Genomic DNA, 60,948 nt, shown 5'->3' with positions numbered 1-60,948 from the left:
GACATGGAGACAAATCGTTTGAAGCCTCAACTCCCCTCTCAGCACACACGTGCTGTTACTGGCACCCGCTGGCCTTAAACCCAGGCTGCACACTTGTCCGGCTGACAGCATGGCTCCAGCCCCGTCCTTTCCTTCCCATAGATACGGTGGAAGCGATATAAGATCCGAACAACTTGGCCGCAGCCGGGACACGGGGGGAAGCGCTCCCCAGCAAACATTTCTCCTCAGGAAAGCCAGTGGGGTGGATGAAGCCATCCAGCAGGCCAGCCTGGTACCAGCGTACCGGTTGTGTATGTTCATCAAACGTCTGTTAATTCAAAGAGCTTCTGCGATACGCATGTGTGTGTGTGAACGTGTAGAACCTAGAAGTACCCTGTGGCTTTGTAACTAGTCACTTGGCCTCAGCGGCCATGTCAGGGAAAGCGCCGAACGGGCCCAAACGCCCCGTTTCGCCATCACGACTTCAACAAGCGATCAGCCATGGCTGGGGAGAGGCGGGTACCCGCTCGCTAAGCTCGGCCGCCCTCCACAGGCGGCGGCCTCCTTCTGCCAAACACCCCAGGGCGGCGCGGAAGGCAGCACCGGGCCCGGAACCCAGCGTCCCGGGGCGCGTTGCCGCGGCGGAGGGGGCCGCTGTGGCGGGGGGACCGGCGCCCAGCCGGAAGCGGGGAGGCCGGGCCGGAGGTGGGGGTGGTGCCGGTCGCGGCCTGTGGGGCGGGAGGGGGGATGGAGCGGCTCCGCAAGCTGTGGAGGGGCCGCACGATGACCTTCGGGGTCCCCCTGTTGGTGAGCAGCGCGGGGGGGGGGGCGCACCGGCAGGTGGATTCATGCTGGCAGGGAGGAGGGAGGGGGGTTTGTGTGAAGTGGTGCCTCTGGGGGACCGGCGTGTGGCCGGAGGGGAGCTGACGCGGGGGGGAAGGAAGGAGCAGCCCCCAGGGTCAGCGGCGGCCTCTGGAGGACAGGGAGAGGGTGTGAAGCGTATTCTTAAAGATACTCCTAACTAAAAAGTGAGGAAAATGCATAGAATCATAGAACTGCTGAGGTTGGAAGGGACCTTTAAGCTCATCAAGTCCAACCTTTAACCTACCCTGACAAGAGCCACTTCTAAACCATGTCCCTCAGTGCCCCATCTACCCTTTTTTTAAACACCTCCAGGGATGGTGAATCCACCACCTCCCTGGGCAGCCTATTCCAATGTTTAATAACCCTTTCAGTGAAGAAATGTTTTCTAATATCCAATCTAAACCTGCCCTGACATAACTTGAACCCGTTGCCTCTCGTCCTATCACTTGTCACCAGGGAGAAGAGGTCAGCCCCCATCTCTCTACAACCTCCTTTCAGGTAGTTGTAGAGGGTGATAAGGTCTCCCCTCAGCCTCCTCTTCTCCAAGCTAAACATGCCCAGCTCCCTCAGTCGTTCTTCATAAGGTTTGTCCTCCAGACCCCTCACCAGCTTTGTAGCCCTTCTCTGGACACGCTCCAACACCTCAATGTCCCTCTTGTAGCGAGGGGCCCAAAACTTGGTTTTGGTTTTTTTTTGGGTGGTTTTTGGTTTTTTTTTTAAACACTACTTATGCATTTGTCAGACTTTCATTAGCTTTTTGATGGATTTTTAAACCGCAGTGGTGGTGTTGGTCTGCAAATTTGTACATCTGCATAAGCAGAATTTGAGTTAAATGAGGTTGATAGGTTATAGTTACAGTTATGCGCAAAGTGATAGGTGAGACATAGCCATTTAGAGTAGTGGCGATTAGAAAGTAACTCAATAGGCTCAAAGGAATAAACCAAAATTATAGGACAGACAACACAATAGATTGCACTTGCCCATCCTGAGTACTTGTGTGCGTTAGAGGAAAAATTAAACAACTCAGATGCGCTTATGGGTAAAAACTCAGGAAGGAAGAAAAAAGCAGTAGACAGGACTGTGTAGTTTCTATTTATGCAATTCACATCTTATTTTCCATGTATTCATTTGGTTTAGAATAACTAAACTGATTTCTAGATGGATAAAGAGTAGCGCGAAGGATAATTCCAACATTTTTACAATACTGCTAGAGAAATTACTGTCATCCTTCTCATATCTTCAGCAGCATGCCTGAGGAAAACGGAGTGGTCTAAAGAAGGACAACAACACTGTTAGAGTTAAAAAAGTTTAAGGCCGTTTATTTTAAAGTGACAACAGAGTGCAAATATTCATGCAGTTGTATACGCTGAAGTATCTTTTATCAAAATATTGATGAAAGCATTTGTAAGAAGTGGAAACAGATTTTTAAAAAAACAAACAAACCAACAAACTAGTGTGATGATACCACAACTGTATGCATCATTTGCATGGGTAGCTCCGCTCCCTGATATCGCAGACAATCTCCTCATGTAACATTTTTCAGAAAGTGATCAAGCATAGCGTTACAGCTGTTTCCATATCATGCTGCATGCATGTGTACCTAAAAGGCTGTCCACAGAACTTTGCTGCTCTCATGCTTAGCCTGAATTTATTTCACTTTCTAATTTTTCGTGTCATTCTTTGAGTACTCTGATATTATTCTTTAGTTTAATAATACTTTTCTTAGATGTTTAAGGTTGGATATAGTTTTAGGGCACAGTCCTATTTTTTTTTATGTAATTATTTGAGGTTTGTAACTTGTCTTTCAAAATGAGGGTAACCCAGGATGTTTAGGACTCCTCAGCTCAATTTTAACTCCCTAAAAGATTTGGGGAAAATTTTACATGATTACATCATAGATACTTGTGGTGGGTTGATGCTGGCGCCAGGTGCTCACCAAAGCCACTCTATCACTCCCCTCTTCAGTTGGAGAGGGGAGAGAGAATATAATAGAATACTTCTGGGTTCAGATAAGGACAGGGAGAGGTCATTCTGTCACGGGCAAACCAGACTCGGCTTGGGGAAAATTAATTTAATTTATTACCAATCAAATCAGAGGAGGATAATGATAAATAAACCCCAAATCTTAAAACACCTTCCTGCCACCCAACCCTTCTTCCAGGGCTCAACTTCACTCCCAGTTTTCTCTACCTCCTCCCCCCAAGTGGCACAAGGGGGATGGGGAATGGAAGTTGTGATCAGTTCATCACACGCTGCCTCTGCCGCTCCATCCTTGGGGGGACGACTCCTCACACTCTTCCCCTGCTCCAGCATGGGGTCCCCTCCCGCAGGAGACAGTTCTCCATGAACTTCTTCAGTGTGAGTTCCTCCCACGGGCTGCAGTTCTTCACAAACTGCTCCAGCGTGGGTCCCTTCCATGGGTTCACAAGTCCTGCCAGCAAACCTGCTCTGGCATGGGCTCCTCTCTCCATGGGGTCATGGGTCCTGCCAGAAGCCTGTTCCAGCATCGGCTTTCCATGGGGTCACAGCCTCCTTTGGACATCCACCTGCTCCAGCATTGGGTCCTCCACGGGCTGGAGGTGGATATCTGCTCCACCGTTAATCTCCATGGGCTGCAGGGGGACAGCCTGCCTCACCATGGTCTTCACCAGGGGCTGCAGGAGAATCTCTGCTCTGGTGCCTGGAGCACCTCCTCCCCCTGCTTCTTCACTGACCTCGGTGTCTGCAGAGTGTTGCTCTCACATATTCTCACTCCTCTCTCCAGCTGCAATTGCTGTTGTGCAGTAACTTTTTCCCCTTCTTAACTATGTTCTCACAGAGATGCTACCACCATTGCTGATGGGCTCTGCCTCAGCCAGCATTGGGTCCCTCTTGGAGCTGGCTGGTGTTGGCTCTGTTGGACATGGGGGAAGCTTCTAGCAGCTGCTCACAGAAGCCACTCCTGTAGCTTCTCTGCTACCAAAACCTGGCCACGCAAACCCAATGCAGTACTTAGAGGTGGTGACCTGGTGGAGAAAAAAGTCACCATGGATTTTTAATGATAAATACACCAGATTTGATAGGTTAACTGGTATAGTAGTTGAGGAGATGCAACTAATTGATCCACAAGATCTTGACTTTGATAAAGCTTTCTATGTTACCCTCCCTATGAGAATTGCACATTAGAGAAGGTATGGCAAAGATATGCTTCTTATCATTTGTGTTCTCAAAGGACTGAAAAAAATGCTCTAAAATGCTGTTATCAGGTGCCTTCCATGTTGAAAGGTATCTTATGTGCGGTGGGTCCTGCGATAATAATGGCGGCTGTGATATTGTGCAAAAACAGAAATGTCATTATAAGACACAGAACCTTGTCAAAAGTAAAATAAAAGCCCTCAGCTGGAGCAGTTTTCAGCTTTGTGCTGCCATTGTAGAGATGTAGACAAACTGTAAAGTCTAGAGGAGAGCAACATAAAAGATGCAGCAGACATTCCACTGTTAAGGAAAGCTTAAAGGAATTTACCTAGTTTATTTTAGAAAAGTCTGAGAAGTTCTGTACATCATATATTGAGAGTGGTGGTTGCTTTTCATAGCTTCGGAAAGAAGTACCAAAATAAACGAGCTTTAGATCAGATGTTAGCAAAATACTACTCTTTGTTAGGATAGGGCACTTGTGAGACATACTTAGGGTTTTTAAGGAGAGGTTAAACAACCATCTGGCAGCGATGGCGTAAATTTTCTCAGTTCTGCTTCAGTGCTGGAGGTAGGACTTCAGCTTCCCAGGCCAAGGTAGAGCTGTGATCGTCCTTTTGGCCCTCATAGTGTTTTTGCATGATTTGCCATGGGTCATAGCAGAAATTTTTGCGACTGGTTTCTTTGACTTTATACTGCCTAATTTCATTCCATCTCTGTTAACTGCAGAGCTTTTTCCTCCAGAGACAATATTATATAGAGAAGTACTCCATTATATTTCTTTCCAGGGTTTCATGTCTCCCTGCCTTAAAATTATTCTCCCCTGTGAATACTTCACAATGTTTCTGTGTTGCTGCCCAAAGGCTTCCCAAGGAGTAAGAAAAAGGAAAATTCATGCAATTCTTGTCAGTTCCCTAGCTGTCTATTGAACCCTGAAAGCATCTCTGAAGCTGAACAGAATTGTGCTAAAAGATCAATTACAGCAAGAAAGACACTGAATCTATGCACAGATTGGAAGGAGCATGCCTTTGTAACCCTTTATATTCTGCTGAATTTGTTAATAATACTGAAACCAAAGGTTTCTTTTACGTTCTTGCATCCCGTACATCATTTTTTCACTAGACAAGTACAGGACTTTATTCTTCAACACTGCTAGACTTGTCATCTGTACCATATTTGCTTTTTTTATTAAAAAAAATATCAAATGGCTTTCACATCTTCCCTTCTTACACTGCATATTTGAATGAAAAATACCTCTGCCCCTTTTTTTAAAGGCTCCAAGGTTAAAGAGATTGTAATTCAAAGACAGGTGAGTGTCTCATACACGTACATGACATACACATATGTAAAATATTTAATAGGTTTTAGTGTAAATTATCTTGATCTTTTTTTCTTTGTTCTTTTGGGCTTGGGGCTGTTAGAAGATTTCAGCGCAGAAGGGATTTTTGTGGTTGATCTTTATACCTCAAACTGACAACAGCTTTTGGATTAAGGTGTGTAAATCACAGTTTTCAGTCATACTTTCTCAGAAGATAAGAGTGTTTCTTTGTAAGCACCAACAAGACTATTGGGGTGAGGAATTAAACCTGCAGGAAACCTTGATTTGTGAATGTTTCCTTTTAACTCTGTAAACTTTGCAGATTAAGATACCTCTGCATGGCATAAAACAGTAAGCATGCGGAAGAGAGTGATGTAATCTGGCGTGGGATGTTTTAACAGCTTGGGTGCTACAGGGTGAGTAGTCCTAAAGCATTGGTAAAGATGGTAACATCTGTGTAGATGTTGGGATGAGCTCCAGTGAGTTTACAGATGTATCTGTAAAATCTGCTGTTACGATGGAGGGCTGTGACACCTGTGTGGTAGCTTAAACATCTTTGTCAGCTGTATTGACATTTCCGTTTCCTATCATGATAATGGGAACTCTTTCCTTACCACATGAAGCTTAACTTCCAAGTCTTCAGGATGCTTGGTTCTGTTATAGAAGAGGAGCTTCAGTCACTGCTGCTTTATATTCCACAATCAACTGTACCTGACCAAAAGGGATCTGTCTGTCAATGTCCTGCTGCTGCTGTGATGCTTCTGTGAGATCTTGAGAGAACAAGGCTCTTTGATATTACAGCTGGTGTGTCCAGTGTCATATCTTTCTTATGAGACACTGAACGTGTAAGGCTACATCTCTAGTGCGGTTAGAATGTTTGAAGGTTGCTGGAAGCTGTTTTTTCAGATAAATATAAATGGTGATTCTAGATCGTTGAGGAAATGTGTTTGGATTTCAAAATTGCAAAGCAGTAACAGTTTTAAAACACATGTTAAAAAAAATTATTTCATATGCTCACACCACTTTCCAAAACTTGTGTTTGTGTTTGTCTCTGTCCCACTCTAGATAAAGATCTTTCATAGTATCTAAATTGCAAAATGAATATATAGATGCTCTTCCAGCTCTGCTGTCAACATGTTAAAAGGGAAAAAGGAAATTCTGAGGATCTGAAGTGGCATCTTAGCAGACAGAAAGTGTAATCTGTGGCTCATTTGGTGATTTTACTGCACACTTAAAATAAGTATATTGCACTATGTATGTAGTGCTGCAAATTTCAAATTTGCAGTATGTTGCAACATTCTCCATATCTATAGCTGTATATTTTGACTTCTTTTCATTTTTCTGGTTTGTTGTTGTTTTTTTTTCCTGTAAATGACTGTACTTTTACAAGTACTTTGCTTCTCCTTCTGGATGTTGTCTTTGGTGGTTTACGTGCTGTGCCTAGTGTTGCCAAAAGAGAAGATGGGGTAACTTGGAATAGTGAAAGATTTTTCTGTGAATAAACATGTTTCTACAATCTATTTCCATCAGTGTTTATGCACACAGGCTGTACTACAATGCCATCTATGTTGCTGCCTTGAACAGTGCAAGTTTACTTTGATAAACACTTCGTCAAGAGACGCCAAGAATGCATGTCATGTAAAGGACAATAAAAAAGGTCAGATTAGAGAGAATCCCTAACAGTGCTGCAGCAATGTGGTCAGTGCTTCCAGGCACCATTAGGGAAGGTCAGTGGCATCTCAGGCCCTTCTTAATGAACCAGTTGTCTCTCAAGCTTTTTGACAAACAAAACAAAACAAAAAACTTTCGCAGACAATAGGACATGAAAGTAGATGTCTGTGGATTAGTTTTGTTCACTGGTGAAGTCAGGGTCATCTGGAAGCCATGACACACTCAGAGATGTTTTGCAAATATTGTGAAGTGGTATTTTATTGTGCTGTGAGTCACTGAAAGTTTTACAGGGTTAATGGTTAGGGAAACTATATTTTTATCATTTAAATGTACTTAAATAATTGAGTTTACAAAGATTTCTTTAAATAAAACATTCCTAATTCATTTCATAAAAAGCTGCTTAATTCTGAGTCCTGGGCTATTCTGAATACAAGGCATGCTTTTTCCCACGGATTCTGGAGGATCTGCCCATAAAAGATGATATGAACGCTGAGAAATATCGAAAATTCTTCTTGGGAGTAATTATGTTTCTGAGATCTATTGTTGCTATCAGTGTCTATATGTAGAAACTGTTATTACATTATCTCCTGGTATTTGAAAAAAGATTACTACAATCAGCATTTTTAACTTTTAGATATGTCAGTGTTATTGTTAACATCATTCACATTATCGCCTTGAACAATTCATAATATTGAATTGCAGGACTTTTATTAATATCTATTACTTCATCTAACTTTACAATAAAATTTGACATATGCAGAACAGTTGATTTAAATGTTAATATGCTTTTGAGAGATGAATAGAAGGTAACATTTACCCATGAGAAGAGAATTCTGACTTCTAATATTTGTAGATAAATTGCGATTGTCTGTAAAAGTCACAAGTATTACACTTGTAGCCTGGAAAAGCAATAAATACAAAACTGTTTTTAGAATTTTAAAATGGTTGCTCCCAATCAGGGAATCAGAGAGTGTTGCTTTTATGCTTCAGTGACTTGTATTATAAATATTGGGTCTCTAAGCTTATGATGAGATATGTCTTTGACTTCTGCTGCGCTTCTGCTTGGCATCTCCTGTTTGTCTGTGTGTGTTTGAATCCACAGCGGAGTGTGGAGCTGTTCCAGACAAAACTACCCCTTGGAACTGTTTGTGCCGGAGTGGAAGCCAGCGTGTTCAAGCTGAATGGGCTTCTGTGGACTCCAGTTTGTGCAACCTGAATTAGCCGACTTCCATCTTTCAGTTGACTGTCAAACCTTAGAATCTCTGAGCTCATCTTTTGAATCAACACCTTAAACTTTTCTTTTGATTCTTAATCTTCGAGTGCTATTTTCCAGATAAATGTTAGACAAACAAATAGGCACTCTTTAGTACTCTGTATTTTCCTTCCGTTTAATTTTAAAACATTAAGAGTGTATTTGTACTGTTTAATGCTGTTAGAAGGGACTAATGGGGTATTCAGGGTAACTGAGGTTCTGTGTTGAGCCTCAGAACAGGAACATAAGTACAGACTCGCCTGTTTTCACTTTGTGTGTTTAGTCCTGCTCTAAGTCTCCACCTTCTTCAAGGGGGTATGAAGGTAAAGGTATAAGATTAACGTTTACTCTGTAATACATTTCATCTTCATCCTCTGTCCAGCATTGTCAACAGGGAAGTATTACTTGACAGTAGTCGTTTCTTTTTATGTTCTTTACTGCAGGTTTCAGTTTATTGTTGTTTTGAGCTGGACGTAACGCATCACAAGAACACCAGGCTGCCATGAGATATGAACAGTTTCTCATTGTAGTGTACCGTGGCTAGATTTGAACCTGTGAGTAACGGGAATGATAATTTTGATAAGGAATTGAAATTTTGGCTTTAGAAGCTTCTGAGGAAAGAGAAGGTGGTGTTCAGAAAGTGTAGCTTGATCACCATGGCAAACTTGGTTTGCAGAGAGCTGCAGCTGCTGAGTGAAATTCCCTTATGATCTGACCAGCCCAAGCAATGTGTGTAATGCAAAATGACAATGCTGTGTCTGAAAATGCCCTTTTTTGATAACGCTTATGCTGAGGAACATATGGGTTTCTGTCTCTTCTGCATTGTTCTTAGATTGGTTTCTATTAAATGCATTTTCTGTGCTTTCCAACCTGTTATGAAATGGACATGTTAATAAAAAAAGGTTTTGTTTTCTTCGCAAGACATAGAATAGGAGCACTGAAAGGGTATGAGCAATTTTTGTTGTACTCTGGCCTGTGCCATTCATATTTGCCATCTTCAAAATCGCTGCCTTGAACATACTGTATATTGAGCCAATTAGCCTGATACCTTGAGTCAAGTTTAATACTCTGCACAGAGTTCTACATGGTGTGAAAACTACATTCTTCTGCTTTGTCAGTCAGTTAGGATTGGCTCTGGTTTATACCAGCTGCTGTCCCGGGTTGACAGCATGGTATCCATGCCGTCATCTACTGGCATATTTCATCTGTTTTTGAATGTAATGCAGTTCTTTATGCAATTTGTGAATTCTAGTATATGTATTAAGTCAGTACTTTCTCCTACTTTGTTGTGCTTTTGAATGAAATAACTGCTAAGGGATGTATAGTTTTGGTTTTTATTTTCCCCCAAAGGAGGCCTCTGATCTGAACTAAAAATGATTTCCATTTGTTGCTTCCATCGAGGGTGGGGAGAGGACTTAGTAAGTTTCTGAGAAGACTTTGCACCGTTTTCCTCTCTTCTCAGCATTACAGTCAAGTGCTGGAATGGCTGTAGGAAATAAAATCTTGAGAATTAGAGCTGGCAGAGGGGGGCGCTTCAGGTTAAGATGACTTGCCTGGGTCTTTTCTGGGACTGGCAGTTTGCCCTGCTACTTTATTTAGGGAACAAAAATGAGACTTCAGTCTTCTGGGCTGTCAAATTGTCGTCTTTCACCAGTCTTGCACTGTACGTACGACAGTTCTTTAAAAAGGAAACCCCCAAACCCTTTTTACTGTGATCACTGCAAACTAAGATAAAATAATTCACATGACAGTTTAGTTTTGAAGCTCCTGATTAATAGCTGGAGGGTTTTGCAGCAGGAGTCTTGAAGAAGAGTTTAGAAAATTGCCATTTTCCTTCTCTAGTGATATGTATCATAACATTTTCCACCACTGCATAATCTGTGTTGCCAGCACTAAATATTGTGATTTGGTTAATTTAGGGATTTATGACAAATGTAATTTTGTAATCTGGCTTTCACAATTGGTACTAGAGCAGGAATGGCTTTCTCTGACAACAGGGACGCAGGTTGCTGGTGCTGCCAGATAAATAGTTTCTTGTTATTTTCTTAACCCAAGGAACTGAAGATAGCTCCTGTAGATTATGCAGGAAACTATACTGCTGTAAGTCCCAAGTTCTTCTGTTGTTTTGAGTCCTCAGTGACCATCTCACTGTAGATGGTGACAAATACAAGTATTTCCCATCTTAATATGTGGTTCAAGGGATCAATCTGATGCCGTCCATAACTGATTGCATAACATGCTTCCCAATGGAGAAGTGAACAAATAGAATTTTTAAAAGAATGTTATTAAAGAGAATTTTCTGTCATTTTTTTGCATAAAACATTTATTGAGGTTGCTGAGTGTATGTGACAGATGGTGCTCTTATGTCACATCCTATCTTTCATTTTGTTTTGGAACATGCAAGTCTTCCATGCATGCATAATTGCATTACAACATTGTAGGGTTTTTTTTTGTGTACTCAGTGAAACATAAAGGAATAATCCACGATGAGATCTTTAATGGGGGGTTGTGCTAGCAGTGCTGTTAAGCTGTTTGTTTTGGTGTTAAGTGCTGGCTGAGTAGTATGTTTTATGATTTTTGCCTTCTTAAGGTAAACTTCAGATGTAAAGGAAAAAGTGAGAAGTTACTATTTCCTCAATCTGCTGAATGCATTCAAGTAACTAGACAGATGATGTTCACTACATAATAACGTTTTTTGCTCCGTATTCTAAAGCATATAAAATGAATGGTTCCCTCACTGTGAAAGAATGCAGGTATATTTGAACTTCCCAGCTTTAGTACTCTTCAGATGCCCAATGTCTTAACATTTTATGATGTAAGTTAGGTATCTGTATGATTCTAAAATTGGAATGAAGAAAAATATATCTTAAGTTTTATTATATGTGGCATTACTTTTCCCCTTGCAGTTAACTGGAGAGTGAACTTGAGCTTAACTTCATTAGAATGTTGCGAACCTAACTTTTATTTATATGGCATCCTGAATAGCTTCTACTGTCTCTTTTATGTATGGGCCAGTGGATGGAACATTCTGGACTTTGCTGTTGCCCTCAGCTTACATTGAACAAATTTGTCCATGGTTTTTTAATTGAAGAGCATTTTGCAAGGAATGTAGAGGGTATCTCTGTTTTAGAAATTATGAAACTAGAAATGTATGGGAGACATACAGAATATGCAAAGCCAAAAGCTGATGATAATGTTGAAATTTTTAACTTCAGTCTTATCCCACTTTTAATTATTTGACTTGATGCTTTCTTATTGTTTGTATGTATGCATTCTTCTCTTTAAATACAGTGAACGTAAATGAAGGTAGTGAGGACAGCTTCCCTCATAATGCAAAAAAGGGAAAGGAAACACTTAAACCAAGACTAATATTTCCACGCAGTGCATTGTCAGTCACTGAGTCCATTACTACCTTTAATGCTATTATAGTTGCATAAGTTCATTTATACCTTCTTTTATTGGCTTTTGAACACAGTTTTCAAAAATCTAATTGACTGAATAGCTGTCCATTCCTGCTCTGCCTTGTGTAGATCAAGGCAATTCATGCTCAGGGCTGTCAGCTAACTGTATTGACGTGCTCTTGGTTGATTAAATAAGTGCTGAATATGACTGATTCTGCTCTGGCTTTGCAATGAAATCTTAGACATTGTGTTTAGTTCTTTAGAACATTGGTCAAGTAAACTTGTAAACATATTATTTATATCTTTGTGTGTGTTCTGTGTTTTTGAAAATTATTTAATCTTCCAGCATTACACTGTAAAATTTCAGTGGCATTTGTAATTTCTTACAGCATCAATGTGCTTTGACTCTGATGCAGCCTAACTGATGTTTCATCATAAGACAAATCAACCGTTGCAGTATTGGAAGTGTAAAGGCAACTATACTGGTAACGTCTGATAAGCAAAATGTGCCAACTTGCCAGGCTAGTTACACAGCTGATGCTGTATGAAGAGCTAAAGTACATCAGAAACCAAGTGGGTTTTTTTCCCTTTAGGAGTATAAAGGTAATGTGAGTAAAATTACAGTCTCAGGCCAAAACCTGTCTAAAGGAACTGAGAGGTGTGTGTGTATCAACTTCTTTGTTATGTGTATAGCTGCAAATATAAAATGCGCTGTGTAATAGGTGGTTGCTCTCAAACAAGCGATAGGATGTGATGATACAAAATGAGTAGCACATGACTTATTTCATGTAACAACCTTGTACTTTATTTCCTGTAGTTACAGTGTACATTACAAAGTTTTACATGATCAAAGCTCAAGAATGTAGTATTTCTTTTTTAGAGCATGACTTTGTAAGCCACAGTGTACCTTGTCGTTATGTTGAATAATAGTTGGGTTAAGAGGAACAGGCCAGTTAAAGGTCTTCCACTTATTCATATTGCATCTCGTAACGGTATATACTTCATGCAAGTTTGTTGTTGGGCAAACTAATTTTTAATTGATATCACGAGTAATTCCTACTTTCTGTCTGGTTTAACAAGTGTGTACTGAACCATTTCCAGTGGAGTTGCTTTTGCTGAGCCATAGCCACTCTTTGACAATGTACTAATATACACAAAGGCAAGAAAGTGTGGCTTGTAACAGGCTTGTTACAACTAAACTGGTCTATAGCCCTTCTGGTTTCTGTTCATTAGGACTCAAAGTTTGTTGAATTAACTCATTGTCTGTTAATTAACATAATACTTGTTAGGAGTTAAAGAAGATCAGCTAATGAAAATTTATGCTGAAGTGTCAACCATATTAAAATTCAATTATAGTCTGATCCTTGAGACTTTCAGCATTATGTGTTACCATATTTTCAGCTGACAAATCTGCTTTGATTAAATAAATTTTGAATAATGTTCAGTTTCTTTGTAACCATTTTGAATACTTTATTTTCTGTTTCTTGTTATTCTTTCTTACCCAAATATACGAGGAAGATGTTCCCTCCCCCCTTTATAGGAACACCTTCTTTTCTGTTGTGTATTTTGATGATTCAGTATTTGCAAGAGCATCGTTAATTACTTGAACAGTTACAATACAAGTATGGTGCCATCCAATTTCTTGGTAGGTCAAATTTCTAGTCGCCAAAAGTTAACTTGCTACCACGTGATGATTTTCTCATTAGCTTTCTGGACTCAGACTTCTGTGGCCTAGCAGCTGGATGTTGCTATCACAAAATTTTCGTCTATTTGTTTCTAATTGTCAGCTAGATTATTAGGCTTATCAAAAGGGCCAGGCCAGAAAGAGACTGTGGAGCCTGTAACTCCTGGCTACTGGTGAAGGGTTCCCTGTTCTGTGAACAGAGTATATTAGTTCCTGGGTACCAGTCTGTAACTTAGCAGCATCTAAGCGTGCGTGTGGAGTGCGTTCACATGGTCATAAGTAGTTTTACCTTTGTGATGCGAAGTCACGTACTCCTGCAACTTTTAGAGGGAATAAATGTAGGGGGAACAAATTGTTTTGTTTTGTTTTGGTTTTTTTACTTGAAATTGAATGAATGTGACTTTGTGGCCTCAATGACCTGAACTTTGGATAGCATCCTTTTTGGAGAGAACAAGCATTTTGACTACCTGTGTGGCAGCATTATAACAATTCTTGGACACAGGACATTGCTGCAAACCTAATATGTAGCAAGAAATCAGCCAGTGTTGTGTAGAAAACAGTTACCAGTGCAGCAACAGTCTGTAAAGAAGTAACAGCAATGTGGTGTGATAAAATAGGGTGGTGTTGGGTTTTTTTTCTTTTTTTCACTCGGGTCCTTAGAGCTTCCTCATGCTTCCACCTTCCTTAGATATGCGTCTCTAGATCTGAAGCCTTTTGGCTTCCTGTGCATCTGCCTTGACAGAGAACAGCAGACGGAGTCTGTCAGGTCAGAGCAGGAGCAATAGACCTGATTCTTCTAGAGAGTAGCTATATTTCTAAGCTAATTTTCATGGTGTTTGTTAACAATACTCGATTTTTTTGGTTGGTCTGTCCATTTCTAATGTAAAAATACATAGACAGTTTTATGATATCCCTCTGTCTTAAGAAATAATAATGTAACGATTTCTTTATGTGGATATGAAGGGTTTTCCCCCAGTTTCCTCCTTTACTATTCTTATTCATAAGCGTCACAGGTGTGGAGGGAATTACAAGACAGCTAAGGAGGCAATAATGAAAGTGCAAATGTGCTGGATATGATTTCTTAGCATATGTGATAATGTATTATTGAACCACAGCTCTAGTCAGCTCGTCTGTTCAGAAGCTTAATTAGATCTCTTACCCACAGATATCAGGGTAAGTCAGTGTGGCATTGTTACTTCCCCATAGAGCTTGAAAATGATGAGAATAAATCCTGTGGTGGTGAGGTAAAGGTTCCTTTGCTGCAGTTATGTCAGGAAGCCATATGGGGAGGGAAAAGAAGGGGCAAGAGGAGAGGAAGTCCCTAGAAAATGTGACTCATGAAGCAGCTGTCTTTGTATGAAGGAGGAAAGGTGTGAAATTCAGGCCCAGAGAGTGGAAGAAGGTTCTGACTTTACATACACTCCCTCTTCTCCTATACGTATCTTCCAATTGATTATTTTCTTCAGTTCCTGGTGTTCCTGTTGGAAGAACAGTAGGGTCCCTTGATAAATGACTTGCGTCAGTATGCAAAATGTTCTTTGTAAGTATGCAAAGTGTTCTTTAATAGTTCGTAATAGTCCTAACACATCTGCTTTCATTTTGTTGTTTTTCAGCTGTATCTTGTTGGAGGATCTTTTGGACTGCGTGAATTTGCTCAAATAAGATACGATGTCCACAAACTACATGGCAAGGTAGTTGAAATGGTTTTCTTTTCTTTTCCATTTCGTTTTGTATATGTTGTATATGTACTGTCTTCTAAAGGATTGCTAGGACGAGCAAACTATTGGTATTGGGGATTTGCCTTTCACCACTGGTCCCTGGGCTACATCTGATGCTCTTAGACAGTGAGTAGCGTGGGTAACAATAAAGGGGATGACATGATGCTGAATCCTTTTACTGGCTGCGAAATAGATCAACATAAATAAGAGAAAAATTTTGTTCCTTTGGTTGATTATAAGTGGCAATTCTGAATCCTGAGAAAGAAGTGTAGCAAATCTAGGAGGAGGTTATTACAAAGATACTGTATCTGGTTTAGACTAAGAAAACGGATGTTTTAAAAGTTTCTGTATTCAAACAGTATTTGGCATTGAGTATATAATGTTAGATAGGACTCTTGTTGTGGGCCATCTAAATTGCTTTAATCATTCCTCATTGTTGAAGCGTTCCTCATTGTTTAGTCATTCCTCCCTGTTGAAGCACCACGTTGCCCACCCCTGCTCAGTCCCATACTTGACATCGCCTATAGACAGGGGAGAGAAATCTTACAAATCTTTCTCCAGTGCTGTCTTCTGGGTAGTTATTTTCTGTCAGTCCTGGGCTTTTAGGACGAGTTGGAGCCTTTAAGTCTTTGTCCAACCAGATGGGGATCACAACAGGGGCAAGAATTTGCCTGTTGTGTTTCTGTCAGTTTTTTGGTCAGATTCATACTTGGTGAATTACATTTGAGCTCCATGAACTGCACTGTGACCTCAGCCCAGGAAAAAAAAGCCGGTAATAGTTGTGTTCGTTCAGATCTATGAGGCTCCTTGTCCCAGCATTTATAATCAAGGGAAGCATCATTGAATTAGACAGTAGTACATGAAAGCTCTGAGGGGAAGCTACTACATCCTGGAGTTCTTAAGCTCTGAAAAGCTAAAAGAGGACATCTGGATTCTGCTCTAACTGGTATTACTTAAGGCTGCAGCATCTCTGTTGTGTTTTCTTTTTCTTTTCATTACAATTTTATTTAGGAATAGATGAAATTTAAATAAAGAACAATGCAGTATTGGCTGAGAACTAGCACACCAACTATGGGCTCGTTTGTAGACAGACAAATCAAAGCAATGTGTCCCATTAATTTCTGGTTTTATGTCCATAAAAATAGGGTTAAGAACCACTCTAATTCATTAAATAAGACAGTAAAAGTGATTAGAATGTATTTTAAATGATAAAGAGAAACAAACCTAGTTTAAAAGGTACATGAAACTCAGGAAAAGAACATTAATATAAGTAATTTAAAAATGCTATTAAAGATCCTGATGGTCAAAACATATGTTTAATTTGTCGCTGGTTAAAATGTTTTTGTGTTGGAGCAGAATATGCTTTTCTCATATAACACGCTTGGACTAGCATAAGTCTTTATCAGAACAGGGATGAGTGCTCCTTTTTGGGGGCTGGGCAGTTATATGCAAATTGCAATAGGCAATAAAATAAACAGGATTATTTTGGTACAGTTGCTCCTTTGGAATAATAGCAATGTTTAATTAAATAACACTTTTCAGACAAGGAGCTCAAAAGACTTTCACAGAATTTAAATGAATTAAGCTTCATAGCCTTACTGTCAGGAAAGGTAGGATTATTATTTCCATTTTACTGCTGAAAGTTAAGCAACCCATCCAAAAGTAGCTAGGATTTGTAATACCTGACTGCTTATCTTTTTTGATCATGTTTTAAGGATGTGCAAACTACAGTATGCCCCCTTTTGTAAGCGTGACTCCTAAACTTGTTTTCTTCCTAATTCAGCAGCTAGGTAGACAGAATTTAGACAATCCTTTTGTGCTATATCTCTACTAAATTTCAAATGCTAAGCTATGATCCCTTCCCTTCAAACGTATTTGTCTTTTTCCTTTTTCAGTCCAACCATTCTCATTGTGCTGAGAGGGAAACCACATTAGTAGGCAAGTTCTCAGGTGACAGTGATATTTTGAAGGAAGTGTAATAGTAGAACTAGTGTCTGTGTTTCAGTGCCTAAGGGGTTAGCTGTGACTTTCTCTTTGTGTTCTTGTGGCGTGAGGAGCAAAAGCTGCATTAGTGATAATGCCTATGATACTAACGTCAGACTGGCTTTTGAAGATCGTTCCTTGATAAAGGAATTAAAATTCAAGAGAAAATGGTGGTTTGGATTTTTGAGGGAGCATGGTTTGGTGGTGATGCATTGGGCTGGAGCTGGGATTAGGACTTGGGAGAGAGACAGAGCCTAGAGCTGTAGCCAGAGTGGGGCTGGGAAGGGGCAGCAAAAGGAATTCTGTCTGCTTGTTCATTTGGGCCGTGGCTTGGGATCTTGGGCTGAAGCTCAGTTGATGTGTAGGACAGAGAGACAGAGCCTAGAGCTGCAGTTAAAGAGGGGCTATTAGCATCTTAACAGCAGATATTTAATCCATTTAGTATAGCATCTCTGAACATCAGGGCTTTGTATATGCCCACTTCTTGCAAAAGCAGAAAACCATTTTGGGTACACCTTAATTTACTCAGGATACCTAGATCAGTCATATCCCCTCAGCACACTGAATATTCTGCGTTTAAAGTGAACTTACGCTGAGACTCTTATTGATGTAAATGCCTGTTTATGCTAGTCAGAATTCTCCTGAAACTAATCAAGGATTTCTCCATTATCTATTGTTGCCAAAATGTCGATTAATGGAGAAATCATTAGGTTAGGTAATTGTTTGTTTTCTGGGAAGAATTTATGCAAATCAAAATTCGTTCTAGAAAACCAGGTATGCTTACGGGAAAATCACGTGGAATTAATGGAGAAGAAATTAATAGGTTTGTATAGGCATCATTCCAAACACCTTCATTGTCAAATGGAAAACTAAGCCCTTTCTTTGTCTTGCTTCTCGTTGTGTGTGTAATTGAATAGAGATGCTTATTTAAGGAGTTTTTTTTATAGAAAATGTGATTTCTATTAAATATACAGAAAATGTTTCCTTTCAACTACATAATAATAAATTATTTTTATTTACCATTGTTGTCATTTAAGCCATGGTAGAGACTTGCTGATTCAGATCTAATTTTGGATATAAGAATCTTGGACATTTGGAATGGTCTGTGCTATTAGCTGGTAGTTACTATAGAGGGTTGAAGAGAATCAACATATTAACTACCTGGGAAAATCTAGGATTTCAGCCCATCAGCAAACCATTTAGACTAGTAAAATAGCGTTTGTAATCTCCAAACCCTCTTTGTTGAAGAAGTATTATTTTGAGGCAGGTTCTCAGTGTATGGGGAGGGGGACAGGACTGAGCAAGTCCTTCCAGAGTAACATGCAGCAGAAGCACTTCTAGGAAAGTTAGATTCTCTAGCTCATTTTGTCAGGAAACAAAACATCAGTTAGCTTTTGAAGTCTGCAGGTAGTTCCTGCTGTGGATTATGTATGACAATATTACTATGCTGACCTCTATAGTGTTTACAAACTGTGTAGATCCTGTTCACTTTTCCTTTATCCTATGCAAAGCGAGTACACCCCAAAAGTAGAATGCTAAGTAATTAGAATAATAATGTTTTCTGTCTTTCTGATGCAGAAAATAGAAGCAGTGAAGAGTCAAAATGACAGAAGTTCAATCTTTTCTCCTAGATGAGTTTCACCCTTGAATCAGCAGTTGTGTATTAAAATATGTATGACCATTGCGTGGTACTCCAGGAGTTAAAATCCAAGTGAAATTGGAAATACCTGACCTGTTCTTGCGGAGCACCATATGCTTTTTATGAGCAATAAACTGTAAACCCAGAAAGAGTATCAGAGGAGTGATGGTGGTGGTGTGAAACATACTCACTAGTAAGTGTGCTAGGAGCGTAAAGCTTGCTTTATGCAGACTGAACAGATTGTCTTTAAAATTTCTGTAAAGAGAATGGCAGTGTTTTGAGCTCCTTAGGTAACCTTTTAGACCAATTGACTGGCACGTAATCGTGTCTCACCCGTGAGACATTGCTTATAGACACCTGCAAGGTGTTAGTATTGCCATTGTCAATTCTCATTTATTGCATTTACTTGATGTCTTGAAGTCCTAACTCATGAAATGTAACTGTGAGGATCTCAGCTTTAACATTATAATCCTAGACTTCGGAGTTGGGAAGAAGAGCACATATGATGCATACAGATTATCCTGGAAGCTTTGCTTTCCTTTGAAAAAGAAAAGAATGAGGGGTGAAAGAGAAAAGAAGGCTAATATGATCACTTATGACACTCTGACATTTTACTGGTTTACAGCTATTCTCATAATTGGGCTTGATAGTGGTATAAGTGTGTTGGCTGTCTGGTTGGTTTTGCTCAGTATTACAGTTTTAGAATATTGTTTGTGGGTCCCTAGTGTTGTCCTTTAACATTGCATCTTGAAGCTCATGAATGGGTGTCAGGGGACCCACAGCAGCATGAGATTTAAATAACTTCCACTGATCTCATTGGAAATTTTATTTCCATCTTGTTCAAGTTCTTGCTTCAGTTCCCTCCTCTACCACAGAGCTCCTCTCTGCCTATGAGCAAGTCACTGAATTTTAGTATGTCTCACTTTCTCAGTCTGTAAAAGGGGGATAATTAATGCTGCTCTACTTCACGTAGGGAACAGGAAAGTTAATTAATTCAAATAGAAGTAGTTATTTAAATTCAAATGAGTATTTTAAAAAAATATTTCCTCAGGTGATATCCATTAATTCAAGTGTTTTGGGTCAGGGTGAAATAGTTTAGGAGGGAACAGGAGCAGAGGACTGACCGCTTTCCATGAGGCCTTTATATCAGGGGAGAACATAGCTGGCATTTGCCTCAGGAAGGTCCAGGAAATCAGTCCAGCATTTTCTCATTATTATAAGTGGATAGTTGAGAAGTACGTGGTATCTGTCTATTACAATGCTTTTGTATTGCAGTCGAAACATTACTCTGGTTCACAGACATGCTGCAGGTTTTTTTAAACTGTTGAGTTGCGATGGTGACAACTGCAGCAGCACAGTGTTTAAATGAGGTTGCAACATCCACCCAAAAAGGCGGTGGCTTCTGAACAGTCTGTCATGTTTCTATATGTCACATCATTTGCTTCTTGTAAATAATATATTTCACATGAGGTGAAGATTTTAAAAGAAAATCACCTAAACCTCTTGAATATGTCTGTAGCATTGAAAATTACACAAATAGTGCTGGTTTTTACGTATAGTCATAGAATGTCAGCAGATTGTCCCCATCATTAAACATACTGTGAGCTACTAATGCTGGATAGAGGTACTTTACTGCAAGCTGGCTTGTTTATCTTACTTGAGGACCTGCATCTGTGTTAGAAAACGGTATTTGCTCTATTTGCAAAGCTATCAAAGGTACTAAGAATTTCACTGAGATAGCAGACAGTATTGTAGCAGGATGTAAAGGTGTTTTTTTCACTTTCTTCCCCCAAATTGTTCAATTGACTGAAAATTGCAAGGTGTTTTTATTGCAGTTCTTAATGGATAAGCATCCATGCTTGAAATCATGCTGCACCTTGGTGTTCCCAAAGATCATAAGTCTGACCAAAACTTGACTGACTTCACCATTTCAAGGAGTAATCTGGATAGGCCAAGTCTTTGTGATTGGACTGGACTGGCAAAGCCCGTGGTGGTGTAGTTTGTTCCCACGACAACTAATAGGCTTAATGCTGCCAGCCCAGGTTGTTCCATGCACTCAGTTATCTTCTGTGTTCTGCAGGCTTTCTGCTTGATTTTGTTCCAGATGGATTTAGACTCATCCTCTAGACTTCCTGGTGTGCCAACACTCCCTACCAATGCTAAGGTCAATGTAAATTAACACTGTTAGTACTCAAAAATACTCTAAATGGTTTATTTGTATTAATAGAGTTAGGGAAGTAAAATTTAAACACCCAGTATCTGCTTGGCTAAATCTAAATGTATGTTTGTGGTGCTATGCGCTGTCAGGAATTCATCTTGGTCATGTTTCGATTTTTCTTAAATGAAATGCCTAGTCTGAGATAGCTAACCAGGCAGCCCATATAGGTGGATTGAGAGAGAAATGGCCCCATAATATGTTTCATTCAGTTTTAAAAAAGATGCTTGAGAAATAGGTTATTCTCTTTTGACTGAAAAGTAGAGAGATTGAGCTCAACACTTTATTATTACCACATTTCAGTGAGCTGAGTACCATCCTTAGTGTATGAATATATTTATATTCAATATGACTAGTGAATGGAGGGTGGGATAAACCTCTGCCTAACTCCATGTGCAGATGAGTTAGGTTTTTGGACACATGTCTTAAAGTGGGATTTATTTTCTCTAGAAATGTCCATCTCTATTCAGGTGACTGCAGGAAGAGCCTAAACAGAGATTTTATGCTTAAAGTCAAAAGTTTAGACGGATAAAATTAGGTAAGATGAAGCCTGCCCTAAATATTCTTTCCCTGGAGCTTCATTGGCAAACTAGCAAATGGCTTGAAGGTAAAGGAACTCTTACTTAATCCGTTGTTTGTGTCTGGGGTATTCTGTGATTCTGGAGAGTTTCCTCCATGATTTCGTAGGAGGTTGTATTAAAAACATACTGTTTGATTTGAGTGTGAACAAAATCAGAGCATCCTTAATTGTTGTCTGGTGGAATTTTTTGGATGGGAGAGATAACCTTTCTAAACTTGGCAGCAAGGGAATGTGGAATCATTTTAGCATCTGTCACTGAACTTGGAAGAATAATTAAGTCTTCTCATCTAGCATTTTAGCATTTATTTATTTATAAATGCATCTTCATGCATCTAATTGGTTTCAGTAAGCTAAGTACACGAGCACAGTGTGGCAAAGGATTGATGTTGGTGATTATTTTTTTTCTGTTTTTTTCCTTAAGCAGGTCAGGTTGGCCTGAGTCTGAAGTCTAATGAAGACAAACTTTGGCTAATTTCCTTATATAAGTAGATTTAGTTGATTTTCAAAGACTAAATTCATTAATGAGCTTGGCCTTAGGTCCTCCAAAAATTAAGAAAATAATACACTGAAGTGTTGTTTGGTGCTTTAGAGAATGTGAGAGGCATACGTTTATGATTGCTTATAGGAGAAGAAAAAGATCTTTGTCAGTCATTTATCTTTATGTAACGAAGTGCATTTTACTAAATTAAAGCAGACCTTGCTTCCAAGCATTGCCTGCTTAGTGGAGGGTTTTAGAATTGGATGTTAAGTGGAGGCAGCCTGGCTCCTGATTGATGGCTAAGCAGGTGCCCTTACAGTGTCTTTGTTTCTGTTGGCAGGGGGAATTTGGAACTTGTTACATCTTTTGACCGTGGTTCAGAATCATCCAAGGTAGTAATTTCAAGTCCTGCAATATGGCACAGAAATGAAAGGGTAGCAAGAGCTTTTCAGACTCTGTATTGTGGTGGTACCAGATGTTCAGACTTCAGTTTTCTTTCTTGTTTCAGTTCAGTCCAGAGGGATTATATGGAAATGAGCTCTTTATCTGTGCTATTCTTCCAACCCAACACATTCTATGATTCTGTGATTTTGAGGTTCAGCTGCTAGTGTTGGGTTCATGTTTTTGCATCGATTTCAATAAAAACTAATCCATTCTACTTGTGCTCAGATGACTTCCCTGCTTTGTCTCTAAACAGCTGCTTACTGAGTTTGCTACGATACCAGACAGAGGTGTATGTTTTCATTTTTCAGACATCCTTTCAGTTTAGCATATTAAACACTGTTTTTCTGTAAAAGACAGATGCAGAGTCAGTCTGGGATTCAGTAAGATATTGGTTTTTGCCCCATTCTGAAGCTGACACTGTGTGTGTGCTTTTTAGTGGTTTGCAGTGATTGGATCCACCTAGACCCACTGCCTATTGTCACCACAAACAGCTTAAAGCACTGTAGGACAACCTGGAGATAAGATATCGCCCATACCCGCCCTTTCATACCGTCTTGTATCAAGTTGAAAAAATGAGACCGAGGCCATCTAGCCTGTTCTGATGAAACCAGGAGACCCGTCAATGCCAGCAGACTTCTGTTAATAACTGGAAACAAACTGATGGTTGTTAAAAGCTGGGACAGTCTCATTTAATCTGGATGTGATTATGTTAATAATAGTAATACAGAGATTATTTTGGTAATATGTGTGTTCACTGATGAAGAATTAAAGCTGTACTAATTTTTAACTTTGAAATATCTGTTTTTTAAGTTAATATTTAGTTTCAGTCTAGTAATACTGTCCCAGCATAATTTTTTGGCAAAGAATATGAAAATGTACTGTTAATGATACTGAGTTTGGCCAGAGACCATTAATAAATATTCAGGGTTTCCATGGTAAAGCGTTTAACCGAATCCTTATCAAGCTTTCTGTATGCAGTGGTTACTACTGCTGTAGAAATTGCAGCGGATTTCTGCCATTCATGCTAGGATGTCATGCTATATCCTATGTGTAAGGATACATTCATAAACATTGAATCAAAAATGTCCTGTCTCTGAGAGGCAGAGAGGTCTTGTGCCTTTTATAAAGATTGGAAAAATTGGCTTAAAGTTTCATGGGCTTAATACCTGTCTAGATCTAAAGTTTTGACTTCTTAAAACTTCCATTCTGCGGCTACCTGGATGTGTATCACTTTTGGACTGAAGATCCTTTACGTACCTAAATTTCTGCTTTTGGCCAAGCTCTCTAGTACCATAGTTTTCATGGTACCACATAGCTTGTCATCTATTAAATACATAGAAAATCATTTAGGCTCCATTAAATACATGGTCCTCAATCTGTGTTAGCTGGGATGTGAGCTCCGCTGTTGAATGCAATTTGCGAGGCTTCACACAAAATGGCTGTAGAAGTAGGAATGCTGCTCCCTGTGACCTGCTGGTTCAGCCAGAGGGCAGGTGCGCAGGACAGGCACATCTCCTTTCTCTGGGAAACATGCACTAACCATAAATTTGTAGATTGCAGGCATTATCAGCTTTCCTTTTTAAAATTAATCTCTGTATGGAATAGTAAAGAAACTAGAAGAATGTGGGAGAAAAAGTGATTGTGACCTAGTGGTTAGATTATATATATGAAGTAGGGGAGATCTGTTTTTTAATTCCTATGGTATTTAGAATTTCTGTATTTTTATCAAATGAATATTCGATATTAAACATCTTGAAGCTGGACCACCTTTTGTCAGGGCATTGTTCATTCTCTCAAATAAGGGATTTGTTCTTTTCCTTTAAATCAAAAAAACCAAAACCTGGTCCACCTCACTCTGAGATGGCTAAAGACTATGAATCCTAACTGGAAGGAGGTATCTTCTCAAATCTCAGGATAAGTTGTCTAGTACTTCCAAACTCTTCAGCCGTTCCTCATGTCTGTCTGTAGTTACTGCTGCTCAGTGTGTATCCCCTTTCAAAGTATCTAAATCTTCTCTTGCTTTTTGTATTTTTTTAATTTTTTATTCCAGAAGTCTAATTCAGGCTGTGGATTTTGCTACACAACCACGTGCTAGGTCCCTGTAAATCTAGTTCTGAATCTTCAGATGTGTGTACTAACGTGTATGTGCCCATTGCTATTTACCTCTCTTGAACTAGTAGATCACCTTGGTGACCCTATGCGTTGTTCCAGCTTTCTTATATGCATATGCAAGTTATGGATGCACTTAGAAGATTGCCTTGGAGTGAGTGCTTCAGGTGAGGGCTCTCATATTTATGTCCAGGAAATTCAGGACAGAATTTGGATCCTGTCTGGCATGTCTTACTCGGGAGTACTCAGTAAAGGGAGTATGCTACGGTATAGTATGTTCCTCACACGAGGTAGCTCTTTGTTCGGATATACTAAAATCCCGGTGGGTATACGTTGTCCAGGATTTCCAAGGATCAAGCAGCCATGTTAGAGCTACCACCTGACTGTGCTGCCCAGGATCCGGAAATTCCAGGCAAATGGCCAAATATGTTTTTTTTTTTTGCCAGGACAGGATTTCTGTGTTGAAAAAAAAAGGGCTGTGTCTGGAGAAACCTGGACATCTGGCAGCTTTAACTCAGATTATTGAGTTTCTCTATGATGAAATACAAAATAGAGTGCAAGTATTAAGAGTTCCTTGTTTTAAACAGAAGCCATTTTTCCATTTCATAGTTCTTGATGTTGTTTCTGTTGTCAAGATTAGATTCAGATGAAGAGAAGGTTGTTAACTGGAGGAACTCATTCTGATGCCATTGCAAGTGGAACTAATTTCAGTATGTAAAATGTTGATAGCTTTCAGATTTTTACATTTTGTATACTACCAAGAATTCTGTTTGGTTGCTTTAAATCCTGTCACATTGACACTATTAATTACTAGCATTTTTGCCTTGCAATTGAAGTGATTACAAGTATATAATTTAGGTTCAGTCAGCTTTTAGCAAAAACATAATTTAATATCCAGCTGTTTTTCCCCTCACCTCCCTCAAGTGCCAGAAAACATCTAGCTTTCCAGACTTGTCTTGTGAAGCCAATAGCCTTGGTGTCAGCACATTAAAGCTCAAACAGAAGTACTGGGCCAGGCCAGTCCCAGTCCCAGGTCCTAGATCAGGATTTTTTGCACTGCTAGACTTGTAGATCCCTACAGTTTTTATAAAGAAAGTGTTGAAAACCCTTTGCCCAGGAATGTTTCCATTTTAAGTGCAATCTCTGTCTAAATGGACCTTCCCTTTTTATCTCCTTTGTGTTTTGAGGCTAGAAAGACTCAAGTCAATCGGTTCTTTTGGAAACTACAGCTATGCGGCAGTCTGAAAAAGCAGATCCCAAACTGATATCTGGAGTGCAATCACTAATGAGAGGGGGAAATGCATAATCTGTCTCTCTTCAAATATCTGTCACTGCAGAAAGCATTTATAGGTTTGCTTGTGATTCAGTAGGTGATACATTTTCCCCAGAGTCAGCACTGAACCTCCTGTATGTTGTGTCAGGCAGTGCTTAACTGCCTTTTTTTGATGAGGCATAAAAATGAGACTTTGCCTTCAGAACCTTAATGAGTGCTGAAATTAATGTTGTAGCTGGTATAACATTTTGTCTTGCCTCCCTGGAGCGCAGCTCGAGGAGGGTGGAAGAGATCTGAGGCTGTATGTTGTCCCTGCGCGAGTAGGACAGGCAGCTGTGGGGTCAAGAATTCACAAGCTCTCCCTAACAGTCCCTCCTCTTCTGCATCCTCAAAGACTACGTGTGCTGTTAATAAAGCCTACCAAGTGTAAGGTCGGATGATTCAGAGCAGGAGACTAATTTAGGTGTTCCCAGAGGAACGTCTCTTTCTTCGTTGATTACGGAGAGAGTGTAGGAGTACAGGCTTTCTGGATACTGCTTAGGGAAGAGAGGTGACTTGTCTTATTAATATCTAAAATGTATGAATTAAAATATTTTGCATTCATAATTCCCACTGAATTTAGTAGAATTATTTTGTTAATGTTGGATGTTTAGCCCTTGTAAGTACATCTGGCATAATAGGAAAACAGTAACTTTGCTACTCATGTTTTAAATTTAATTACACCAGATCTTACCATTATAACTTTCTCTAATGTACCCTTCAGAATGTCTGAGCCTTTGGCAGGTAAACGTGTTATCTATTAAAAATAGTGGCAAAATATCTTTCAAAAGAAAACAGCGCATGATGTACAAATACGTTGCAAATTCTAGTAATCTAAAACATAGGTAATTTGGAAGATGAAAAACTTTATGTAAGTGCAAAGTATTAGAATAGGCTTTCCCTTCTTACTGTAAAACTTCACTAGATGTCAGTGTGGAAAGTATTTTTACTTAAATGCTATGTGAACTGTAGAATGAGAAGTGTTAATTCCTTTAACACATGCAGATTTAGGATGACAGTTACTAGAATTTGGCAGTTGGGGGGTTTCTCAACACGTAATTTATTTGTAGAAATGCCACTTCAAAACAAGGAAAGCAATTTTGATAAGTTCACACTGAATTCTGAAAATTGTTTCTGTTCAAATAGGCATAACGAAGTCAAAATTTGTTTCAGTACTTACGAAAAGTTTTGAGATTTGCATTATAAATCAAAATGACATTTTAAAACATAATTAAAAACAATTTTTAGGGTTAAAAAGGCAGACTTTTTGGTTTTGTTTTATATTGTTCATTGTTTTATATTGTTGATTATTTTGAGTCAGTACAAATTTTAATGTGTATTTTCTTGTTGTTTGTTTGTGAAAACTGGACTTGTTTGTATGATGGTAGCAGGTGTATTTCCACATGGCTCAAGACAAGGTTTAGGCATTAACTTACGCATTTAGAAAAGAAAAAAATGCATATGTATTTATATACATTTAAGTTTGGTTAAGGAAAGCATTCTTAATCTGTAAGTGCGCTTCTGCATTCTTTTAACTGTATCGTGTGCTTATATGACATTTGAACAATGTCACGAGGAGGAACTTCTTTACTTGGAGGGTGGCAGAGCACTGGAACAGGCTGCCCAGAGAGGTGGTGGAGTCTCCGTCTCTGGAGACATTCAAAACCCGCCTGGACGCGTTCCTGTGTAACCTGCTCTAGGTGACCCTGCTCTGGCAGGAGGGTTGGACTAGATGATCTCCAGAGGTCCCTTCCAACCCTATGATTCCATGATTCTATGATTCTATGAAGCAGACTATCTCTGTTCCTACATGAGAATGTTGTTTGGTTTGGTTTTTTTTTTTTTATTTTGGGTTTTGGGGCATTTTTTGTTGTTTTATTGAAGCTTCAGTGCTTTTATTGAAGCTTTAAGGTTTGGTCTCCTGTGAGATAGTTAGACTTTTTCCTTTAAATTAATTCTTTTATGTTTCTGAACTGATACACCAAGCAAAGGGTAGTGGTTTAGATATTGTATGGTGCCTTTTGTTTTGCCATATTGTTAAAGTAAGCTGCCACCAGGACTAGTTTACCAGGACGAGCCTAATTGAACAGTGGGTGAACACCTGAACACAGGTATTTTTGCTGAAGTACAGAACTAAAGAGGACACCCTCTCCAGTCCTGTTCTCTCTGCTAGTACAGTAATGAAAAGATTAGTATGAGGCGGGGACAGACTGCTTGCATGCTGGCTTCAACTGACAATTCACAATTTCTCTCTTGAAGTTACTTGCCTTTAACAGAAACTGAAGTGACCTTTCTGGTTTTTTGGAGTTACCAGAAAGAGGTTGATTCTGTCCAGAATGAGGAGATGACTGAGGGAGCAATAAGGAAAAACTTAAGCTGTGTTTGCGCTCGTTTTCCAGCTTTAACTTGCATAGTAGGTACGTAGCCATTGAAAAGCAGTCTTTTTAAAATACAATAAAAAATGTTGACTCTGCGGGAGTTGCATCCAGATGTTGTATTTTGTCTTTATTATTTCTAGCTATTAACTGTCTTCCATTTAGAGGCAAAAAGGGGTTTTTTTTGCCTAAATACTGGTGTTGCAAACTCGTACTTACATATACCTTAGGTGTGCTTTCCATAGCATGTCCATTACTCTCAGAAAATTGGAAATGAACCAATTAATCCTATAATTTGGATACAGCAAATCCTTCTTTAGTAAATATTCAAGAACTCTTATTAAATTCCTTTTGTATTTGTGCAACTTTTATTCAAAGTGAAAGCTTTTGCTTTTTCCAATAAAGATCACATGATTCTGAATGCAGTTCAACATTCTTCATATTAGAACTGGCCTTTCCTTTTGCATACATTGGTTAATGCTGTGTTAATAGTAACTAAATAACTGGGTTAACTGAAATATGAAGAAAATGCATTTGAAAATGTAAACGAGAAATATATATATATATTAACAGTTGATGCATTGTAAGGAATTTTGAGAGGTTTGTTAAAACGTTGCAAAGAGCTTGCATGTAAGTTAAGGTATGATGAAACCGATATTTAAGAACTTAAAATCTTTTAATAGATTTCATTAATTTTTTATAAATTATTCCCACATACTGCGGAGAAGAAAAGGAATTTTTTAACTACAGATTTATGTAACGTTTCCTTTTTCTGAACTGATACCTTAAGGGTGTTTAGTTTATGTCCTTCACGATGTTTAAGTGGCTGTAGCAGGACAGGTATAGCATACTAAAGAGACTTTACAAAGGCACCTTGAGAAACAGTCTTTTAATGTTTTTAAAATAGGTGACTTTTTTTGTGGTTTTCTCTGTCAATGGTTTGTGATGGCTGACTCAGCAAATTCTACAACTCTTGTTCCAGGCTAAGAATCTTTTTTTGTGACCAGTGGTCCTCATTTTGGCCCACAGAAAACAACATGCTGTTGCCTTACTTTCCACCCCCTTCTGTCATGATAAATACATGCATTAACTCCTCTGATAGTAAATCAGGCTGAACCAGTTCTTGCCTTTCTTGCATAGTTTACAGCATGGATCTTCAGCATGTTCTATCCATTTCACCTGGGTGGTCTTACACTTTTGTTTCTTGTTTGGAAGAAAGTAAAAGGAAAATTTGGGAAAAACTGCACAGGATACTTAGCAAGTCCCTCCCTTTGTACTATTGGATTGCAGGGAAACCAAGTTATAGCAAAGCCCAGGGATTCCAGCTTTGAGATCCTGTATTGGAGAGCTCTGCCATTCTGACTTTAAGGTGAGAGGTGTGATTTGGTCTATGCTTAGAACTGGTTCATCTTCAGGCATACAGCAAAATTTGCTTTTCCTTGCAGGGACCTTTCAAAAACACCAGGGGTCTTGCTGTTAGTTCTGGACTTGTGGGTTTTTTTTGCTGTTGGAATATCTTATTTTATACTGGAAGGAACAGTTTTTGCACTGAATTTTAGTGTGAAATGAAATTTGTGCTAGCATAGTCAGAGCCAAGGTTTAAGGCACTAATTTATGTTTTATAAATCAAATAAATAAATGCGCACCTGCAATCAAGCTGGATGCAAAAGCATACAAATCATTGATTAAATGCTTGAGTACTTTCTTCTCGGAACTGAAACCTATAGAACCCTTGTTAGTTTTGATGGCCTTAAATATGAGAAATCTAGATATGCTTAAGTGCTTGCTGAAATATGGGATGGTTTCGTCATCGTATTATCCTTTAACTTAATTTCATTTCCCATGGCATTATCATGTGAAAATGTATATCCAGAGTTTGGGATTGTAGGTCTTTTTTTGATCCATTTGGAAGCAAGTAGAAGATTGGGATTTTGAGAGATCGCTGGTGCAACATGTACTGTAACTCTGGGAACTGCTGCTGTAATAAGATTTTATATGGCTCCTTTGGAAATGTCTGCATTGATTTCTGTCACAGGCGGGATGAAATATTTTTAACTGTCTGTATTCTATGCAGGTCTTAGGAAAGAATCAAAGGACACAAAGCCAGGTTTTGCATCTAGTCTCAGCTGTCTCCCCAGTGTTCAGAAGTATTCCTATCCAAGCGTATACAGTAGCCTTACCTAAGTGTTTTTCATGTATTAAATATTATAAATAATGTAGCTAAAGGTTGTTGTGAATGAAGTTACACAAAATGGTATGTTTTGCCTTGCCCTTCTCTGTTACCAAAGACTGTATGCCAACGAGTTTGGCATAAGTACAACCTTTATTGTACTTTACAACCTTTACAAGCTTAGTTCCTTTAATTCCTTAAGTAGAAGGACACTCAGCTTGGCTGTAGTTTACACTGCACTTCCTGAGTCCTGGGATTTATCCTGTCTTGTCTACAGCTTCTCACTCTGCTCATAAACCACAATTTGGAGTATTTATGACAAAGACTTTTGTAACAATTTGTGGGAGTCTTTTATTCTCAAGGAAGATTAAAGTTGACTGATCCATGCGAGATTGCTGATTTTCCATTTAAAAGAGTTAAGCATATGATAAGTGTTTTCAAAGAAGATATTCTATTGGGAGACCCAGAACTGGTGGTTCTGGTTGAATCTAAGTTTAAAAAATGGGTGGGGAGAACAAAATGAAGAACTGCATATAAATAGTCGTTTTGTGGGCTCTCTGTGTTGTGGGTACTGCAGGAGAATTGTGTCCTATCTATTTATGCTGGTGCGAGCAGATAAAAAAAAAAAAAAAGCTTAATTCATGTTCATTACATTCAAGCCATCATCCTTGCCCATTTCCAAAGTAAAAGCAGAAATCTTTCTCAGTGGGATATTATTTTGTGGAGGATAGGGTAGGGTAGGAAAGAACACTCATTTTTTAGTAAAAATAACTAACTAGTTTTAGGTTAGAAACATCTACTGCCTTCTGGAAATGCTTGCTACAGGGAAAGTTTTGTAAGACTTTGGCACACAAATATTTGGGCGGTACATGCCCATCTCTAGACACAAGTATACAACTTACTGCACTGAACTTATGTGAGAGGAGACTGTTAAAAGCACAGTCCTCTTCTCACGACGTGGTTGTCTCCTGACAGTTTTCTTGTGTAGTAATTGAACCCTTAATTTTAGAAGATGTAATATATTCAAGACTTGGTTTGTGCTAAAACCCATGGCCACAAATAGTAAGTGGAAAAGTAATAATGGTTATAGCCGAGAGAGAGACTGCTTATGAAAGTGGGCTATTTAAATTACAGATCCAGGGATGCACGTATTGTGGGTGACTGGGATGCTACCCTGAAGATTTGACCATGAATGAACTTGCTCCTTCACTTTCAATGCTGAGCAGGAGTGACACTGTTAATCTGCTTTGTATTCCTGTGTTTCATAGAATCACAGAATGATTTGGGTTGGAAGGGACCTTTAAAGGTCATCTAGTCCAATCCCCCTGCAATGAGCAGGGTCATCTTCAACCAGATCAGATTGCTCAGTGCCCCGTCCAACCTGACCTTGAATGTTTTGTGGGATGGGGCATCTGCCACCTCTCTGGGCAACTTGTTCCAGGGTTTCATCACCCTCATGGTAAAAAATTCTTCCTCATATTTAGTCTAAATCTTCCCTCTTTTAGCTTAAAACCATTAGCCCTCATCCTATCACAACAGGCTCTGCTAAAATGTTTGTCCCCATCGTTCCTGTAGGCTCCCTTTAAGTATTGAAAGGCCCCAGTGAGGTCACCCCGGAGCCTTCTCATCTCCAGGCTGAACAACCCCAACTCTCTCAGTCTGTCCTTACAGGAGAGGTGCTCCAGCCCTCTGAACATCAAAAGAGGATAGTGATGGTGTTCTTTGGATTCCTTTGTGGAAGAGCTGTCCCTTCCATATCCTTGAGGTAAACTTAGTGACACTGACAAATTTCAGAGTGTCTCTCTCTCTGCATTGTTTGCTTCTGAACCGAAACAAACTGTGGTCACTGAGGATCAGCGTTAAATCGTTAGCTAGAGAATTTTTTAGTAGCAGCACATTTAGGTTTATAACCGTACCAGAAATATTTGTGTCTCAAACAAAAATTTCCCTTTACTGAGAAGAGTGTATCGAGGCCAGCAGTTTATCACAGGGCACTGCAGGAGGCCCTGGTTCGGTAGAGGCTGGCAGCAGCAGGTATTCCTGCTTTGCTCTGAAGTGGTGCCCCTTGTCTGCACCCTGAGGTGCACCTTTTTTTACCACCCAGAAATTCTGTCCAGGTTCTAATTGAAAAACTGAAATGTCAACCTGAAAAAGAGAAGTGGCAGCCTGGTTTTAAAAGGATTTTAGGTACTTACAGCCTCAAATAGCTACCTATGAAGATTTCTAAGAATAATTTTCTGCTTAACCCCTATTGCTTTTAGCCACCTAAGAATAGTTTTTCAGTCTTTATCTTTGGGAACCTTTTGAAGTTTAGTAAGGGTAAATCTGAAGGAACAGTGGAGTGTGAAATGGGACAAAATTCTAATTTGAAAACTTTAAACCTTTTTTGAGATTTTTCTATGTACATGCCCTTGTACTTTGAATTGATTTAATATGCAAGAAGCCTGTATAGTGCAAAATACTCTGAGAATGTTTCATTCATTTTTGCTGCAAGTGCTACATAGGGGGAAAAAAAAAAACACCAATGCCCCAGAATAAAAAATAGTAAAGCCTTGAAAGATCATATTTACAGTATTGATTTTGAAGCCTTGCAGAGAGCTTCTCCTGAAAGCTGTCTGAATACTCGCATCAAATATTTCAATAGTTTTTCAGTAAGAATTTAATATGAAGTTGTGCTGTAATTAAAAGTCCACACATCTTTGAATTCCATATTTAGAGACAAAGCTTGAATTTAAATGGAGCTTAAATCTGTGATTTTGCCTGATAAGGAGGAGTCCTCTGGTGTAGAGGGATATTGTCTTCTGTTCCTTCCTGCCTCCTAAATAGTGGTGCAGAGGACACTGCCAAGCTGTTATGGCATTTGGGCTTTGTCTGCTTCCCCCATCATATTTACTAATAGGGATTTGTATTCATAATTTAGCTGATGATTCATTTGCCAGTACATAGCTGAATACTTTTAGCTCATTTGGCAGTATGTGTGTTGGCACAGAAGTCATCATGGAAGCAAAATGCATGTGTTTGTATTTGGATCTTGTGGCAGATGTGTAATACAAAGGAGCTACCACTTTGGCAGGGCCACTTTCCTGGCTCTGCCTGCGTTTTGAGTGTTCCCTGGTTATGATCTGTGATCATGGCTCACATTGATGTTTATCTACCTTTTCAGAATGAAAATAGCATGTTCTGTTTTCCCTTTTTTTTGTTCTTGTGGTGTTGCAAAGATAGTGCAGCATGATACAAACACTGTGGAAGCAGAACTTTTAGAATACCCTTTTTCTCAACTGCCATATTGGTTCTGAAAACAATTTGTAACCTGTCTGTTTCCATTTGGCAACTGAAAAGCACGGATTTGCAATGAAGGCTTTTGAAAGTGCAGATGACTCAATTTCTGTGTGGAGTCAAGTACGTTTAAATTATTCTACGTGGGTAAATGCGTAGGGAACAAAAAAGGGAAATAGATGATGAAATACAAACTTGCTCACTTTTTTGTGTGTGTAACTGAGCAAAGTAACATGTTCTGCAGAGTGAACTTAAGTCTTTCATGTGCCTTTATGTTAAATGCTAAGAGATTGACAAGATGTGTGTATAGTTTACCCTCAAAACAGGGTTTTCGTAGTCTTTTTTGGTAAGTTAATTTGCTGCATAAAACTACTGCTTATAAAGAAGAGGGAGCTTGTATTAGGTTTGCATGGCAGGGTTTCAGTAGCTGAGAAGCTACAGGGGTGACTTCTGTGAGCAGCTGCTAGAGGCTTCCCCCATATCCAACAGAGCCAATGCCAGCCAGCTCCAAGAGGGACCCACCAGTAGCCAAGGCTGAGCCCATCAGCAATGGTGGTAGCATCTCTGTGAGAACATAGTTAAGAAGGAGGGAAAGTTACTGTGCAACAGCAATTGCAGCTGGAGAGAGGAGTGAGAATATGTGAGAGCAACACTCTGCAGACACCGAGGTCAGTGAAGAAGCAGGGGGAGGAGGTGCTCCAGGCACCAGAGCAGAGATTCTCCTGCAGCCCCTGGTGAAGACCATGGTGAGGCAGGCTGTCCCCCTGCAGCCCATGGAGATTAACGGTGGAGCAGATATCCACCTCCAGCCCGTGGAGGACCCAATGCTGGAGCAGGTGGATGTCCAAAAGAGGCTGTGACCCCATGGAAAGCCCGTGCTGGAACAGGCTTCCGGCAGGACCCATGACCCCCTGGAGAGAGGAGGCCATGCCAGAGCAGGTTTGCTGGCAGGACTTGTGAACCCATGGAAGGGACCCACGCTGGAGCAGTTTGTGAAGAACTGCAGCCCGTGGGAGGGACTCACACTGAAGAAGTTCATGGAGAACTGTCTCCTGCGGGAGGGGACCCCATGCTGGAGCAGGGGAAGAGTGTGAGGAGTCGTCCCCCCAAGAAGGATGGAGCGGCAGAGGCAGCGTGTGATGAACTGATCACAACTTCCATTCCCCATCCCCCTTGCGCCACTTGTGGGGAGGAGGTAGAGAAAACTGGGAGTGAAGTTGAGCCCTGGAAGAAGGGTTGGGTGGCGGGAAGGTGTTTTAAATTTTTTTTTTATTTTCTCATTACCCTACGCTGTTTTGATAGGCAATAAATTAAATTATTTTTTCCCTGAGTCGAGCCTGGTTTTGCCCATGATGGTGAGTGGTGAGTGATCTCCCTTTCCTTATCTTGGCCCACGAGCCTTTTCTTATGTTTTCTCTCCCCTGTCCAGCTGAGGAGGGGGAGTGATAGAGTGGCTTTGGTGGGCACCTGTTGTCCAGCTAGGGTCAACCCACCACAGAATTTCTCTTCGTTTATCATCTACAGGATAACTTTTTTCCTGATAAGTTTCCACTAGCCTCCTTCATTTCAGCATTTTTGTCAATAGTAAATGTAGAGCATCAGACAGTTATGAGTGATGGGATGCTGTGTCTCAGTTTTAGCCAGCCTTCTCCCTTTGCGCAGGCAGAGCAGAATGAATACACAAGGAAGTCTGAGGACAGAAGGGCCTGAAAGGGAGGAGAAGGAGCTGTAACTTCACTGCTTGTTTCCGTTTACCTTACACAAATGTGGCCATGCAAATACTACACATTAAAATAATACACTAAAGATTGCTAAAATAAAACTTGATAATGGGAATATTGAGCTGTCTTTGTAAGTTGATTTCTAGTTGTGGTTAACTAAGTAAAAATGCTGCTCCAACCGTGTTGTCTTGGGTCTCTCATTATTAAATGAAGGGAAGACATAGGAGGAAATAAAACTCTCTTGCTTCTTTACTTACTGGAGCATTTATTTCCCCTTGTCCATAAGCGTATTGCGAGAACACCACGCATAACGAATAGTGTTTGCACTTAGTTCTGAATATAGTGAGGTCCATGATCACTCTTATCTCTGTGAAAGCAAGCTCCAAAGTCTGTCTGGCTGCCCAGAGAGGTTGCATTTCTGCACGTGTGATGGATGGGTTCATTTTTCTAATGAAGCATGGCTGCTGTTGGAGGTCGTAGTCACAGAAGGAGAGAGGTGATCCATCTTTAATGAGGGGCAGTTCTATGGAGGCCTTGAATGCCAAGGCAGAGATGTAGCATTTCATTTATTGTTTGACGTAGAGGGCCAGTGCAGAGACAGTACCTTGTTTTACAAGGTTGTTTTTTTTTTTTATTGCAAAAAGGTGGGAGCTGTATCCTGTACAAACTTTAACCATTTAAGATGTTTTGGCTTAGTTCCCAAGTGTAATGAGTCTGGAGGTTGCAAATACATGTATTTCTATGGCCAGATCTCTGATTAGATAGGGAAATCTGTCCATGCAGAGATGGTGTTAGAGTTGCCTGTCTGAGCATCCTTAGGAACTGAGGTCTCAGAAGCTGCGTACTGACTAGCGGACAGTGCCTGTAATCAAAGGGAACATTATGGCCTGGGAAAATTCTTCAGAGCAATTCCCATCAATACAGATAGTAGGTGTGTATTTTAAGTACCTCTGAGGATCAGGAGCTTGTTGGGGCAGAATCTGAAGGTGGATCTTCTCATCGACCAGGCAAATTCTGTAATTCCCTCCTTTTTCTTTTCTAGACTGCTTATAGACATTTGAGGTTGGTTGTGATGAGAATAACCGAGCCCTTTTCATTCAGATCAAGAAGCAGCAAATTAAGAATAACAACTTTTCTTCACTGAACTAGTCATAGTTGGACTAGTGTACCAAGGATGTAGAACTAAACACATTACCAGTCTCCTTGCACATCTGTTTGTTTAACACTGGTTGTATTTAAGGTCTAAAAATGAGAATGTTTTCTCATGGTAGATTTATTTGATATTTTAATTGATTAGCCTAAAGACTGTGTCTGAATACTGCGTATGTGGCTGATGTCTATTTGAGGAGAACATAAAACACTTTCTCTAAGCATGAAAAATGCTAATTATCTTTTTCCCCTTTACTTCTACTCTTAGGCCTGTGGGAGACAGATGCAAAGGGAGGGATGAACATAACTTCTTCTGGGCTCAGAAGTTAAAACGTGGAACACATTCGCTGTGATTGACTGACATTTCTGTTCTTAGATTTGTTCTTTGAACAAACTTCTCTGGAAGGTGGCAGGAATCACCAGCATTGTCAGTACAGAATCAAAACTAGGAAAGAGCTGTGTTCACCAGAAAATTGGAAGTTTGACTCACCCTTAGACTTTGAAAACCAGAACATATTGTATACCTATTCACTGAACACAACATTCAGCAGTAAAATATGTAATGTGGTCACAGTTTTCTCTTTCTTGATCTTTTGTGTTTAATTGTTTAAAGCTTTGTTTAGTTTTACAATTTCAAACTAACCAGTTACAGATTTAAGTACCTAAGGCAATGCAAATGCAGGGCTAGTTACAAATGTGCTTCCTTTTTGATTTGAAAAGTTTGGGTGTTGAACTGTCTCAGCCCAGTTCTTGTATTGTCCTGGTATCTGAACAAACAGCACATAAACTCATTTAGAGGAGAGGAGGGTTTGCATGTACCAATATTTAGCTTATTTGAGGTTAAGATTTCTTTTTAAAAATAATTCTTAAAAGCAAACATTTTTGCTGTATTTTTGTTTGTCTTGCAGGTTGATCCAGCTTTGAAAGAAAAATTAAAACAGAACACTGTGACACTGGAATCTGAATATGAGGTAAAATAAATTTGTTGCCTGGGGCTCATAACCTTGGTTACCCTTGATTACCATGGCCGCTGGTGGGTTATATCTGTCCCTAACTAAAATTAGACCAGCCATCTGCCTTTGACTCATTGATGTCCAATAAAAACAAGGTTTTATGTAAAGAAAGGTTTTTGAACATAGAGTGCTTCTTTCTGAAAACAGCTTTACTTTGATGTCCAGGTGCCAGGTACAGTGGTACAAATAAATTCCACTATTTCTGTGGTTAACCTAGTCTATAAATGTAGAGCTGATGTTGGCCTCAAACAGAACGTGTATATGTATATGTCAACACTTCTACTGCATGAGTTTTGATGATCTTCAGACCAAAGTACAGAACAATGTGCTTGACGTGCTTTCTGCTATTTCTTGCTACTGAAACTTAATGTGTGTCTTTCAAACAACTGTCATTCTGTTTTTGCTATTGCGGAAAATTTTATAGAGAAATAGTTCACTCTTCCCTCAACGATGCATTTTCTTCAAACATTACTGAGCTCCAAGATAGCTGGTTTGGCCAGTTTAATATCCAGAGTTTCATAAATCTTTAGGCTTGCAAAAAGCCATGTTAGGACAACTGGAAAAAGCCTCCCTGTATCCAGAAACAAAGGATAAAGGTATTTAAGATAATTTTTAGTGTTTTAAAAATACTTGGATCAAAGGTCCAGCTAACCCTTTACCTATCTCTGTGGTCTTTATGTTTTCTTTTTCTTCTCATACCACATTTCTGTCACAACAAGCCTTTGAAGAGTTGATTGTACCGATAGCTTACATACCTAGGTGTCCAAATGGCAGTACATAGTCTTGCTAATAAAACCTTTCTATTATATTTCTCTTTTGTGATTTGCCTGAAATAAAAATAAAACTTATCTTTTGTATTTTTACATGCCTTATGTCACAGAACATCTGCCTACCTGCCAGGTTTGTGGTAGTGTTTTACCATTATTGCAAACAGTTTTGGGCCATCCTCCTCCTGCAAAGAACTGTGTTTTATGGTGTAGAGCATTGAAAGATTTGATCCCTGAGTACATATGGAAAGCTCCAATGGAAACTCAAAACATGCAAATCCATTAAGTTCTGATCGCCTCTGAGATTATTGTGTCTCCCACTTTCTACAGAATATACTGTAAGGCTGCTCTGATTTATTTATGTGGAAGAACCACAAGCAGTACAAGGAACCACATCTTTCCATTTAACTTGCTACCTAACCTCAAAATCAACTGATCTGTATTCAGATATGTCTTGCTTTCTCTCCAGAAGATAAGTAAATAATTGAAGGATAATATTTAAATGGCCATATTTGCATTAGCTTTATGGATAAATCAATGGTAATAAAATACAACTGGCATAACAACATTTTACAATCCTACTTGGGTAATGAGACTTCTTCCTGATGGACAGAAATGACAGAAGCAATCTTATTTTTTTTTTAATCTAAATTGCAGAGTTCCCAGGCCAAAATTCTTCCAAAGTAGGGTTTGCATGTTATAGAGGGCAGACCGTTTCAACAAAACAAATGGATTTGCATTTCCACATAATGAAAATAGATTCAGATTATTGTTTCGAACTCTGATCTCAATGTATACTTTACTGTGGGCACCAATTTGCCAGCACTAGGCATATTCGTCTCTTGCTTCAGTGAAACCTATGGAACTACCAGCAGTTTTGCATATACTTCGCAGGCTCCACACTGAGTGTGTGACAGTTCTAGTCAACGCTACCTCTATATTCCGGTGGACAAAATCTAACCAATCGCTGAGTTACAGCTAACATTTAGGACAGTAGTTTTCTGTGGGCCCTATGTGTTCCAGGCTAGGGGGGTGGTTGGGTGTTTTTTTAATCCCTTTCTTAATTGTTTTACTTGTCCAAAATGCAACTCTTGAGAACATCTTTTAATTCTCTATATAGGTCATATTGGAGGAATACACTGGTGGCTGTTACTAAATATAGTATGATAAGAGATCAAGGGCAGTTAAAAAAAAAGTTGCTGTTTTGATATGTAAAGCCTTATTTTACAATATTATTAGCATTATATCTGCATCTGTTATTGAGAATACCAAGCCAGCTCTTTTGAAGCATGGTTGCCTGATACATGCAAGTGTCCATTGACCCTCCCTAAGACTTTTAAAAATATCTTATTGTCCTTACCGAAATATACATATTGAATACATACTGAATTCTTTTAGAATGTCATAATTTCTGATATAAGCATGCAGCTTTATCAGCATATTGCCAACGATAAAGACATTTTTGATATTTCAGACATGTTGAAGTCTGCATTTTGTCTCCAGTCTTGTGGTGGTGATGATAAAAGTTGTAATCACAGATTTAATCAATTTACTGAGAGGAAATGAACATAAAGACATTTTCTCACCTTGTGAGATGTGTTTTAGTAAATTACATCTTCTCAAACTATACAAAATTTACTTTATTTCATGGGCCCAGATACTGTTTTGCGGAAGAAAGAATTTGCATTTGTAATTTGTATTGCATTTCTTATGTCTCAGATCTGTTAATAATGCCATTTATCTTGTGCTTTGGGATGTGCCAGAGGAGCAAGCTACCTTTGCATGCGTTGTCCGTTGTTTATGCATTCCTCTCACACACTTATGTGTCCTCATATGGCCAATTAGTTCTTGCTGCTCCCCTTTGCCTAATACATCATTGCTCTGTCCACTAGTGACACTGGTACTAATGTGAATGTAGTTCTGCTGCTGAGCTGGGCCTTGTAGAACACACTGTAAAAAATGTCAAGAGTTTGACCTGTGACAAAAGCCTAGAGTATTTTATTTGAAAGCACAAAAATATTGTTTGAAAGAGGGAGATAAAAAACTGATTAATGTGATGACTGAAAAACATTCTTGGGGGTGTTTAACAATCAGAGTACATTCCTTTTTGTTGGTTTAAATGCAGTCTCAAAATAACATTCCTTATTCTAGCACTTGGTTTCTGTACTTCTGTGAAATTAATGGCCTAGTACTAAAACATCTGGCCTCAGTCAGTTACATCAGACTGCAAAATAAAGAACTGTTGTTCAGGGTTTTTCAAGCAAATAAAAATATCTTTAAGAAGAATTTATTAACATTCTATAATGGAAAAATCAGTTAAGTTTGAGTCAAATAAATGATATCCAATGGGAGCCATTGGCAGTTGAAGGCAGAGAAAAAACATATCACAATAAATAAAAAATGCAAAGGATTGCTATGGAAACAGTAAATGAGAAGTTATAAAGCGGAGGAGACTGATAAAAGATGCTAAGGACATCAAACTTGTCGGATAAGTAAGCTGACAAGGATATGGGTAAGAGGATGGTGTTGCAGCAAACTAAGAATAAAATAATGAGGATGTAAAATCATGAGTAACTGCATTGGCAAAGTAGCAACATTGAAAAAATATATTTATATTTCTTGTAGAGAAAAATGTCCTTTGTATTCAAATACAGACCAGGGATGTACTTCCAAACCTCTCAATAACCAAACAAGATGCTATTTAATATCTATTAGGCTCTGATGGTTTATAGCCGAGTTCCAAGAAAATGCTTGGAAGACTTCAATGGCTGCTGGAAATCTGAATCTGGGAATGGTGGTTCTTCGGGAATCATCGCTGGGCAGGAAGGTGATATTTTTAAGTGTTCTGTGAGACTTGGGACATATCTGGGCAATACTGAATACTTTTTTCAGTGATACGGAAGAAATTGCAAAATCATTGCTGATGTGCAAGTGACACAAAACTGTTGAAATAGTCGAAGTATGGCAAGATGGGGCAGAGTTGTTCATATTGCTTGGTAAACTGAGCCCATTAAATCAGCAAAGTACCTTGTAGAATCATAGAATAGTCTGGGTTGGAAGGGACCTTTAAAGGTCATCTAGTCTGCAATGAGCAGCAACATCTTCAACCAGATGAGGTTGCTCAGAGCCCCATCCAGACTAACCTTGAATGTTTCCCGGGACGAGTTATCTACCACCTCTCTGGGCAACCTGTTCCAGGGTTTCACCACCCTCGTTGTAAAAAAAAAATTCTTTCTTATATCTAGTCTAAATCTTCCCTCTTTTAGTTTAAAACCATTACCCCTTGTCCTGTTGCAACAGATGTCTAAAAAATCCCTCTCCATCTTTCCTGTAGGCTCCCTTTAAGTACTGAAAGGCCCCAATGAGGTCTCCCCGGAGCCTTCTCTTCTCCAGGCTGAACAACCCCAACTCTCTCAGTCTGTCCTTCCAGGAGAGGTGCTCCAGCCCTCTGATCATTTTTGTGGCCCTCCTCTGGACCCATTCCAAAATGTCCATGTCCTTCCTGTGCTGAGGGCTCCACCGCTGGACGCAGTACTCCAGGTGGGGTCTCACAAGAGCAGAGTAGAGGGGCAGAATCTCCTCCCTCGAGCTGCTGGCTGTGCTTCTTTTGATGCAGCCCAGGGTGCAGTTGGCTTTCTGGGTTGCAAGCACACATGTCCAGCTCATGTCCAGCTTTTCATCTGCCGGAACCCCCAAGTCTTTCTCCTCAGGGCTGTTCTCCATCCCCCAGCCTGTATTGATACCAGGGGTTGCCCCGACCCAGATGAAGGACCCTGCACTTGACCTTGTTGAACCTCGTGAGGTTCATGTAGGCCCACTTCTTGAGCTTGCCCAGGTCCCTCTGGATGGTCCCGCTTTTAAAGTAGCCGAAGTTATTTGTTTAAGAAACTGGAAATGCAGGAGAGAGTGGACTGCATTACGGAAAGCAGCAACTCTGGAAATGATTTAGGAGTCAGTGAATAAATAATTCAGATTGATCTTCTACTGTGATGCTGTGGCACAAAGAGCTAATTTAGTCTTTATGAATAAAAACAGGAATGGTAGATGGTAGGAGGAGATGATTTTACTTCTGAGTGTGGCACTGGTGAGGCTAGTACTGAAATACGGGATCTACTTCTGGTGTCCACATTTCGAACAGGGCTTTAAAAATGGAATAGGTTGTAGAACAGGCTGAATATGTTAATTTAGAGCTTGAGAAAATGCCTTAAAAGAAACTTAAAGATTTAAATCTTTTTAAAGGTACCGAAAAGAATGTTACATATAAATACCTTTGTAAGAAGAAAGTACTAGCTATTGAAGATTTTTTTTTATTGCAGCAAAGATACTAAAATTAGAAGTAAGGTCCATTATTAATAGATGGGAACATCGTTTGAACACAACAGCAAGAAAAATGGTTTCCCTGTCTTTCAGAACATGAAAACTGTAAAACTTTTTAAAGTTTTCTTTCAACTGGTTGCAAGCTATTGGTCGCAGCATGGGATAAGTGAGGGAATATGCTGGTCTGTGAATAGTCAGTCTAGAGAACGCTGCTTACTTGATTTAAAGTATATCAATATTCAGCAAGTTTTGTTCCTCATAATTTGATAAATCAAAAAAGATCCACGTTAGCTCTGGACAAATAGTTGTGTAACTGTCCTGAGAATTATAGCAAAAGTACTGTAATTGCAGTATTAAAATGTTTATTTAGCATAGTCCAAAAAGTAAAAGTCGGTATAATGAGAGGTGGCTTTGGAATATAAATCGTATATTTACTGTCTTAAGGGTAAAAGAAGAACTCGAATAAGCTCTTCTAAAAAAGATTCAAGCCACTTAATGCTCATTTGACTTAACTTCGAGGATTGTAGTGCCAGCAGAATGGCTGAAACATTTTTTTCAGGAAGGGACAGTGTAGTAACATAGTCATTTATAGTATTAAATAGATGCATGTAAGCGTATGGACACGAGGAGTACTCTAGAAAGAAGGTAATTCCTGAATGCCAGTAGTTGAAATCTGCAGGGATCTTGTTGCTGCACTTATCAGTACCAGAGGATTACTGGTTTTGTTGTTGTTTGAGAATTATCACATTAATGTCTTGAATTGATTTACTTCAGTGTCTGTAGAGATACTAGTGGCTAAATACCTTGAGCTGTTTGAGAGATGACAAAGGTGTTGGGAAAGAATCCCTCCTTAATGACTGTTGTGACACTAAATGAGGTTGAGATTTGTTCTTTCCCCCTGTAATCACTCCGTCCCTCCCATGTTCTCTCCTTTGTCGGTGCATTGTCCAGCCTATCCATTAGATTCCAACTGTCCTCCAGGTTGTCTAGGGCAGGTAGAGTTTCTTGCATTTCCTTTTATTCACATGAAAAATGGTCTTGAGAGTTTTTATTTCACTGTGAGTCTTCATCACTTAATGTTTTGTAGAGGACAAAGTGATGTTGGTTTATCATTAATGGAAACTGCCATGGGAAAGGGTTTTAGTTAAAATTGTTTGTGTTAGGCACTTTATTCTGGGTGCATGTACAGTCCAAAGCCAAGCTATAGTTTGCTCCTTTTCTTCTTGACATCTCAAAAGTCTTGTGTGCCATAGTTCAAAATGTAATCAGAGAAAGACAAGAAGGTGGGATTTGGTAATGGTACGGCACAGAAAGAATTCTGGTGGAAAAGCCTTCTTGCAGGAAGAAAGATACTTAGCCTCCAGAGGAAAGTTCACAGAGTATCGCTTTTTACTGGTCTTATTTCTGGAATTCATCTCTATTCATTAGTCCTGTAAATTCTTTCCTGGTCATGTTTTTAACATACGTCTTTGCACAGAGTTTTCCTTAACTGTGAGATGTTTCCTTCATGTGTGTTGCACTTTTCTTATCCCATAAGAAGACACTGATTTCTCATAGATGGAAAAGAAAGTGAGTGCAATCAGACAGCAAACATGGTCGGGACATACAAATGCCTGTTACAAATAATCTCTTCTCCTCACTCTTTCTCCTCATTTCAAAACAAATTTCTTTGTACCTGCTTGTGCTCCCTGTACACTTTTTTTTCAATCCTGGAGGAACCGACCAACTCTTACCATGTTAGGGCCAACACTGTGTATTGTGTCACTCACAAAAAAAATTCAAGTAGGGAAAGTGACATCCACACAACATGGCTGAATTATTTTATTTGCTGTCCTAAGGGATGCTGCTAGCTTCTACCAGGCAGTACTGGGAACATTTTCTTATGCAGCTGACTAGGTGGAAACGTTAAGTGCTTCTGTCATACTAATGGGGCCCCAGTGGGGAACTGCTCGATCTTTGGTATGAAGTATCTCTGAAGTAACTTCAGTGTAGTGTATGGGAATTTAGCTACGCAGCTGGGGCTGTATACATTCCTTTCATTGACTGCCTCTGAAGAGGATACAGCAAAACAGATAGTTTTGAAGGAGGCTCTTGTCTGAGGAACCGGGCAAACTGGCTTTTTGCAAGAATATCTTCCTGTTTGTTTTGCTTAGCTTTTTTCTCTTCTTTTTTTTTGCCAATTTCATAAACACTATCTGGAATGTTTTGTGACTGTCAGCTTACTTCCAGATGATGCCCACATAGACACTCAGGCTAAATTTGAAATACTTTCAAGTATTGTTACACAATTCTCGCATGTTCTTTGATTCTCAAATGATTGTCGCCCATCTTTATTTAATGCTGAAACTATATGGTACAAATGTACTCTGCAGTAGGAAGTTACTGTCAGAGAGTGGATCATTGTAGATTTATTCACAAGTTATTTGTTTACTGTCAATTCAGCAGTATTGCTGAGAAGCAGCTTTACTGTCATTGGCAATATAGTGGGGGACTAACACGCATATTACTATCCTCATCAAATAGACACGGGATGGTAGCCACAGAGAAAAAACAGGAGGATTTTTTTTTTTTTTCTACAAGAAATTTGCCCAACTGTACAAATCAAGCAGTAGCCATTGATGTCACTGAAAAAAACTATTTATAGCTGAAGGGACTGAAGTTGCTCTGCTAACATTTAGCCAAAACCATCGTTTCTACGCAGAGGAAAGCATTCAGCATATAAACTGACAAGCAAGTTCTGGAAGAGAGATGAGTGGAAAATCAGCAGGGAAGCGTAGATAAGAAACGAAAGTCCTTAACTGCACTAACTCTGTGTGAATGTTACCTGAACTACCTGAGGCCAGGCTAGAGGCAGCAGCATGCGAGAGGCAGAAGATTTAACTCACCAATTCAGAAGGATCAACTGCTTAATAAGGTTGACAGCTGATTTGAAGGAGAGTGGTTACTTTAAGGTATTTATTTAATGGCCTGGATTTAAGTTTAATTTTACATTGTTGTCATAAACCTTTTTTAGTTGTTTCTTTTTGATGCCTACACACTTCTGTTAGTAGTTTCATAGCGGCAATTGATCATTTCATGTTGTGGTAATCTCTTAGCCCTTCACGGTGATATTCATCACAGCTTTTTCCTTTCATATAAGAAACCTGTAAAAGCTTATTTTTCAGATCTCTTCAGAAGGAAAAACACCGTGTGTGACTCATAGGTCTACTATATTTTGATCCTCGTACACCTCTTTTTATTTTTTGATTAGAGTATCTTTTTGTTATTACTAGAAGGACATATTGTGCCAAATTCTATATACACAAAGTGAAAAAGTTGTCCACACTTCCAAGTATTCATAGTCCTAGCAAGATGTTTGAAATAAACCTTCACTGTGGTGTCAGCAGGCTTTTGTGGGCTCCAGACAGGGACATGCTGTGGAAATCCATATGCTTTTCCTGCCACCAGCCACAGAACTGTCATTTTTTGCTCTTACCTCACGCCTGCATTGTAAAATATCACATATCCCCTTCAGCTGAGCTTGCCTTTATATAGTTGACAAAGAGCCTGCAAACATCCCCAAAGTCTGTCCCTGGCTGCTTCTCTTTTAGAGGGTTCTGCCGTAGTAACTAGTGACCTTTACAGAGTTTAATATGACACAAAGTTGGCAAGATCAAGCACTCAAAACTGGGAAATTCCTTGGTACTATTAAGTTGGCGAGGTCTGTCAAGCTGTAAATTCAGAGATAAACCTTAATAAGGAGCGCTTCTCTTTCTGGGGCACATTAAACATAGCTTGATGAAACTTCCATATACAAGGGAAATTAAAACTATCCTAAATGTACTTCATTGCTTAATTAAAAGTGGAATTTGCTGAATTTTGGATGTTTGATCTTGAAGGTGTACTACTGCACTCATGCTGTTCTTTATATGTTGGATGTTTCAGAGTTTCATTTTTGCTCAAGAAAAAAAGATAAGCTGAAAGTAAATGACCCGTGCATGAGTTCTCTTGACTTTACCCACAGAGCTTGTGAATCATTTGGAACGGGAAGTCCATCTTGGCTGATCTGCAGGTGCCATGCATAAATGTCACTTTGAGATTTAATCCGGTTTTTAAGACATTCTTCACTTCAAAAAGGGAAATTGCTTGTCAATTAGGAGGAAATCATGGCAAACCCTAATTCTTAGATTAAAATCTATCTGCCTAGTGTTATTTTCTGTTATTTTAAAAATTCAAGGCAGTGTAACCATGTAGTTTAACTGCGAGCTATAATTGTTTGGTTTACTGAGTAGTTTGTATCACTATAGCATCTTCACGCAACACTGTGAGAGCACTCTGCAAACATTAATTGAACACTATGACGCCTCTGCGATGGAGGTAAGTCCTGTTCTCATTCTTCAAGTAGGGAAAATGATGCACAGGCAAATGGGTGGTGCAGTTCCTTGATACACATCTTCTACAACGTAGCCACCTAAAGATGTTTTCTGTTCTCTCTCTGCCCAATGATTCCTTCAGCTGTGACAGTTCAAGTGTTTGTGTAGTCCTATGCTTAAATAGGATTAATTCATAAACAGTACGTATTTGTTTCCTAATCTATTTCATTTTTCTGATTGGGGCACAGCCCCACAGACAGATGGATTGGCATAATTAAAGGGAAAACAACCTATGGGGAAGGAGTCCCTTAAACCATAGGTTAATTAATTGTGCCATAGATGAATGCTATTGGATCCCAATGAAGTAAGCAACAAAACCTCTGTTGGTTTCATCATTGCGGTTTTTGCCAGTCTTCAGCAGAGCCCAAAAGAGAAGCAGATCTCTGGATGCTTACATGCAAAAAAACCCCATTTCTTCCCTTAATGAACAAAAAACCCCTTATTCTGGCCATAGCACGCTGCTTGCTGGCAAGCTTGTATGCTAATAACACAAAACCTAAACATTCTCTAGTTGGAAAAAGTACTTCTTTTTAATCTGAGGATTAAATCACTAATCACAGGCTATTAAATTACAAATTGTTAAATCACTAATTGCAGATATTAAATAATGTCATATCCGAAACAGAGTAAGTAACAGTAAGTTTATATTAAGAAAATGAGATGTCAAAAAGGTGGCTCTGGGAAAGAGTTGTAAAAAACCCAATAAGGCCATATCAGCGTGACGGTAAAGTTAAGATTTGCAGTCACGCACAAGACAGCAGATTCAGTGTTAGCTCTGTACCTCTGCATCTGTACGTCATCATAGAGTTCCTCCATATGTCTTTTATGGTCTTCAGGCTCTTTTGACACCCTTGCAAAACCAGACTGGTTTAATGCATTTCTTTCATTGCATCTTTCAGCCATGAGGATATTTTTCCCTGGGTCATCTTTTATTTGCAGATGGGTTTGCTTACTTTAATGATAGGAAATAATTATCTTTCTGAATTAGAGGAATTTCTTCCTGTGGTGCTCATCACAGAAAGAAATTTAAAAAGTGAAGTAAAGGTAAATAAGGAAGTAAATAAAATAAATAAATAAGTGTAAAGTAAGTAAACAAGTAAGTAAATTTACTTTAAATCAAGCTGTAAAGTAAACAGGATTTTCTTATCCCCCCTTTCACGTGTGGGAAGCAGAGACTAAAGCCAAACCTTGAATTAACTCAGCCCGAGCACCAGTAGCTCTAAGTGAATTTCTGCAGATTTCAGTTTGTTTATTGTGGCATGAAGACTATCCTGCAAGAGTAGGCTGACAGAGCATTATGCCTTTTACTTAATATCAAGCCAGGAATTGAACCAGCAATTAAGAAGGGAAGGTCTGTCTACATCCTTATTGGTACCTTTGCGCCAGGCAAACTGTGTAATAAAAGTCTTAAAAGTCAAGTGTATGGCAAACAGTTGAATTTTGTTTTTTCTTGGTTCGCTTTGCCTGTCTGCATAGCTGCATTTTTTTCTTGAATTTACAGCTTCTGTCAGTCCCATACTTTTAAGAGGCAGTTTAGCTGATTTAGGAAGTGAATCAGTAGGTTTAATGGACTTCACTGATCTTACTTTAAACAGCTAATTTTCAATATCCTTTGGGCTATTTGAGACAAGCAGGAATAGTCGTGCTGGTCTGATCTGATTACATTTCATTGTAGTCTCCAGTGATTGACTATTTAGTACATTTGAATTGGGAGAAAAAGCTTTTTGGTTTTTAGACTGCCAGTTCATATGGATTTCAAGTTAGTAATAGCTGGCAGTGGTTACCATCTTCATGTGATGTCTCCGTGAAGTTAAGTGGGCAGAGTCCAGGTAGCCAAAAAGAAAAAAGAAATAAAATAAGCAATTAAAAAGATGCAGCCAGTTAGAATGAAAGATGTTGGCTTCATCTCAGAGCAGAACTAGCTGCTTGCCTGAATTCTCACTGTACAGCCCAGGCAATCTGAAGGAGCTGTGCAACTTGTGCTGCCCCTAATCGACGGAAGGACTGTCAGTTTGGTCTTATTCTGAGCATTAGGATTAATTTAAAATGTGGCTTATGTACGTGTCTTTGGCCTACATCTAATGTAGCTATTTACTTGGGGGTGATTCTGTTGTAAGAATATTCATGTCGGTGACCAAGAAAAAGGGTTAGGTTTTGTTTAGTTGTATGTGAGATGGTGTCGTTTGACCCTGGCTGTCAACTTAAGCACCACGCAGCCACTCGCTCACTCCGCCCGGTGGGATGGTGGAGAGAATCGCAAGGGTAAAAGTGAGAAAACTCGTGCGTTGAGATAAAGACAGTTTAATAAGTAAAGCAAAAGCTGCACACGCAGGCAAAGCAAAAAAGGGAATTCATTCACCACTTCCCATGGGCGGGCAGGTATTCGGCCATCTCCAGGGAAGCAGGGCTGCATCACACGTAACAGTTATTGGGAAGACAAACACCATCACTGTGAACGTCCCCCCTTTCTTTCTTCTTCCCCCAGCTTTATATTGCTGAGCATGACGTCACATGGCATGGAATATCCCTTTGGTCAGCTGGGGTCACCTATCCCCACTGTGTCCCCTCCCAGCTTCTTGTGCCCCCCATCCTGCTTGCTGGTGGGGTGGTGTGAGCAGCAGAAAAGGCCTTGACTCTGTGTAAGCACTGCTCAGCAGTAACAAAAACATCCTGTGTTATCAACACTGTTCTCATCACAAATACAAAACATAGCCCCATACTAGCTACTGTGAAGAAAGTTAACTCTATCCCCGCCAAAACCAGCACAGGTAGACACACGTGAAAATAGCTACACAGTAGGAAAACGTTGCAGAGCAGACTTTTGGGTCCCCTTTCACCGGTGATACTCCTCCTTCTTCTTATCCACATGCAACTGGGGTTCTCTATTCTTTCAAAACTTGATAGCATCAGTTTAGAAAATTGGATTGTCTGATCATGCTGCTTTCTGAAGACTGAATAGATACCTGTCCTGTAAACTACTGATTTTTGCAGATACTGTCATATGCCTGTAAGGAAGATGCGTTCTTCTCGAATTGCAGCAACGTATCAAACATGATCTTTATACGTGACACAAAATGTTAATGATCTCTATAAATGTAATGAGAATAAAAAAATAAAAATACAGTCTCTCTATGTATTCATTAGAATCTTTAATTCTTTAAATTTTAATTGGCAAAAATTAACTCTTGTCAATTGATCTCATCTGTTCTGCAGTTGGAGGTAATGCCAAAATACTTTCTTGTTCTGGTTTGTTTAGATTGTATAGTTTTGAAGTATTTCCTGTTTTGGCCAAACATCCTCTCTGGAAAGCCTTTGTGAAATTTCAGGGGCAGATTAATACGAACTTTTGGTAAAGATCTACAGTATGCATGTCTCTTTTGACAGACTTCTTTATATAGCCTATCTTTAGATACCACAAGTTTTGTTGTATATATTTTAAATGTTGATTCTTGTTCAGACTTTGGGAGCTGAGCACCTTTGGGAATAGTTTAGATGCTCACAGCTGTGTGGTACCTTTGGGTTTAACACAGTCAGCACGCTTCCTTTCTGTTAAAGCATAAGGTTATTTTCAATGTAGTTTCCTTGAAGCTTCCATTAGAATCAGATGTTAAATTCTGAATTTGCAATCAGAGTGGATAGTCGCTGCTGTGTGGGACAAGGGGTGCCTTCCACCCTTGTTCCTCCTTCCATGTCAGCTTCCAGTTGAAATGAAGTACTAGCTAATCATAAGACGTATAAAGTACTGAAGACAAATCTTCAGAAAGACCTATGCCAACTCCACTGTATAAAAAATTCAGTTGCTCCTACCTTGTGAAAGTCGGCTGTGTTTGTGCATGTGTTCTCATATATCTTCTGTTCAATGTTGCCTAATTTCTTTTGATATCTGACTAACCTCATTGCAGTTTCCTCAATTGTAGAAGTGGCAGAAAACTTTTACATAACATGAACTAATAGCAGCAGGTCTGTTCTGTTCTAGCTGTTGAATTATTCTGCAACTATTATTCAAGTCTCTCAGTATTTGCCGTTTATTTGGATGATTGATGGCAGGCAAATTAGACCACAGGCTCAGGGCAGAGTTAAGTATTTTCTAGTGTATTTTTACAGCATTTGCTGAGATGAGGTCCGGATCACAAATCAGAGGTTTATATCCCACTGCAGTACGTATCATTAATGGTATGCAGTATTGTCCTCTTCAGTAGCATGTAGCATAGCCCTGTTTCTGGCAGTGGTACAGACCCCTTCCTCAGTCTCCTGATAGCAGAGCCCTTTCATGTCTGGTGTGATGTTACAGGCTGGTATGTGAGGCTTGAGGTTTGTGTCTGCTGGGAAAGGACTTCTGTGTCTCTGCCAGTAGGACTGTGAAGATGCGGTATATGTTTGTCTTTTTCAACTGCAGCACTTCGTAGGTGAGGTCAGGAGAGTGCTTGTTCTTCATTTTTGTGCACCTCTAAGGCCAGATAAACACTGCAATCATTGGTATTTCTGAGTGGGGATGATAGGAATAGGCAGGGAGGTAATTAAAATCTAGATAGTTTTAAAGTATCTGACAGTTCGGCCAGTTAGCGTATCTCTTGTATGACTTAGTGAAAGACAGATCTGTGATGTCTGGGTGCCATGAGAAACTAGGCAGCAGAAAGCATCACAAACCTCTCTCAAGTTAAAACCACATGGATTGAACGTGGTTGCACTGTTACTGTCTCTCTGTGTGCTAGAGAATTCGTTTTTCCAGTATGCTTTGTATCTGTGCTGACAGATACTTCAGGTCACTAATTACTTATCTTCTGTTTGAGCTATACCAATGCTTATCACTCTTACTACTTCAGTACTCGGCAGACTTGCAGTTGAAGAACAGATCTGGAAAACAAGGTGAGAGAAGAAAGAAAAAGTGAATACAAGATAGCTTCAGCTGTGTTTGGATGCTTCCTGTCCTTACATGTTATTTATCTGTTGCTAAGCAGATGCAGTAATGCCCCCCCTAGTCATTTATGTAGCTATATGGATAACTCCCAAATTTTTTTTCCTTGCTTTTGAACTTCTCTTGCAGGGTAGATGAAAGTTCATCAACCCAGTAGTGATACTGAGTTTCCTGTGCCAAAAGAAAACAACTTAGAGTAATACCTACTTTAAATCATGGGGCTGTCAGGGTGACACTGATATTTTTGCTCTTTATCTGCAGAAGCTGGAAAAGTCTGACTTGGACAACTGGGAGAACATCAGAGGACCCCGTCTGTGGGAAGATTCCAGGACTGTTCAGAAGCAACGGCGGGAGGCTCTCCGTCTCAAGACAGAGTGACTGAGCAAACCTATGTCGGTGCCTCTGCCAAAAAAAAAAAAGAAAGTCTCAGGCTGGACTGTCTTATTTTTTAATCCAGTGTCAGGAACAGACATGGGAGGGGAAAATTGCACTGAGCGATTCATGCCGGTGTATATATAAGTAACTGTGAGATGAATCCAAAAGGCACTGTATTATATGAGGTTCGTTCTTTGTATCTATTTGCACAGAGTTCCACAGGCTGTATATATGAATTCTCAATTAAAAAATAGCAGATTATTCTACCAAAAATATCCCATTGTTTTTCAATCCCCGTCGTTCAAAAGTGAGATGCTTCAGCAAAGAATAACATTTTAGGAGTCACTTGTCAGTACCAGAAGTTCTCATCCTAATGAGAACAACAGTGCTGTCATCTAGATGCGTGTGACCAGATAAATGCTGCTTCAGGGAGCCCCTGCATGACTTCGGGCTCTTCAGCTTGGAAGGGACTCCACAGGCATATGAGCTGTTCGAAACAGCGAGTCCATTTTTGGCTAAATAATATTCTCGTGTTTTATTTCCAGGAACTTGACTGTACAGAGGCACGTACAGAATGTCAGCTGGTGATTGGTCCAGTAACATTTGTTTAGCTGTGGTTAGATTTTTGTGATTAGTTTATAGATACCTTTGCGCAGGTAGGACCTTTGCACTGGCGCTTCTCAGTTTAAGTTGGAAGGATTCTTCCTCACCGAGAGCTGAGCTGTTTCGCTGTGAGAAACTATTGTAGCAGAGCCTTTTTCAACCACTATAGTAGTAAAGCTCATCTTACATGTATTGATACATGTGTGTTTGTGCACATGCACAGAAATCTTTTATCTTTTGATGAATTCTTCTGAAATATTTGCCTTTTTATATTTGTCGTTGTGTGCTAAATTTTTGCTGTTAGAGGAAACCGTGCTATCAGGACCCTTCTGCTGAGACAGTTCAATGAAGAAGCATTGACCCAATTTTTCAAATGAAATGAAGCTTTTGATAAGGTGATACAACAGACTTGTAAAACTTCTCATCAGAGGAACAGAGTAGTAAAGCACGGATTAACAATAGATTCTAGTTTCAAACCATTCAGCGACCCTATATGTAAATCCTTTTGGAACTGTCTTTGGAAGAAGTGTGGTCTTATTCCTCTCTGCAAGACATGTCCAGTGCAATCTAAACGTCCTTTTGGACACTTTATTTAGGGTGGCCTCCTTGTGCTCATGTAAATCTTCCCTTAGCATTTAATTTTCTTCAGTCTCTCAGTGATGAGGTCCGGTCTTTCTCTCAGGAAGAAGAATCAACATTGATTTTTAGAGAGTTGTAAAGCAATTCATGAAGCATTACATGAAACATCTTAGCCATGTTTTGTGCATGTTTTCTCATAGAGTTGCAAAGACCATCAGAAGGTGTTTCATGTTATCTGGAACAAGGTTGGAGCCATGTGTTTGTGTGTTTCCCTGTTCAATATCATTCATATTTTTCGTTCTAAAAAAATGTAATAACAAATTAAACCAACCAGGAGAGGAACAAGAGGAGCAATACAAGTGTAAGGCAATCATAAATGCTATAGTGAAACAACTGAAAAACTAGAATATGGAGGCATTAAGCTAGACCTAGACAGGAAGGAGATAGGTTTCATTGTTTTGTCATTAGTTTTACCTAAAAGGTAAAACAGTATTAGGCAAATAGATATAAAATAGGGCAAATAAGGAATAATTACAACTGCATACCTTGCTAAGCATTTTTTCAACTCTTAAATTCAAACTCTGGTGCAGTTCCACTAACAGCAACAAGATCGATTGCTCAAAGGACATCAATGCATTGACTACACTGGCAGAGTATTCTCTGAGTTAGGGCTTCTACAGCATCACTACCACTTTTATGGTACTAGCGGGACTACTGGAAATGTTTCTTTACGTTCCTCAGTATAGACCCATCTTGTGCGGACTCTGCAAATTCACTATGTCTTTTCCAGAGGAGACACAAATTCTTTTTGCCAGCCTTGATTGAAGGCGGGGGAAGTTGCCATTGCTTTGCCTATGGAGAGGCGTGATCAGCTCCCAGTCTTGCAACATGGGCTCACAACGTGGACCAACACTACCGCTGAAATAAGCATGTGGCGTTTTAGGAAAAACATGAGTAGGAAAAGCTACCCCTTCCCCCAGGGGAAAAAGCAGGTATTTCTCTTCCATGAAGCCCTTAGTCTTATCAGTTTTCTTGAAGAACAAAACACTCACTGAAATACCCTGTTTATTTTTAGTAGCTTGATATCCAGCTATTTTGGGAATGGTCATCTTATTTCAGCAGGTCTGGAATGTGGTTTTAAATAATTTCTTCTATGGAGAACACTTTTTATGTCGTAACTTAGGACCCAGTTTTAGTTGGTTGCTTGCTGGTTGTGGGGTCCCCCCACCCCTCCCTTTTTCATAGGCACTACATTCCGTGCAGTTTCTGAGGGCTTATTTGTAACTACCTTTGAAGTGGCATCTCTGAAAAGTGATGGATTTATCTTAGTATTTCTGAGAAACATTCAGTTGGGAAACTTTCCAACTTGCCCTTTTCTTCAATTTCCCTTTTAAGAGATAGCCCATATCCCACTTATTTTGTTTAAATACTGTTGACTCATTTATGAATTAAAAAAACCCAACACAATAACTTTTGGCAGGTACAGAAGCTGTACTTTTCATAAAATGGGGAGAGCTATTTCACCAATAACTCTTTATTGCCACGCACTTGGACAATGGCTTCATGTTTTATGCTGTGCTTTTCTTAGCCATTGAATTGGAAATAATACTTACGAAAGGCATGTAGAGAGTCAATTAAAGTCTCTGAAGTTGTTGTGCATCCTAAAGTAGAAGGCACTTCAGAAACGTGCAGAATTATAGCTCTCAGCACTAGCGAGAGAGGCAAACTTCAGTTGGTTCAGGACTCATGCATAGCTTGGCTGCTTATTGGAACTATGCTTTTGAAAGCCATGTTATAGCCCTTTTGGTTATCTCGAAGGCACCTGGGGACAACCTTGTTGAATTCCTGAATTGTTATTCTAAAAATCTGTGGCTGGGGCAGGGTGTCAGAGGTAATGAAATACAATTGTTAGTCTGAGACACTGATTGACATTTTGGCATCCTCTTTGGTAACTGGCATGTACTGATGTGAGGGGAATGAAAACAAGGCTTTAGTGAGAGGTGTGAAGTATTAAAAGGGTAAAAGAGAGGACTGAAGAAGCCAGATCTAGTCAGTGTTGCTGAAATCAGAAAGAAAAGAAGGAAGTCTGGCTAGGTGTCTCTGTGTATGTGGACTGAAAAATCAGTTTCAAAATCCCTGTTTTGACAGTAAAGGAGAAAGTGTTTATCTCTCAAAGAAACTGTGGCAACTTTGGTCTCTGTGATCTTCCATACCAAGAAAAGCAGTAGGACATGAAAGTGGAGGGAATCTGGGGCACCTGTCTGCAGAGATAGGGAGAGCTCAGTGTCGCACCAGTGGGTATCTGTCTGGATGCTTCCCAGCAGCAGCTATCTGCAGCCCAAAATGCTAACCAGATCTTTGAATGAGATCAGCCCTGTGCTTATTGAGTGTGTTTCTCCTATAGCATTTTGAATTTGCAGAGTCATGGATCACCCAAAAAAGAAAATGCTCAATATTTTAGTTCAGCTGTAACACAGATGGAGAGGCTTAGTGAAAGCTGTAGCTACTGTGAAACAAAAAAGGTTGCAAAACATGCTCAATAGCATAGCAGTTGAATTTCAAAGCTCCTAAATACATCTGGATGAGCAGCTGGGTGTTAAAAACTTTTAGAATCAAAATACAGAGAACGATCTTGCCAATAGTGATCCTCCAAGGTCCTGGAAATGGCTCCAACTACCCAAAGAAAAGGTAGGTTTTGGCGTAATAAGAGACGAGCGATGGGAATTTTAGACCAGAATATAGTATGCAGAAACTTCTGAAAAACAACTTAAACATACCCCATCGTCAGCTGGAGACCAGTCCCAAAAAGCAGAGGGAGAAATGCATTTCTTCACAGAGAAGCAGCAACTTGGGAGTGATTTAAAGGTCACTGTTCATTGGATGTTTTATATGGACACTTTTTGTTTAACTGTATATGCATGTGTCTAGGTGAAATTTAAAACAGTAGGTTTCACCTTCTGAATCGCAGAATCACAGAATGGTCGGGGTTGGAAGGGACCTCTGGAGGTCATCTAGTCCAGCCCCCCTGCCAGAGCAGGGTCACCTACAGCAGGCTGCACAAGACCCTTGTACTTCTTGATGATCTTTTTTTTTTTTTGCTCTGAGTTGCTGTGTTTGAATTTCCAGCACAAGTCCAGGGCAAGTTTCATTTGTATATCTTGTATTTTCCAGAGGCTTTTCTTTCTGCAAGAAATGCGAAAGCCTAATATTATCCTTTGCTACTTACTGCTTTATGTCCACTGGAAAAAATACGAGAATAAAGAAACAGAGAAAAGAAGGGAATGATCTGAAGTCTTAGGAAAAGCAGAATAACTATTTTTACATGAAGATGGTCAAAGAATTTTCCATAAAGTTTTATGGTTAGAAAGGCTGCTTTTTGTCAGTGTTTTCAGTGGAAAACCTCTTTTCATCCTTCAGTGGAGTAAGGTTTGGAAAAAAAATTCCACTCTATTTTAGACTAGCTAACTAGAAGGCTTTAATTAAAGGAAGGTAATTGCTTACTGTTAGGCCTTCTTTTCCTACTGACTTGCAGCCAGCCTCAGCCAACACACAAATAGTCTCTAGACTTAGAAACAAAAACTCCATGCAGATGTTTTTCTTAAACTTGTCCTCACCCCAGGAGCCCAAAGGAGGCTTTCATAGCACTGGAATCAGACCGACCATATTTTCTTGTTGAACATGTGCTTTAACTGCATGTTTAACTCTCAACACAGACAGGCAATTAAAGTTTCACCCTCACCATCTCCGTGCTGCTTGAGAGGTGTGTTAAAATTAGATTCAACCAAAGCAGCAGCTGGTAGTGCTGCAGAAAGGACGTGTAAAATATGGTTATACATTGCAAACATGAAAAGAAAAGTAGCGTATGTGTCATAGTCACAGGTCATTTGAGAAAGAAAAGAAAAATGATCCAAAAACCAGAAACAAGGGAGTACTGTATATTGCCAGTGCCACTGTAGAAGAAACTTATGCACCTTCACCCAGCGTACTTGGAGTCTGGCTTGATGTGCTTCAGTTGATGGTAAAAATGACCGTGCTTATTTACTATGTCTGTTTCAAGGTAGTTGATGAGATCGTTGATGTTCAATCCCAACTCCATCCTGGGTGTTCAGTACCAAATCCATTATGGTATCAACCTCAAGGAGGCTCAGTGGCTCCCAGGAGTACGGCTTAATCCCAGGCAGAATCAGGGGTAAACCCATCTCTCTGCCCCACACATCCTTTCTCCCTCCTCTTTCGGTCCTGTCTTCAAGTGTTCTTCCTAAAAAGTAACAGCTCAGTCTCCGAGTTGCTCTTTTCTAATGGAGCTGGCTGTAAAACATCACCCTCTTTTTTTTTTTTTTTTTAAAGTTCATTGTCTACCAAGAATTGAAGAATAGTGGCTTCTAAATTAATTTGAAGATGACCTGTGAAATGTAAGCTCAGAAACACAGACCCAGTATTATATCCCCTTAAGTATGGCACCCGGCATACACTGAGTCTCTTTTTATCTTTAGATACACAATGCTGTGCTCTCTATTTTATGTACAAAGGAAATTAAATGTACTTTTTTCTTTAAAAGATGAGATCTTCATCCATCACCAGCTGTCAGTTCCTAATAATGTTGCCCAGAGAAGTGTTATCTGTGATTTAGTGGCTTTAGTGGACTATCTTTGGTTGAATAGAGGACAGTAGAATAAAATTTCAGCTTAATATAGCTCTTTTCATACTCCTTCTGAATAAACAGAAGAAAAGAGGAAAGCTAGAGCAAAGAATCTTGGGTTCCAGGCTCAAGTTTCTTCTGTTTTGCAATAGATAGGGCATTTTAAGAAAGAAAAGGAAGGGAAATGAAAGTGAAAAAAAAAAAGGAAAGAAGAGAAAAGAAGAAATGTGGAAAGAAAAAAGCTTAGGGACAAAAATAGTAATAGAAAACAGAGTGTTCTTTCTGACTGGTCCCTCTGGATAGAGTAGGAAGGAAAATTGTTTCTGTCTCAGGAAAAACTTTTGAGCTCAAAAAATACTCATCTCGAGTCAGAACGAAAAGTGTAATATTTTGCAAGCTAGTGATTTTAGAAATACTTTTATTTGTGTGAACCGCAATGTTTTATTTCGCTTTTCATGTTTTTCCATTCTTGATTCTTTTTCCTTAGGTAGCTTAACTCTGGAAATGAAAAAACACCACTGATCTTAAAAGCGTGTTTTTCGCATAAAAGACTGTCGGCACAAAATGTTTCAACAGTTTCCAAAACTTTTCACGAAAAGTGTTCCCAATAAGAGCAAAGATCTATCGAAATAGATCCCTCTCAATGAACAGGTTGCAAAATGTCCATCAACCAGCTTAAGGAAAAAAAATAATTGTGAAAGATCTTCTATCAGCTGTTCCAGACAGTTCCTTCGTTAATTAGTGAACGCTGGTGGTGCTCGCTGGCGAGTGTGACTGCACACCTCTGTGGCTGCGTACGCCAGCGTTCTCCCCACCAGATGCGCACACCTGCCTTCGGAAAGCTGCACGCTTGTAATTTAACAGAGGATTTTGCTATTCAGTAAGTCATAAGAAAAGACCTACCCCTTATTGCATCCAATATTCTGCTATCCCAGGTGGTGACATTAATTTTTACATAAACTGATGAAGTAGCCTCTAAAAAGTAGTTCCCCTTCCCCCCTGCTTTTGCTAATACTACCACCTGCACTCATTTCTGTTTAGTTTGTCTGAAATGATGCCATTTTTTATTAGATATTCAAACGGAATGCTCACACGTCATAATATAAGAAGAAACCCAACATTTTTCCCAGTCTACAAAAAGGCATCGCCCCTGTTTAAGTGCTAGGTGTAGGGTTTCCATCATTTCAAGTTACCTGTCTAGCAATAAATTGGCAATCAAAGACAGAATGACTTCAGTCCTACTCATGGTCATATATATTTGAAGTGACTATAGTCCATCCAATTTTGGAGTCACGTCTTACCATTATTTGGCTATCCACCCCACTGCAGATGCTTTTTTGCGTTACAGTCATCTTGGCTGGGCTGTAGACGTGATTAAAGTTAAACGTATATTTTCAGTGCATAAGTCTGAGATGGCACATCTCTTATACGGGGCCTTTCAGGCTGTGTGCTCCCTGTGACACGCAAACATCGGCCGGGGTGGAGTAATAGGCAGCAACATCGTATGGTTTATTTTTACTGTCCTTTAAATCAAGATGAACTTGAATGCAGTTTGGTCAAATTTTTAAAAGTTCACCCTGGCCCTGATACGGGTTTTTTTTGGAAGGTTTAAAAGTGAATCATGACAGACAGCGTTTTGCAACTTGACTTGGGGAAGTCACTGCAGAGGAATAGCTGGGATTATTCATGGTCTGTTTCAGTTTAGCTAAAACCCCCTATATTTTAAATAATCAGAAATTTAAATTTCTAAAATGCTTGTTTGTATGTCTGTTTTAGTGTATCTTCCATGACCAACATAGAACATGTCCTTCTTTGTTAAGTGGACTGAGGTTTCTAACTAATCCAGGTTCTTCAGACTTTGCAAGAAAAAGTTGGATATGGGAATCTGTGCTTTCTATGGACAGACCCAGTTGGCTGGTCAGGGATTTTAAATATGAATAGGAGGAGGAGACCTTTATCTCTTATCTTTTGTCTATTCAAGAAGATTTCTTACCCCTGTAATGGATTATTTGCAACAGAAATTAAAAATTGAGCAGTTTTTGTCCCTTGAAGCTACACAGCGTCGTGCAATGTTATCTGACGGGTCCATTTTTCTAACACATACTGCACATGATCTTAAAAGTGCAGACATAATTTCCTGGTGAAGCCAGATTTGCACATTGCTACCTTAGATTAACCCCACTAACTTGCTAGTATCCTCTGCATGTATCATATCATACAGGGGTCTCCCAGTTATTTATCCCTGAGGTGTCTATTTTTTCCCCATCTTCTTTGCTAGCAGTAGAAAGATGCGCACTGTTTTCTACAACCCCCTAAGTTTAAAAACACCAATATTTCTTCTCCCCAAAAGGATATTTTCTTCATATTTTTTTTTCTGTTGCTGGCAGACGCTATCCACTTTAACTGCCACATGTTCCATACAGTTTTCTTGCTTTTCCCTTTCTGTGTGTTCATGTAATGCAGGAGAACAGGTGTTAGTTCTCTTCTGTGCTCTGTCTAGAGATGCCGTGATCTAGGAACTCCTGCAGCAGTCGACCGAGCTGCTTCTGTGCCTTATTCTTTTGTCCTTGGAGAAGTGTCTTTTGCCCTTGGAGCATTCACTGCTCTCTGCTTTCTTTGCATGAAGAGGTGTAGCAGAAGATCTGAAATTTGGAAAATACATAATACCTTAAGGTCTCTTGTGTGTTGCCATATGACTGCATACGTGGTAGCTCCATGGAAGTCAAGTGCCTAGGCAAACATCAACATCAAGGCACATGCAGACAGTCATCACCTTGTTCAAGGGTGGATGTCTACCAAGGTGGGTGTTGAATTGTGCT

At 39.5% G+C, this 60,948-nt stretch overlaps 1 protein-coding gene and 1 long non-coding RNA gene across 2 annotated transcripts; both read left to right on the top strand.

The window, feature by feature from the left end:
- Positions 1 to 678: 678 nt before the first annotated feature.
- Positions 679 to 52,581, top strand: LOC134514097 (cytochrome c oxidase assembly protein COX16 homolog, mitochondrial). The gene is made up of 4 exons (XM_063331374.1): positions 679 to 786; positions 14,954 to 15,031; positions 37,418 to 37,480; positions 52,195 to 52,581. Exons 1-4 carry the CDS (start codon positions 727 to 729, stop codon positions 52,309 to 52,311), a joined length of 318 nt encoding a protein of 105 aa, XP_063187444.1. The 5' UTR covers positions 679 to 726; the 3' UTR covers positions 52,312 to 52,581.
- On the top strand, positions 5,441 to 6,851 carry LOC134514098 (uncharacterized). Its single transcript, XR_010070644.1, has 3 exons — positions 5,441 to 5,507; positions 5,655 to 5,748; positions 5,956 to 6,851. It is a non-coding gene; the product is annotated as an uncharacterized LOC134514098 (long non-coding RNA).
- Positions 52,582 to 60,948: the final 8,367 nt, after the last annotated feature.

Source organism: Chroicocephalus ridibundus, chromosome 4, assembly GCF_963924245.1.
Source record: "Chroicocephalus ridibundus chromosome 4, bChrRid1.1, whole genome shotgun sequence".
Taxonomy (NCBI): Eukaryota; Metazoa; Chordata; class Aves; order Charadriiformes; family Laridae; genus Chroicocephalus; species Chroicocephalus ridibundus.
Note: the sequence above shows the minus strand (reverse complement) of the source record. Positions and strands in the feature narration are given on the sequence as shown.

What these genes read in the sequence shown, in the direction of transcription:
- LOC134514097 (XM_063331374.1), top strand. Translation starts at nt 727, where the DNA reads ATGGAGCGGCTCCGCAAGCTGTGGAGGGGCCGCACGATGACCTTCGGG. An exon ending in CCTTCGGGGTCCCCCTGTTG is followed by an intron (nt 787 to 14,953) that starts GTGAGCAGCGCG and finishes GTTGTTTTTCAG; the next exon opens with CTGTATCTTGTTGGAGGATC. An exon ending in CACTGGAATCTGAATATGAG is followed by an intron (nt 37,481 to 52,194) that starts GTAAAATAAATT and finishes CTTTATCTGCAG; the next exon opens with AAGCTGGAAAAGTCTGACTT.